At 31.3% G+C, this 71,269-nt stretch overlaps 9 protein-coding genes and 1 pseudogene across 14 annotated transcripts in view; 5 read left to right on the forward strand and 5 right to left on the reverse strand.

Annotated features, from left to right (window-relative positions):
- LOC8262900 overlaps positions 1-989 on the forward strand; it is a 1,599-nt gene extending 610 nt beyond the window's left edge. Inside the window, exon 1 of the mRNA XM_002523540.4 lies at positions 1-989. This exon is cut by the window's left edge and continues 610 nt beyond it. Within this exon, the coding sequence (XP_002523586.1) occupies positions 1-780 (780 nt within the window). The 3' untranslated portion in view covers positions 781-989.
- Positions 990-4,995: 4,006 nt separating this feature from the next.
- LOC8262901 (zeaxanthin epoxidase, chloroplastic) lies at positions 4,996-11,057 on the reverse strand. The gene is made up of 16 exons (XM_002523541.4): positions 10,404-11,057; positions 9,265-9,427; positions 8,989-9,063; positions 8,811-8,911; positions 8,549-8,664; positions 7,908-8,119; positions 7,456-7,547; positions 6,995-7,109; positions 6,772-6,875; positions 6,370-6,415; positions 6,217-6,281; positions 6,042-6,125; positions 5,877-5,931; positions 5,704-5,792; positions 5,526-5,613; positions 4,996-5,307 (listed from the first exon to the last, which is right to left on the reverse strand). Exons 1-16 carry the CDS (start codon positions 10,913-10,915, stop codon positions 5,227-5,229), a joined length of 1,998 nt encoding a protein of 665 aa, XP_002523587.1. The 5' UTR covers positions 10,916-11,057; the 3' UTR covers positions 4,996-5,226.
- A 4,963-nt stretch (positions 11,058-16,020) lies between these two features.
- On the forward strand, positions 16,021-17,663 carry LOC112535546 (annotated as a pseudogene).
- A 1,807-nt stretch (positions 17,664-19,470) lies between these two features.
- On the forward strand, positions 19,471-21,903 carry LOC8262904 (putative disease resistance RPP13-like protein 1). The gene is made up of 2 exons (XM_002523544.4): positions 19,471-21,251; positions 21,349-21,903. The coding sequence occupies exon 1, from the start codon at positions 20,167-20,169 to the stop codon at positions 20,773-20,775; it is 609 nt and encodes a 202-aa protein (XP_002523590.4). The 5' UTR covers positions 19,471-20,166; the 3' UTR covers positions 20,776-21,251; positions 21,349-21,903.
- A 4,904-nt stretch (positions 21,904-26,807) lies between these two features.
- LOC8262905 lies at positions 26,808-29,932 on the forward strand. The gene is made up of 4 exons (XM_002523545.4): positions 26,808-27,726; positions 28,608-28,956; positions 29,125-29,206; positions 29,549-29,932. Exons 1-4 carry the CDS (start codon positions 27,204-27,206, stop codon positions 29,753-29,755), a joined length of 1,161 nt encoding a protein of 386 aa, XP_002523591.1. The 5' UTR covers positions 26,808-27,203; the 3' UTR covers positions 29,756-29,932.
- Positions 29,933-30,034: 102 nt separating this feature from the next.
- LOC8262906 (heterogeneous nuclear ribonucleoprotein 1) lies at positions 30,035-35,118 on the reverse strand. Of its 6 annotated transcripts, none has more exons than XM_025158148.2 (14): positions 34,903-35,117; positions 34,579-34,729; positions 34,346-34,435; positions 33,362-33,427; positions 33,184-33,249; positions 32,926-33,011; positions 32,767-32,827; positions 32,573-32,627; positions 31,914-31,990; positions 31,601-31,736; positions 31,400-31,524; positions 31,221-31,325; positions 30,479-30,619; positions 30,035-30,393 (listed from the first exon to the last, which is right to left on the reverse strand). In XM_025158148.2, the coding sequence occupies exons 2-14, from the start codon at positions 34,594-34,596 to the stop codon at positions 30,331-30,333; spliced, it is 1,089 nt and encodes a 362-aa protein (XP_025013916.1). In that variant the 5' UTR covers positions 34,597-34,729; positions 34,903-35,117; the 3' UTR covers positions 30,035-30,330. The 6 variants fall into 6 exon arrangements, with proteins under 6 accessions (XP_025013916.1, XP_025013914.1, XP_015577510.1 ...); XM_025158146.2 differs by having other exon boundaries at positions 32,926-33,014; XM_015722024.3 differs by having other exon boundaries at positions 32,782-32,827; positions 34,903-35,115.
- A 2,336-nt stretch (positions 35,119-37,454) lies between these two features.
- On the reverse strand, positions 37,455-39,355 carry LOC8262907 (uncharacterized). Its single transcript, NM_001323707.1, has 5 exons — positions 39,055-39,355; positions 38,765-38,958; positions 38,638-38,671; positions 37,877-38,487; positions 37,455-37,751 (listed from the first exon to the last, which is right to left on the reverse strand). Exons 1-5 carry the CDS (start codon positions 39,353-39,355, stop codon positions 37,455-37,457), a joined length of 1,437 nt encoding a protein of 478 aa, NP_001310636.1.
- Positions 39,356-41,423: 2,068 nt separating this feature from the next.
- Positions 41,424-45,665, reverse strand: LOC8262908 (uncharacterized). Its single transcript, NM_001323708.1, has 5 exons — positions 45,362-45,665; positions 43,601-43,794; positions 43,396-43,429; positions 42,639-43,261; positions 41,424-41,684 (listed from the first exon to the last, which is right to left on the reverse strand). The coding sequence occupies exons 1-5, from the start codon at positions 45,663-45,665 to the stop codon at positions 41,424-41,426; spliced, it is 1,416 nt and encodes a 471-aa protein (NP_001310637.1).
- Positions 45,666-47,718: 2,053 nt separating this feature from the next.
- LOC8270740 (tetraketide alpha-pyrone reductase 1) lies at positions 47,719-50,071 on the forward strand. The gene is made up of 6 exons (XM_002523550.3): positions 47,719-48,222; positions 48,314-48,483; positions 48,574-48,762; positions 49,036-49,198; positions 49,319-49,511; positions 49,607-50,071. Exons 1-6 carry the CDS (start codon positions 48,105-48,107, stop codon positions 49,758-49,760), a joined length of 987 nt encoding a protein of 328 aa, XP_002523596.1. The 5' UTR covers positions 47,719-48,104; the 3' UTR covers positions 49,761-50,071.
- An 11,912-nt stretch (positions 50,072-61,983) lies between these two features.
- LOC8270742 (transcription factor HEC1) lies at positions 61,984-63,694 on the reverse strand. The gene has a single exon (XM_002523552.4). It carries the CDS (start codon positions 63,005-63,007, stop codon positions 62,171-62,173), a length of 837 nt encoding a protein of 278 aa, XP_002523598.1. The 5' UTR covers positions 63,008-63,694; the 3' UTR covers positions 61,984-62,170.
- Positions 63,695-71,269: the final 7,575 nt, after the last annotated feature.

Consider the following 71,269-nt stretch of genomic DNA (forward strand, 5'->3'; position numbering starts at 1 on the left):
GACCCGGAAAAGGCATTACGGGTCGCCAGAAATGCGCTTAAGAGAGCTCCGCTTTTGATTCCCATTTTTAACCATTGTTACATTCCTTGTCATCCTTCTTTAGCTGGTAACCCTATTTTTTTTGTTGATGAGAATCGGATCTTTTGTTGTGGGTTGGATCTATCCGACTTTTTCGACCGTGAGTCTCTCTTCCGGAGCTCCGAGTCTGACCCCGTTATTTTAAAGAAGCAAAGATCAGTCAGTGAGAAATCTGCCGGGTCTTCCACGAATTATTCGCGGAGGAGTTTGGATACGGGTATAGCATTCGGGTCGAGAACACCGAGATGGGTTGAGTTTTGGAGCGATGCGGCCGTTGATCGGAGGAGAAGAAACTCAGCGTCGTCTTCGTCGGAGTCATCTTCGCCGGAGCGGTTTTTCGATATGCCACCGAGATCCGAGATGCCAACATGGGTTAATGAGTATATAGAGCAAATCGGGTCGGTTTTGAGGGAAGGAGGGTGGAGCGAAACGGATATAAGCGAGATTGTACACGTGTCAGCATCTGGTTTTTTTGAAGGTGAGATGGTTATGCTGGATAATCAAGCAGTGCGTGATGCTTTGTTATTGAAAGCGGATCGGTTTTCGGATTCACTTCGAAAAGCTGGGTGGAGCTCCGAAGAAGTATCGGATGCTTTAGGGTTTGATTTTCGACCGGAAAAGGAAAGGAAACCGGTTAAGAAATTGTCACCTGAACTTATTGAGAAAATTGGTAAATTGGCTGAATCGGTTTCCCGGTCATAATTACGGCACGGAGATTTTTTATTTTTTTCTTCTAAATCTTTTACTTTCTTTAACTTTTAAAGCCTTGGGGTTGGGTTTTCCCTTTTTTAAATAGTAAAAAAAATTGAAAATATATGGGGAAACGCGTTGTACTATGAAACAAAACCTATAAAAAGAAGTTCAGATTACCATATTGTTTATATAATTATAATGTATAAATAATTTATTAATAGCTATTTTTTCCTTTTTTATTAATTATTTTGTGCTTAATAGCTAATTTCTTGCTCATAACCGAGTGATTACAGCTAATATTAATTGTTATTTTAAGTGGGTGTGTTTTGTTGTTATGATCGATCTGAACTGGCACAGCTTTTAAAAATAAGCACTAGCGCACGTGTGGGTCTTTTTGAATAAAGAGAGAGAGCCGTTGTTGGGTTTGGGTCCCCAAGGGTTCTGGCGTACTAATCAATTTCAAGGCAGAGGTACATGAACGACGTCGTCTGCATCTAGGAAAGTGTCGTTTTAGTTGTGTTGATGAATGTGTATTGGTTAGACTTATATAGCTTTAGCTAATTTAATTGTGTGCTTTCACTTCACATCCTTTCTTTTTCTTTGATGTTGTGTTTCTAGGGAAAGAAAAGGAAAGAAAAACAATATCATTGTGATGTTGATTCAGGGGTAAATTATCTTCTTTTTAGAAAAATATTTGTGTGAGAGAGAAAGGAATATCTTGTTTTTTCTTTTTATTAATTAAAAAGAAGATTAAATTACTAATTTGTGCTTCTTTAATTGGTTATTGGAATTTGGGATAAAAGATTTTATTGGGTTTCCAGAGGAAAACCTGACACTGGAAAAAAAGAACCAAGAAAAAAAAAGAAAGAAAGGCCTACTCACAGTTTAGCTTTTAAGAGACAGAACAACTAGGTGTTTGTTTTTATTTTTTTGTGCTTTATTATGAGAAGTGGGGAAGTGGACTTGAAAACCCACATCAAATTCCAAATATGGGGTGTGGAAAAGTCTGCAATTTCAATTTTCAAATAAACTTAATGGGCAAATTTGGTTTCCAGTGTGAAATTAGAAGAGGTGGGTTTTAGTAATAGTAGGGACCATGCAATTATAGGGTCCGATGCCGTACATTAGATGGGATAGTTAAGGCAAGAGGCTAAAGAAAAGGCTCCAAGCCTCGAACAGTTTTCACACCCCTTCCTCACTTTCTCTCCATCTTGATTCTTGAATGTTATTGTTAATAGTGATGAGATATGATGAGAAGTGGTACAAAGTACCATTTGGGTCTTTAATTTCTGTTTGTCAATGCTCATTTTGTAACATTTTGGGGAAGCATCTTAAGGGCAGGTCCACATGTGGAGGAGCCTCAAGAATAGTATGTAATGTACGGTAAAATAAATAAAAAATCAGAAGAAAAATTAGTGTTTTGGGGTCATCAAGGTTTGGAGCTAATGTTGGGCAATCATGGGCTAACCTAATCTTTCTTTACAAGACTTCATTCAGTGGATTTTGATTAGATTTAATGTCATTATTTCATTTTAGCTTTGGAAGCCTCTACTAGTACATGTTTAGATTTCGTGGTTAGGTTGTTGGGTTGTTTTAATTGCTTGGGAGTAACAAAAGATGTTCCTTAGTTACAATGGCTATTCATGGTGCTTAAAGCTAGTTTGGATGTGCCATTTGTTTTCCCTTCCTCTGGCTTTTACCCCCGATTTGTGGTAATTCTAATTCCTTTGACCGTTGGTGATTGTAATCCTTTTACTATGCGGAATCAAAATCCCTAGTAGTAGTTAATCTTTTTTGACCATTTGGCATCCAATGAAAGAGAGAACTGTGCTTTGAATAGGCTAAGTATATTTCTCCATGAATCAAATCTCAACCGAATTTGTACTCATTGGCATTATGTAATTGAGAGGATACGAATATTAGTACTTTCACAAAGAAAAAGAAATATATTTGCTAAGAATCATGTATAGTGAAAGACAAATCATATAGAATTGGGTTGTTGCAAGTTTCTTGTATCATCCAGCAAATGATGAAATGAATATGCAAAACTCAGCTGGGTATGAGCTCATTTATCCCCTCACCAACCCATAAAACCAAACAAAAATTGAAATCATATCAACCAACTAATGGGTTCAATTTGAATTTTACACTTTGATAGAAATTTATAAAATTTATGTATTTTAAATAAAATAAAATTAATTATAAAAAGTTTCAGGTGAATTTTTTAACATGGTCTTCCCACATGTAGAAATTGGAATGTAGCAATTAATAATTAGTCTTTAGAGCTAATTCAAATGTAATTATAAAAAGGAGAATGTGATCAACCCAATATAAACTAGTAAAAAAAGAAAGAAAGAAGAGAGGATCCCAAGCATAAGCAATAAATGCCCTTCCAACGGTTACTGAGACCACCACCGCCACCACCTGAAAGGTGACAGTTGCAAGTCACGTGCAATCCCCACCGTCACTTCACATTCTTCACGTGCCAGACCATCCCCGAGTGCTGCAATCTTTACCTCCAGTGAATGTGTATTCATACATTGATAAAATCATACAAAATACGAATAGAGAGATGTCGAAATGGACCTTCTCTCTTGGACTTTAATATGGGTATGGACTCACCCTTTCACTAACAGTTTTGTCTCCTGATCCAAGGACAATATATTTAGGGTCCACCTTTTTTTTTTTATATAGAAGTATAATTTTTCTTTTAAAAATTTATGAAAGAGCCAACGGGTCGTGATATGTACAACATGAATACTCATTTTTTTATATTCTTCGTAAGAGTAAAAATTCATCTTGTGAGGAAAAAACAACCGGAACTTACAATTTTTTTACTTCTCAAATTAAATGCTTTTGCTATTTGAGTACAACTTTAAATGTATAAAATTATATCTTTTTTAATAACCGATTTTTTTTTAATTTTTTTATTATGCATCAAAAAATTTCCATCGTAAGCCTTTTCCTTTGATAAGACTAGTACTCAACTTGCAATCAGAGCATTTATTCACAACAACACTTATTATATTCTATGATATATATATATATATATATGGTGTATTTTATTTTATAAGTATATCTAACCAAAAGAATTTAATTCATAAAATTTTGAAGAAATTATGAGAATTCATATAAAATTTATCATTTAATTGAATAAAGTGAGAGCTCATAAAAATATTAAATGCCAATTTAAAATAAAATATATAATAATTCACGATTTAAAAATACCAACATAAAAGGTGAGTTTTAACGGTTCTTAAATAACAAATTTAATAAGATTTTATTACATAGAATCATTGCTAGAATATTTTCATTTCAAATTTTTGACAATTTTAGGAATTTTAAATGCAAATGCAACCTAAAGATGAACATAAGGTATCCCTGTATGATGTGTGCACACATAAAGCTATAATAATAATTAGCATGTGAATGTAGGAGTAGTACAAGTACAATTCATGATGAAATTATGGAGGAGGTGAAAGGGATTAATTAAATTTTGTTTTTTGTCCGGTGAGGAGGGTGTTGGTGGTGGCCTATCATGTCCTTAGAAGGGTCACTCTAAATGGCAAATAAAATTGCTTCTGCCGTGCAAAGGGAGATAATTAGTAGCACTTTGGTATGTCAATTTTAATTCATGTGATTGTTAGGCAATGTATATTGTGTGGTTCGATATCTAAAATTCGGCGCTTGTCAAAGAAAAAATAAAATAAAAGAATTTGGATAGTGACCATACGTTGACATGAGGAAAGTTCTTTTGGACTATAGTGCCGCTAGCCTTTTATTATATAATACCTACTCTAATTTGCAGGGAGATGCACAAAAATAATAATAAATATCTTTTTTAAATAATTAATATTTAAAATTAATAATTTTATTATTATTAAATAGAAAAGACTAATATCAAACTTTATTTTAATGGGTCGTGGTTATATAATAGAAGCAGATTCAGGACTTCTATCTCCAACATAAGTTGAGAATCCAAACTTTCCACGATACAAATCCCCTGTTCAGGTTAGAAAAGAAAAGAAAAGAAAAGAAAAGAAAAACCTTGGTCATCTCTCTGTCTATCTAGGATGAGGATCTATTCCTCTTTTACTTTCTTGGCCCTCTCTCATGGCGTTATCATTTAACAAAAGCTTCATAATTACTGTTACATCTATTGTTTATGGGCTATGTCAAGGCTGTAATTGATATGGACTAAGGTTAGGATGATCTTGCAACAAATTTTCCATCTAGGAAAGTGCTTTCTTGCTTGACAATCCTGTATTGATGACGATCTTTTTAAATGTGCATTACATGTTTCAGCTTTCAACTAAAAACAGTTGTATGAGATTTTCAAGTTCTGTATAAAGCTCTGTACTCCTAACCAATCTTCTGTTGCATCTCACATTACTCTACTCCAAACAAATGCTGTACATCTCCCTCTCTAACTTGAAAAGGCTGACGCTCTGATTATCACACAGATTGGAGAATTTCATTTCCTCCCTTCTCTTTAATCTTTGCAGGAGATTTCATCACTTTGACTCGGAATTTTGCCTGCAGGCAAAAGCTCAAGATGGTGAATTTCTAAATCTAAAATGCATTTCTGGAAACATACAAAAATTGCCAACAAGACAAATGGTAGGAGAGATATGGTATATTCTTGTTTCAATGGTTAATTAGTCGGATGATACAAACTATCTTCTTGAATCAGAGCTCTACTTGCTCAGTGAAAGTCATGAACTGAACTCAAGTATAGGACAAGTTTTTATCACCTTCCCAGCAGAGCCAAACTCTATTGCTTCCGAGGGATGAAATAGGGTAGGAAAGTTTGGAGGGACCCTAGATCGTCTCCCATCATTACTGCAAATGCAAAGAGAGTATAATTTTAGAGAGAAGAATGCCAATGGATATATGAATGCAGAAACATACATTCTACTTCTCACAACTTACTCTGTGATAAAGGTGCCGTGTTCGCTCTGCAAATCTATCACATAAAAACCACCATCTTTGTAACTAATTCTCGCATGCATTTTGGAGACCTGGAATTGAAAAAATAAAATATTCCTTGACCTTCCATACCATACATTTAAAGTTCACTCCTTTCCATGGTGAACAAAATTTACCTGGGGTGAGGAAATCACTATAGACTTCCCAGGAAAGTCTTCCTGTGATTCACTCCTGGAATTATAATAGCACGTTCAGGTAAGTTCCATGTAATATGATAGTAGAGAGATAATGAACTGAAATCAAAAGTCATCATAAGAAAAATAAATTTGAAGAAAACATACCCAACCATACAAGGTATGTTCTCATCCCTACTTAAACAGATAGGTTCCTGAACAGCATCATCTCCAAATGGTAACAGAAACCATCTATAAGATAAACAAGATAGTTTAGAGAAGGAGAAAATAGAAAGGTTTTAAAATATAAAGATAGTTAAGTTATGAGGAGCACTATACATACTCTCCATTAAGAGCACGCTCTAACGCATTATCATCTTCAAACCACGTCTGCAATTGGTCACTAGCCTAAAGAAATTTTCAATCAAACATAAGGTTTAAGGGCATATTAGAATCTTAGGATGGAAGATGTAGACAATGTCATAAAGCAACATACTTTGTCTGAGAGTCTGCAACTTAGAGGTCTTCCTTCAAGTTTTGAACTGCGAAAGAAAGATAAGATCTTTATTTTAGTCAAACGAATTAATATTAGGGGAAGGTGAATAATAATGGGTTATGCATGATTACTCAAAAAAGTGTAAGATCATAAATTGGTAAATTCCTAACTCCAAAGCTCATTTAGATTTCTGATATTGCCAAGAGCTTCCAGCCTTCCACAAGAAAAAGAAAAGTGTGCGTGTAGGGGTGGGGTGGGGCACTTGGGTGTTTGTATCTTGCATGCTCAATATTCAAATAAAGTCATATTCTGACAAAATGAGTTTTTCTATGATAAAGAGTATAAGAGAGTATTCTGATGAAAGCTATCAAGTAGAAAGAAAAAGGGTTCTCAAGATCTAACCTATTACCACCTAAGACCCAATTGAGCATTACAGGCATCGCTATGTCAATAAAGAATCTCCCACCGACTCTTCCTGGATGTGGTATCCGGTACTTTGTCAAGAACTGAAAGCCATGTCAAACGTTAAGCTATCATGATTTTGCATGGAAAAAAATTTCATCTGCTTTGTCATTTCTATTCTTACTATTTAGTTTTAATACATCCAAATAACAGAGATGCCTACCGACAAAGGACCAAGGCCTACACCCAAATAAGCTTTATAAGTCGAAGCCATAATAGCAGCCATTCTTGCCATTCCATGGATGATGGCAACTCGAAGTCTTCTAGTTCTCTCATAGCTGGAAAGAATATTTGGAATTGTTAATCAAATTAAATATGCAAGTTGCAGACAAAAAGAAACTACTCAAACCTCCAGCTAGAATAACATATGGCTAAGTAAAGTCTTGTATTAAGCAACTCAACAAACTAAAAGCAAGACTCCGTACCAAATGATCAGAGTTGGTTCCTAATTAGTGGACGCAACATAAGAAAGCCATATGCTATAAGGGAGGAGATTCACAGAATGACAGACAAATAGTTCTGTCCAGGTCATGCATATTCAAATTGCTAACCAATACCCATCAATATTTGGCTGCGTAGATGCTTTAAATGTAAGTATAAAGCAGATGTTTTATAATACTTCACCTCTTTAGAGATGAAACAACATCAACGGGGGTTCCTGACTCGATGCTTTGTTTCCATGCCTTATCAAGCTCCAATGCGAGTTGATAACTATCCTGCACAACGAAAAATTCATACATTGAGGGAGGCTTATTCATGAAGTACTCCTGCTGGCTCTCTGTCATTTGACCTTTTGAGCGTGATAATTTCTATTTCAGGGACATGGTATATCTAATTTATATATAATAATTGACCGTAAGAGGATGTATAGTAAATAAATTTCTGAACAATTGGGTCAAATTCACAAATTAGGAAGCATAAAAGGATAACTGGGAGTAGGGAAATTTCACAGGATATGATCCTAGTAAATCCTTGTTTGGCACAATGGAAACCAAACACAAGGCATCATGCCAAACCCAAATGTTTGATCACATTGAAGAAGATAGAAAGAAAAGGAAAGAAAAAGGAAGGAATACCTCAATGGCCATGCACCCTCCTTGACCCATATTAGGCTGCATGGCATGAATTGAATCACCAAGCAATGTCACGCGACCCTTTCCCCATGTAAAAACAGGTTCTCTGTCATATATGTCACGTCGAAGAATAGCATCTTCGTCTGTGGCGTGCAACAGATCTATTACATTATCACACCAACCCTCAAATATTTTCAGCAACCTTTCCTTTTTACCTGCAAAGAAATGAATTAGAATATTGAAAATGGTAAAACATTATTGTCATTACCATTGTAGTCTTTGTCAACCATTTGAGTATTCTATATCAATTCTGTATGTCATAGATAAATCACTTGCTAAATTGCACTTCTATAAATTTACAGATTTAAAATGAATATCAAGACTATGTATTCCTTCATGGCATCTAAAACTCCAATGATCACTCATCCTTTTATGGTGAACAGAGGATATTTCCATAGCAAGCAACAAAGAAGAAAATATTCTCCTCCCACATCCTCCATGCCTAACTGAACTTGATTGCATAAACAACCTATTTCACAGCATTATTTGTTTTGTCATCTATATTCATTACTTCAGTTTTATATTCTTGGTAATATGCTTAAATTTAGTCGGGTGCAATGAATCTAGATCTAAAGAGTATATACCGTTGGGGCTATCCACGCCACCAGGTGGTTCATTGTGAAATGCATACCACTGCATCTTTCCAGCACCCACATCCGAAGAAACAAAGTATTGTTTATGACCAAGAAATACTCGATACCTTCAAAAGAGAAGTCTTAGCATCAGTATTTACACAATTCAATTCTATTGTTAAAAATAAAGCACACATAGAATCACAAGAAGGCAGCCTATGGTATAAAAACAATTACTGAAGTGAAATCAGGCACATAATGAAGTTGAGCATACCCAACAGACTCAATATCAACAGGCACAAAATCTGCAATGCCAGTATAACAAGTGTAGCCGGAGTATGTGGCTTCCTTTGGCCCGAATAAGTTCTTCCTCACCTATGTATAAGATAAAGATAATATAAGTGAAAGTTTTTGATAAATCTTTTTATGAAAAGATATTGATACAATCATACCTTTGACCAAATTCCATCAGCACCAACTAGGAGATCACCTTCGAATTGCTGTCCATTCTCAAGCGTCACGGTGACCTAAACTTATATATTGCAAGAATACGGTTTACTAAGCGTCATGATTGGAGTTCACAAAATATTATCATGTAACAAAATTAGATGAACAGATAAATTTCAGGAAGAAGTAAAATTGTGTCAAAGACTTGGTATTTATGCATTCTGCCAGAGAAGATGATTTGGAAAAAAGACAATGTTCAACAAATCAGCAGCTCATATTACCTTATCCTCATTATCCTGAAAATTAATAACATTACTTGCATTCATAATCACATCTTCTCCAACTGCACACGCTAAGATTTGTTGCAAAGTCATTCGGCTAATGACTCTTGTGACTGGAAGCCCCCGTTCTGCTGCAGGAGTGAAGGTATCAAACTTGCAGTACCTGATAACCAGTTATTACCATTGCATGTGATTGGGAGTCAAACAATTAGTTCAGTAGGACAGCCAAAAGCAAAGAGTTTTACTTCTTCATTTAGTTTTGATAATTAGACTGGATAGTTTTCTGAATGTCTAATTACCCTGGGAATGATGATCAACCTGGCTAGCATTAGTTTCTTAGATATTCAGAATCAACAGAGAAAATTGAATTCTGTATGCTACAACAATTTGATTTTAGTAGCACAAACAACAAAATAAAAGAATTGGGTAATAGCCAACTGATTAGTCAATTGTTATCATTTGATTTAACTTGTAAGACTTATCATGGCTTTTGCTGTTTGGGGATCTGGCCGACACTTAAGAATCATTCTGCTATATGCTAAAATTCGCAAACATAAACAGCATTGATTTTCATCTTTTGTACCATAGTGCATAAAGGGTGCTACCTGAAACCAAGTTGTATGATAAACTTCTGATAATATCTTAATCAACTCATGATATGATACTCCTAAATTGCTTCTTCTTTCTTTATTCATAGAATTGAACAACCTTTGCTACAATTTATGAAACATATTTGTATCTTGATTATTACCTCGCACCCTCACAGCTATAAGATGCCACTTGACAGCTGAAATTATGTTATTCAAGATTATAAGCTACACCGGACGATTCCAGTCTTTGAAGCGGCTAATACTAACATACATATGTACCCAGTTAATGCACTTAGCTTCAAATAAAACTAATAAAATAATCCCCACCGTACCAGGATCATCTTTAGTTGAAATTTGTCGCCATAGACACCATCAAGATCTCAAATATTTTTAGTAATAAACATGTCTCTTATCCATCAAGACAATCGTAAACGTTTCAGTCACTATTCATTGACTGTACAAAGATAATTTTTAAATTCAAAAAATAGATAATTGTATTAATTGTCAAGAAAGGAAAGAATTTTTAGATAAAATTTAAGAAAAACATACCAAGTACCAGAAACACCATCAACCAGGCCATTAATTCTATCACCAGTAATACACCCAGCTCTCATAACCTCTTCAGCAACCTCTAAATCAATAGCCTCTAGAGCAGCTAATGCATTACTCTGCACCTGAATAGGACCTCTATACTGTCCTTCTCCTCTTATAGCACTCAAATCTTTCTCAAAAACCAATACTTCAAAGCCCTTCCTTTTAGCTGCTAATGCAAAAACCAACCCTCCAATCCCACCTCCAGCAACAAGAATCCTGAGTTTCTTTTGCTCTGAAAGTTTCCCATTTGACTCGGCCACAGTAGGTGACTCAGTCACCACAGCTTTGACTTGTGTAAATCTCTTGTTTTGGTGGTCACTTTTCTTTGTTTTGAAATGAAAGTTGTATTGTGCAAAAGATGAGAATTCCACGGTAGAGGTACTAAAAATTGGAAACGAGAAATGGGTTCTTGAAAAAACTGAAGTTGATGGATTGATTGAGTTGCAAAAGAAAGCTGAAGATGCCATTTTTCTTCAAAAGAAATAGAAAAGATCAAAGCTTTCTTGTTTATTGAACTGGGTTCAACATAAAAATGGTTAAAGACTATCAAAGAAATGAAATCGAAAATGACTAATAAGTATCAAGAGTTCCTATTTGCAGTGGTGGGGCTACAAAGATTATGAACCAATCCATGAAGTTGAAGCTAACATATCAGGAACACCAATCGTGCAGATTCCTATGCCATGTGTCACTTCTCCAGCAAATATCTTTGACACATGTTTATGTTTCTGTGGCCGTTTCTCGTTATGCGGTTGTTATATAAACTACGAGAAAGGGAAAAAAGAAAAACATATAACCCCCTCACATATGGGGTAAATTAACACTTCCATCCTCCTTTTTGATGCTGTTGACCATGAGGAATTTAATAAGATTATTGTCGGAGAAGGAAGTTTTAATAGTGAATGAAATTATTTCTCTTAATTCTAGAAGATTAGTATCAAAGAAAAATATTTAATGATAGAAGTGGACCTTTTTCTTTTATATTCATGTCTAAATAAGCCGTTAATACCATTAGAAATTAAATAAAAAAATAAAAATTGAAATTAATTTTCTATTTCAGTGTTTTTTTTTTTTTAAATATTTGATCTTAAAAAAATAATCAGAAGAGATAAGAGTCCACATAGCAACTCTATCCTCAAAGCATCTAATATTGTAAACGCTCCATTACTTCACAAAAAAAGAGAATATATGATAGAATACAAGCCAAACACATTGTATATAATCCATTTTGATTGAGATTGAGCAGAAATGAACTATAGAAATACAATCAAATAAAAGGATTCTAAAATTAATTTGAAAAAAAAAAAATCATTTACTTTCACATTTATGAGAACAAGAAAGATTGGATTTCTAGTAGGTGCAGAGAAAATCTGTTTGCCATCTGCAAGACTGTGGCACAAATGAAGGTCACCTTGATGAACAGTGGTGGTTTGAAGATCATAATGTTTTTTAGATAGGTCAAAACATGAATCACTGACAATTTCTAAAACTGAATCAAGTTTTAAATGTAATACTTTGATTAAACAATAAAAAACCTGAACTCATAAACCCTTAAAAGAGCATTAAGGAGCAAACATTTATTCACGATGCGAGAGATTACTATTTAATTTAGATAGAAAACAACTGAAAAATACTAAAAAAGAAAATAAAAAAATTACTATCGACTCAATGATTCGACGATAATCTAAGCAAGAAAACTTTGTTAAGTTAAATTGTGGAATAACTTCATATATAGAGAGAGAAATCAATAATACTCTTTATTTATATATATATATTTTTTTTTTCGTTCGACTAGTTAAGAATGTCTTAATACAATTTTAAAATAAGAAGGATGAAAGTGTTAACATTGTTATAAGAAGTTGCAAAAGAAATAAGGCTCTCAAGTTCAAACTGTTTTCTTCTTTCCTATAAAAAAAGGAAAAGATATACTGAAAGTTTTAGTCTATATTTTGTTTTTAACAGTATTATTTACCTGGTTCATGTATGGGTGAGCTGTATAAGTTAGGTTTCAGACCACCTGAGATTGACCCCCCGTTGACTATCTTTAATTTCAGGTAGACCATCTTAACAAAGATTAATTAATTAAAACCTACCAACATCACAGTATACATTTTCCTTATTCTTGTTATATTAAAATAGTAATAATGGGGATTTCATTTCCTGGTGCGGTTGCTTTGTATTCTCAATGGAAAAAAAGAAAAGAAAGCCAAGCCGAAAGGTTGGACAAGAAAAACAGATTGGCAAAGATAAACAATAATATGAAATGAGAGACATACGATTAGTACTCATACTTTATCATATTAGATGTATCCCAGTAAGTCAGTAAGAGCATTCATAACCGTACTCTTTATTTGTATGGATCAATATATGTATATAATAATGAATATTTAAATATAAATACTTATTATTTGAATTTAATATTATTTTTAATTAGTATAATTAGTAAGATTTTATAAAAATTATTTTTTTAACAATTAATAACACTTATGAAAAATTTATAAAAAAATATAAATAAAATTATTATTTTTTATAATTTAGTAATATTTTATGATTATAAAAAATTTAGTATTCTTCATAAATCCTATCAAATTTTTCATAAATATTAAGTTTTATAAAAATAATCATTTTCTAATTTTTTTATTTTTTCATCTCAAATAATATGGGTTGAAATTTAAAAACTCATAATAATTAGAATAAAAGAAATTGTTAAATCAAGTTTAAGAAAATGAATGATATTTTATGGAGGAGTGTGATATTGTCCTATCATAAAAAGACAAATCAGCAAACTGAATGAATAAATAATTATATGGTACAGCCATGAAAATCAAATAATTAAAACTTAAAAGCACATGGAGATGAATATTACACCACCCAAACTCACCTCTTTTCCACAAATCAATGCCATTGGTTTTTTTTTTGTTTTTGGTGCGCACCACACTCCTTCTACGTGGCATATCCACTACCTCTCCCCAGAATTTTGTTTTATGCAACAGATAATGGATCACACATTTAATTATAAATGTAAAAGTCACCTAATACGAACACACGAAATTTGTTCTAGAGAATTCTCCTCCAAAATTTCTTTATTATTATATATATATATACACACACACGCTTTCCGAACAAGATTACAATATTATCAAAATTACAGAATTATGTATAAATTTTCACTCTTTTAATTTTGAGGATGTATTTTCTTTCAAATTAAATAATAAAATTTACTTTAAATTATTAAATAATTTCTCAATTATACAATTAATATTATTAATATTTTCAAGCATATAATTTAAATATTTGTTTTTAATCACTATATAGTCATTTTTATTAAAAAATTAAAAAAGAAACAAGATTTTTTTAATGAGAGAACACTCAATTATTAAATTAATACAATAAATCTACAGCCCTGAATTTTTTACTTTATCAAATTTCCTAACTTTTAACTTATAACAACTTTCAATATCTTAATTCCTTAGTTCAACTATTAGCTTTACGTAATTTATATTCTTGATTTTTTTTTTTTATGTAAAGAGGTGTCTAGTTCAGAAGTTTGATGTACTTGATAGTTGTTTCGTACTGAATAACTATATTAAAGCATTTGGTAAATACTTAAGAAACAATAATTGATAGCTGATTTAATCTTAATTAGCTGCTAATTGTATCAATATTTACAAGAAAGAATCAGCAGAAAAGAGAAAAAGAAAATAGACTTAAGCGAAAACATCTAAGTTTATATGTTGGTTATGCTATTTGTTTTTTCTCCTATATATATTTTTTTTGGTTTGTATGTTGATTATTGCTATTCCCTTTCTCTTATATTTATAAATAAAAAATAATTATGCTGATATAATATTACCAAATTGAAGCAAATTTTGTTATTTTAAAATAATTATTGTCATTAAGAAATGAACTAAATTGGAATTGGAAATGCAATATTACTAAATAACAGTATATTCCATTGCTATATATGACTAAAATAAATAGATTTTCTTAAGAGAAATAAAATAAATTTTATTTTTTAGGAAAAAATAGATAATAGGTTTTAGTTTTTAAAGAAAATAAATAAATTTATTAAGGATTTGAAGACAAAAAAATTTCTCCTTCTAGTCGTCCTCCGGAGATTAAAGTCATGGTAAACAATATTACTTTTCTTTGAACTCCAGCCCTAGCAGCTCTGTTGCTTTTGTTAATGAAAGATGTAATTTGATTGTGAATTGGGCAGATAAATTAACTTTGAACTCTGGCATTCCAAGATGTTGGATAGCTAACCCTCCTTCCCCTTTGTCATCTCTTCTCTTTGGTTGATTTTAATGAAAGTAATGTTTAATTGATAAAAAATAACGCTTAGATCAAGATTAACTATTAACTATTACCCTCACAATGTTCTTTTTCTGGTTACAAGAGGGCAAGGCCTTGAAACAAAAAGCTACGAAGCAGAGACATGGCGTTAATGAAAAGATTATTGCCCGCAAAAATTCTAAGTTAATGAAAAGGCTCCAAATAGGTCACAACCAGCATCACTCGCTTAAAACCTAAGCTTACTTCCATCCCTCCTTTGCAATCTTAACTATAGTAAAATTATACTTCTAATAGCGTATAGATGAAATGACAATGACTCTTTTTAGTTTAACTAAAATATCAAATTCGAGTTTTAAATACGTATCTGCATTAAAAACTATATACTAAAATTATATCAAAATCCATATCAAAGTTAAATTGTAGATATCATGTAAAAAAGTTTAATTTACAAAATTTCTTTAATTGTATATAAAATTTAGTGCATAATAAAATAAAAAATCAGCCATCTAACAGGGATTTTATGTAATTCTTTTTCCAATTCATACTCTTTTATTCCAACTTAGAAATATAGTAATACTTTATTCTATTTATAACTGGCACGGCTAATTATCCACCGAAATCTTGTAAATTAAACTTTAAAAAGTCAGCCATCTAACAGGGATTTTATGTAATTCTTTTTCCAATTCATACTTTTTTATTCCAACTTAGAAATAGCACGGCTAATTAATTGACCAAAAAAGAGAAAAAAAACTATTAGTATTAATAGATAAGTACTTTTTAATTAATTTACTTATTCTCATTTATAGAGAATATCGGAATCAATAATTACACCGAGTTTAGATATAAAAAGATCAAACTTATTGGAGCTAATTTTAACAGTATTTGTGTATTTTATTTTCTCTTTTCAGAACTGAAAACAAAAAGAAAACAGGCCTAAGTTTAGAGAAATTACTCTGCAATTCTAATTGAAAAGACAAGCATATCACAATAGAACAAGACTATTTACAGAGTACTTTGCTCATACATTTTGTTAAAATATGATTGTGTCTCCATCTATGATTGCATAACTACTCTTTTCATATTAATTTTCAGCATCCATTCTCAGTATTTTCCAATACGTGTGAGGTCCGCGATAGTATTCTAAGTCCTCAAGTCCAGTTCAAGACCAACTATATACAATAGTCCAAAACTCCAAGTCCATATGACCTTCTGAAACATTGATATAAAGAAGCATAAAAATCAAATGATCTCAATTTCATCTTGTTAAATCTTGCATGATTTTGTCTCACAGGTCACACCCTTTTACGCTCAAATGGGGAAAAGCTTTAGGATAGATGAGTCATCTATTTACGGTAGAAATGATGATAAGGAAGCCATAATAGAGAGACTGCTATCGACTGACGATCAAGCAAATAGCAATGGCAACTTACAAGTGATCTCTATAGTGGGTATTGGCGGTATAGGTAAAACCTTTCTCACAAAGCTTGTTTATAGCGACGCAAGAGTTCAGGAATGGTTTGATGTCAAAATATGGATATGTGCTGCAACAAAATTTGATCTTCTGAAGTTGGCGAAAGATATTCTTGAAGAAGTCACTTGCGATACCAGCATTAGTGCTCATGATGATCATATTCTACTCGAGCTAAAAGAAAAACTGATTGGCAAAAAATTCTTGCTTATTTTAGATGATGTTTGGAATGATAATAGAGTCGAGTGGAGCTTTCTATTATCTTATTTAGAGTGTGGTGCTCAAGGAAGTAAGATCATTGTTACTACTCGCAATCGAAGTGTAGCATTAGCTTTAGGCGCTGCTCAATCTTATTTTCTAAGCGAATTAGGCGATGATCATTGCTGGAATTTGTTTGCTAAACATGCATTTAGCGATGAGCAATGTTGTTCTGATCCAAATCATAGAGTAATATAAATAATTGGTAAAGAAATTGTGAGGAAGTGCCATGGTCTACCTTTGATTGCAATTATGCTCGGAGATCTTTTGTGCTCTGTTAAAAATGTGGAAGAATGGGAGAAGCTCTCGAAACATATGGATACTTGTACAAATTATAATATTTTTATGATTCTAAAGTTAAGTCATGTTGATCTTCAATTCCATCTGAAGCAATGCCTTGCTTATTGTATAAAGTCTCCCAAGGATTATGAATTTGTGAAGAAGAAATTAATCCTTTCATGGATTGAAGAAGGTTTGGTCCAACCAAAAGAAAATAAGGAGGAAGAGTTAGGTGACTGCAGGTACTTTCATGATCTTGAACCAAGAGATTTTGTAATTTCCATCTCTCAAAACCTTTTCCAAAGGTCAATTATTGGAAGAGATATTGAGGTATGGGCAATAGTCCTTGCTGAATTTCTTTTTCCCCTAGCTATAAATGATTACTACCCAAATAAAAATGCATAAAAATGAAATCCGATTTTGACATTAAAGCCCTTTTATGTTTTTGATTACAGGTGATTTTTGAATGGGGAATTATAATCACAAACCTCATCTTAGAGATATTGTTGGTGATTTTTGATCAAATTGCGTCCCCAGAGAAGCCTCACTATGCCCTGATTGCTCTAGTGGTGTCTTTGGTAGCCATGTTTATTTGCATGGTGGAGCTTGTTTATAAGGGACAAAAACAGAAAATTGGGTTGAGGATGCAAGGCAGGAGATGTCGGATTCACTGTCCATCTTCAAATGACAACCCATATACTTTCCTTGATGCATTCAGCTTGGTTACTGGCATTTCTCAAATTGTTTTCTCAAGCATTGCTTACAGTTATTTGTGTAGAGGTGCCAAGAATCCAATCAAAGTATGTTTTGTACCTGTCATTTTTATCATATGTATGGCTTATTCCAAATTAGTCAAGAAACCAAATGAAACAAGCCTAACTCCCATTAGAAGGGACACCTTAGTGATGGCATAATGGATTCCAATCGTATTGGATTTGAGTCTCATTTTCTAATTTTACTTTCATGTCTTATATGTCCAAATTCAAAAATGCCAAAATAATAATAATAATAATAAGGCAACATAAATTAGAAAATGGATTATGGAGTAACATCCCAAGCTAGTCATGGGCAAAATACCAAAGAAAGTTTATCTTAAACTTCTGTTATCATATATGATTTATCCATAGTCAGAAGGACATGTAATTGGCATTTTTGTTATAGTTATCCATCAACCGGATCTTCCTTTAATTTGTATGAACAGATTGCGAGCATCAAGAACTCGCCCAAAAGTCTTGAGGCGAGCTTGAACATAAAGTATGGTCATGTAAATAATAATTTAATTAAGTGGAGAGTTGAGGTGTATAGGCAGGAAACAACAGACCATTTTCTTCGTACTTTTCCTGCCGTGTGCTTGAGAGGTCTGCCGGTAAGTCAACATTGCAAATCCAAACCCTTTGGCTGCGTAATTAACTCGAATTTCTAAATAAAACCCACCAGCTCTATTTAATAAAGGGATCTTTTTACAAATACCCTAAAAAAAGTCAAAAAAATATCATTTTTACTTCCTTCCAAAAATATTGTTAGTTAGGATTTTATTTCAAAATTTTTTTACCACATCTTGCACACAGTCATATTAAAAAGTAAGAATTTTGAAATGGATGACATTCAAATGAAAAGAAAATTAAAAAAAGCCCTTTAATCTTTTTGCATATTTTCAATTAAAATCCTAAACTATCATTTGTTACCATTTTTAACATTCAGAAAATGAACTTTTCATGTGTATACCATGTGACCTATAATATTATATTAATTATTTATATTAATTTTATTATTTATTAACCTATTTGTTAATTTTAATATTATATTATCTATATCTACTAATATATTTTTACATATAAAAATATTATATAATATATATTTATTAACTTCTGATTTTTCTTTTCAAATTTAGAGAGCATCTGGAATTATAAAAGTTTTTTAGTTATTGTGAAATAAAAAATCTTTGTATTTTAATATCGGTATGAGTGAGATTTTGTTACTTTATAGTGAGTGTAAAAAGATAATAATTTTAATAAAAAAATTTATGAAATTCCTTTTTTTCAATAGCAATGAATATTATACCAGTGCTTATTTAATATAATGAAATATATTCGATTTATTTTAATATATATTTTTTATATATAATATACTTACTATATTTTTATCTTTAAGAAAAACACAAATAAAAGTTACAATAAATGGTATACATTTTACAGATTTGTGTACATGTTCATTTATATTTTTTATATATTTGGTATATAACTGGTATATGATTTATTTATATATATGTCAATTATGTATTAATTTTTTAAAATGTACAGTAAAAAATATATTCTAAGTATATATTTATAAATTTATAGTAAATGTTAGCATTTGATATCCAATTAGTATATATTTCACATTTACTGGTATCTAGTAAATATATATTTAGTATATTTGTAGTATCTAATTGGTAAAAATTTAGTATATCTTTGTATATGGCGTGCAAAATTTTTAAATTCTTTTACTATCTCATTTTCTAATTTATATAAATAACATATATTTTATTCACATACAACTCTTACAGCATAAAAAATTAAAAGAAATAAATTTTGAGATGTTATGCATGCTAATAAATAAGGAATGAGATAGTAGACTATTTTTTAAAATGCAAGTGTGCATTGCATGATAATAATATAAAATAAATGATTAACTTTTATAAAATTTATTTAGTGTAAATACTTCTATTAAAAAAAAATAAATATAGAGTAATATAAATTTTTAATGGGTCAAAATGATTAAATTAAATAAATAATAAAGTTAGTTTAATATTTAAAATAGTGAGTAAATAAAATCGGAATTATAAGGAATGATCTAAGAATATTGTGAGGAAGGAATTATTAGTAAGAAAAGTTTATGGAAGATTCTAGAAAGGGAAATCAAAAATTTAAAGGACCAAATATTTATTTATTAGAAAAAGTCAACCTCCTTGCTACCGTTGAAAGTAAAGAAAAGGAAAGATTTCGAATAAATGAAAGAAGAAAAGTAAAAACAAAAAAAAACTGTGTAAAAGGTATTTTATATAAATAAAAATGTATAAAAACAAAAACAATAGTATAAATGATATTCTTTCGAAAAAATACAGTAAATTATGTAAATTCCTCTTTAATAAAAGGAAAATTACCTGCCCTGTTTATGTACTTTACTTCTTACCATCCTTGCAATTTCGTCTTACTTTCCATGTCGCGTGTGATGTATTACTATGTTTCCAAGTCCACATTGCAAATACAGAGAGATAGTTGGCTTTTTATATGCTTCGAAGCAGAGAAAAATAGCAAGTCTTTTTATCAAACTTAATATCACCATTTTCATCTCTTGTCCCTCTTCTTCAGTTCTTTTTATCATTAATTAAGTCGGATCTCATTTCTCTTTAATAGAACTCACACCCTTTTCATTCACATGGCGACAACCTTTCTGCTAGATGAGGCTGCTCCATTCTTTCGGAAAGATGAGAAGGAAGACATAATAGCGTCGCTGCTATCAGTTGATGATGCTACTCTTGATACCGATCCTCCGAAAGTGATTTGCATATTTGGAATGGGCGGTCTGGGTAAGACAACCCTTGCTAAATCTGTTTATAATCATAGGGAAGTTCAAGAATGCTTTGATGTCAAGGCATGGATTAGCGTTCGCGAGGAGTTCGATGTTTTCAGAATACTAAAACAGATCCTTGAGGTCACTGCAGGAACTAGCGAGCACAATAGTACTCGTGATCATCAGAATATATTACTTGAACTAAAAGAAAAATTGGAAGAGAAAAAGTATTTGATTGTTTTAGATGATGTTTGGAATGACAATAAAGCTGACTGGGACTCGTTATTGGGGCATTTAAAGACCGCACGGACTTCACAGGGAAGTAGGATTATCATCACAACACGGAACGAAACTGTAGCATTTGCTGCAGGCGCTGTTCGATCTCTTCTTTTAAGATTTCTAAGAAATGAGGAATGCTGGTCTTTGTTTACTCATTTGGCAATGATGATTCCACTGAACATCATCGGGACATAGAAATAATTGGTAAAGAAATAGCGAAGAAATGTAAAGGTCTACCTATAGCTGCAAAGATGCTTGGAAGTCTTTGCCACTTCAAAAAAGATGTTGAGGAATGGAAGAACATATCCAAGAGTATGGATGATAATTTGGATTTTGACATTCTTCCAGCTGTAAAATTAAGTTATGATAATCTTCCCTCCCACCTAAAAGCATGTTTTGCCTATTTTGCAAAATTTCCTCGAGATTATGAATTTGCAAATGAGAATTTAGTTCATTCATGGATTGAAGAAGGTCTAATACAATCTGAAGAAGAAAATAGGACAAAGGAAGAAGTTGCTGGCGAATACTTTCAAGATCTTGTGTCAAGATCCTTTTTTATCCAATCAAGCAAGAATACATCATGCTTTGTTATGCACGAGCTCATGCATGATTTAGCTATGTATGTCTCCAAAGAATTTTTTCAAGACTCAACTGTTCAAAGAGACTCCGAGGTACGAGTTAAAGTCATTTTTCTTTCTTCCATAATTAATTGTCTGCACAATCTATACGATACAACTTAATACTAATCATTCTCTTTAACTTTAGCAGGTTGCTATTGATTGGGGAATCACACTCGTAAATGTCAGCCTTGAGATTTTGCTGGTGACTTTCGACCAAATTGCTTCACCGAAAAAGCCTCACTGTGCCCTGATCGCCTTGGTTTTGTCTTTGGCAGCTATGTTTGTTTGTATAACTGAACTCGTTCACAAGGGACGAAAGCATAATATTACTCTGCAGAGGCAAGGCTTTGGATGTTCGCTTCACTGTCCATCTTCAAGTGATAATCCATATACCTATATTGATGCTTTCATCTTGGCAAGTGCGGTTGCTCAATTGATTTTCTCAAGTATAGCATTTAGCTTTCTACATAGAGGTGCAGAGAATCCAATCAAAGTGTCCTTTGCTTCTATCATTTTCATCATCTGTATGACCTCTTCCAAATTTGTCAGGGCACCGGACTTCACCGGCCTTCCAATTACAAGGGAAAATTAAAGGCGTTCCATCTTAAAATGTTGTTCTCTTTAGATGATAAGATAAACATTGTACATAGGGTCCTCTGAAGTTGAAATTGCTGATAGAAATGGTAATAGATATTCAGGAGTATATATATGGATATGACCATTTGAATGCTGATGCTGTGGGGATTTTTAATGGAATCATGCCTTGTACTCGAAGTTTCAAGGAAAAAGAAAGCAATAAAAAGAAAATGTCAACCATAGGAAATGAAGAACTAATGACATTCTATTATTTATATATTTACCTGCAAGCTGTATAACAAATTGCAGGAAGGAGGCAAGAAAGAAGAATAACCATTTCTTTAATCCCCATTTGAAAGTATAATAGCATTCGAAGTCAAGCACAATAATTTAATGAATAAGATGTTGATGGAAAAGCTACTCCCAGTCTCTTCTAATGTCTGTTTAGAAAGCAAAATATTAATAAATAGATAAATAAAATTCTTCTAATCTTCTTCTGCTCCTCTAGCTCCCTTGCTTTTGAATTTTCTATACTTGGAACATTGACAAACGGGCAACAGCTTCTTACATCGGATAGGAGATGAGGAGTGATAAAAAAATAAAATAAGAATAAAGGGCATATAATGTGGTGTGAGCCAGTGGAAGTGAAACCATTTATAAAGTCCCAATTTAATTTGATAAACACTGTTTCACATTTGTCCAATAAGGGAAGAAAACAGAATATTAGTTTGAACTGGCAAGGCATTCGATTTTGGCTTCATTTTCCCATCTTCAGGTGACAAACCATAGATATTTTAGCATGGCAAGTGCACTTTCTCCATTTATTCTGGCAAGTATTGCTTACAGTTGCTCATTTTTATCTGTATGTTTTAGCCGCTTCCATATTACTCAACAAACCAAATGGAACCAGTCTTCTAGTTAGAACGTGACACTTGAAAATGGTTCGGCATATTTCTTCGTGCCGTCGATTTGTCTAATCAACCTTCTCTTTTTCCTTTTGCGGATTAATTTTGAATGGAAAAATGTCTTTTTGACCTGAAGATTCAAGGTTCATATATAGCAAATGCGTTGAATAAACTTTATATAATGCCCTCGTATGAAAATGGCAAATTATTTGTAATGTAATTATCGTGTCTAATGCTCTCTGAATTACTATATTAAATTCATTTTTAAAAAGTTAACAGTAAAACTAAGGCTGGTGATGTAACTTATTCAGAGTTCAAATTATTCGAAATTGTTTATTACTTTAATTGAGTTTAATTTTAAATTTGATAACTTTATCGGGTGGAACTCGAAATTGTAGTAGCCGGTACCTATTACAATGATGAGATAATTGATTAGTTTAGTATCACTAACGATTGCAGCAGAAAAAAGAACTATCTAAAGGTGGACTTTGGCCAAATTTACTGGACTCTCAAAAAGAATAATAATGCTCAATGAACTGTGGCTAGCTGCAGGAAGAAACAAATCTCATAATTACAATTTTCTGACTAATGTAATTGCATGAAGAATTATAATGGGTACTAAACTAATGGTTCTTGCTCTCTGAATTTATGCACTTTTAAGGATGAAGAGTTATGATTATGATTTTCATAACAATAATGTTTATGACTAATTTTCTTTTATTTTTATTTTAAGTTGAGACAGGTTTGTGCTGTGATTAGTATAGTGTTCTTACTTAGTGCACTGATCTTGCAATTTTTAATGTGTTATCATTCATGTTGTCTTTTTTATATTTTTAAATTTTTTATAATATTATTTTCTGTATATTGTAAGAGATAACTTGCAATCCCAATTTAATTAGACTAATAAACATCTTTTATTTGGATTATGAACATTTTAATTTATCATATCTAAATGTATTTACTTGAATATATTTTATTTATATGTTTTTTTAAATGATTAACAAATAATTAGGCATTGAAGCTTGTTTTCCTTTTCCTTGTTAGTATTGGTTTATATGCCATAAATATAATTTGTAATATTATCTTTTCTGGGCCTTTAGAACGTAGCATTTTACCTTCTCACAATCAACTGAAAACCCGCAGAGAAATCTAGTAAGAACTCTTCATCTTCTTGTTGCGAATAGCTGAAAGGGAAAGAAGATATGGATTCTAAAGGCGAAATTCTGAATCTGTACCGTTCAATTGAACGGTAAGCTTGACAATTTAGCGATTACAATGTCAGAGAATACACAAAGCGCCGCATAATCGATGCTTTCCGGAAAATCAGAACCTGATCGATCCTTTTTCCATCTCTGCCGCTTTATCTGATGGCAAGGCTCAGCTTGGTGTTGCCAAACGGCAGGTCGTTGTCTATTTCTTTATGCCCTTAAAAGTTAAGAGCGTCAATGAATTTTAACATAATAATAATAATAAGACACAAGGAGATATTGGGCTATGAAAAATGAACATATTTCTAGTAGATTATCCATAAAATCAATTTCTTTCACGCACATTGCTGAGTTGAGGACAAGAGCACACTTACCCACTAGGAAATAATTTTCACGACAAAGGTATATAAGTTAAAAAGAGAAGAACAAATACTGGAAGCGTTCCCTGAAAAATAAAAATATAAATAGACAATACAATTGTCTGGAAATGTTTGTGTGTTGGTCACGTGAAGTACCATACATAAAAGAAACATAACATGTTTTCAGAGTTGAGAGATGATGATGGTGTCAGGTTGGATGTTTTTGGATTTGAACGTTGTAATGCTATCATCATGTAATGTCCTGAAAACCAAAACTAGAAACTGATAAATTAGCAATCGGTGCATAAATATGTACTTGCTCAATAATGCTACCATTATATATTTATATCCAGTAATTTTTTTTTATTAATTATATAGTTAGGATAAAATAAAGTTTATAATTTTAAGGAGATAATAATTTAATAGGAATATTCAATTTTATTTATGAAATAATATTAATATTTTGTTATATAAATTAAAATCAACGAGATAAAGTCATAATACTATAAAATATAAAATATAATATATATATTTTTTAAAATAAATTTCATTAAATAAAAAGATATTTTTAAAATAAAATTTAAAAAATTTATTATTTTATTTATAACCAACTTAAAATTAGACCAAAACCTTTTTATAACTACACAACAGTTATTTCTACATAATGCAGAGTTTATCGTATATTGATTGATTTTATTTGGTGACATCAATCCTGACGGAAAGCCCACAAGCAATCCCTGCCACTCCTTAATTTCTTTCCCCTATTTGGTGAATGACAATCTTGTCTAACAAACTCTGCAATCATACTTGTTCGACCACATCCACAATTAAATTCAACTTGTTTCAAATGCTCTTCTCTTGGGTTGTTTTGAGAATCCAAAGTGTATCATAAGTGTAAAATCACTTAAATAGTTAAACTTTTTTAAACACAATTTAAAAATCAGCATCTATAATTCAAATATGATTCTTCTTCTTCTTCTTTGTTGTGCTTCTAAAGTTTTTAAATGATATGGGATTTTAATAAATTTAATCCCTAATTTTTTGCAGGCACTCCACTATTTTCCCTAACAGCTAGTACTAGTCCAATTTCGTAAAATATATTATATTAATAACTTTAATTTCTCATTTCTCTAATTTAACCTTTATTAATAAAAAAGATAAAATCAGAAATTTCAATCAGTAAAATGAACAAAAGAATTCTATTTATTTTCTTAGAAAAAAGAGTGAAATTTATTTTATTTTATATTTGAAAAATAAAATATAAATAGCTTTGTGGTTCATACTCCACAGTTCACTGCTAATATTAATGGAGTCGTGGCAAGGTCAGGTTTGCCATAATGATCATGCAAGCCCGTACTAATTGTCCTGCTGCTTGTGATGCTTATCAATTTTGAATTGCCATAAATACAGAAGTAACCAATTGTATTGTATGCCTAATCATCAACTACCAATTATCAACAATTCAATACAAACAACTATGTACTGAATATTTTCTTTTGTTGGCAGAATATTAAATAATAACTTGTCATTCAACTAACAATAATCTCTCCGATTGATTTGAACTTCAAAATATCTATAAACAAGTGTATCTCAATTTTTAATATAGAGTTTTGAGTCTTCTTGTAGCTAATTTTCTCGTCTTATAGTAATACTAGGACTTCAACTCCGTCAATGTATATGATAGTCAAATTATCACTACAGATTGGTCATTTTTTTATTTTATAATAAAAAAATTTAAGAAATAAAAATTTATTCACTTATTAGAAGGATGTTCGGCATAGTAGTTGGAGATATTCAATAGTTCAAATTTAAAATTTTTTATTAATAATTTCAATTTAAAATAAATAGATTAAATTAATTTTTTTTATCATTTACTTAATCTTCTTTATTATTCTATTAATTTTAATTTATAATAACTTAATTTTCTTATAAATAAATAATAATTTAAAATATTCTATATCTCTTAAAAATGTTAATTCGTATTGAAATAAAATATAAACAGATCCTATATAACATTTTGGAAGATAAAGAAATACATTCATTGTTATGGAATGCTTCTTATGGCTCTTAATATATGGGAGCCAAAGATTCAACACATATCAACCCAATTTTTATAATAAAGAAAATGGAAATATGAGACAAATCATTATATTTCTCTTTTAATATATTAAATTGTTACTTAAGCTATATAATAGAGATTTTACTTTTTCTTATACATTCCTGAAATTCAATTTTTTAAGATTCATTAATAGAAGCTTCAAATCTGTTTGCTATCAGTTCTATTTTCTATTTTTAGCTTCTGTTTTACTTTTGGAAACAAGCTGAAACAAATATAAAAAAAATACTTGTATGATTTCTTTGAGCTGTGGAGATATTTCTTTTATCTGTAAATAAAAAATAAGAAAATGAAACTTTTATGAAAAACTAAAAAATAATAATAATGATAAAAGAGGGGAGTGGCGGCTAGGTTTTTCTTGTTCATGTCTTTAATAGGCTTCTATCCTATAGAGTTTTTGCTAGTGAAATATGGTGTATGAAAAGATCAGATAATTAACAGAAAATGATAGAGTCGATAAATATTATTAATCAATATCGCCATCAATGCCAAATTCGTCTTCTTCGTTAATACTTTATTCCATGATTTGACCTTCATGAGTTGTCACCTGTAACTATCATCTACCAAGAACTCAGTTTAACCCAATCTTTGTCTCCTAGCAAATCAAGAGTGCAAGCTGAATGGTAAAATCAAGAAAGAAAGAACTACAGCTGTACTTGAACAGTAACATTAGCTTGCAAACAAACTTTTCTCCATTATACAAGCTGCACCTATCTTGGTTCTAGCACATCAAACACATACTTTCTTGGATATAGGAGCCCTAAGATCTTCACTTGGAAAGTGAATTACAGCAAACTGGCAAAGACCCACTTCAGGATTTGTGCAGAAATTTAGTGGGTATGAGAAAGAATCTAAATTCTTCACTTAGTTTAGGTACATTTCCAAGTCCAGGAGCAGGTAACTTTCAAGAAAAAGGATGGTGCTCAGAAAGAGTACCGCATCCATCAGGAAGCAGCAGGAGGCATATAAGTGCCTTGACGCCTTTCTATAGTGGCAGAACAATGCCTTCTAAATGGGAAGACGCAGAAAGATGGATTTGTAGTCCAGTTCTGGGCTATGGTGTCACTAAGTATTCACAGTGTCTACATCATCAAAGGCGTCCAAAATCTAAAAGTGGACCAATTGTGTCTCCTGGGATTGCTTACTACTCGAATTGTTCACCTTCAATGCAGGTTGTTGACAGTAGCTCTGTAAGAAATTTCATTGCTAATTCTCCGTTTTCGACTGGGGTTTTGATGCCTAAGGGATTAGTTCCTCATTATAACGGAGGTGGGATTGGTGGGCAAACTATTGTGGCACGTTCGGTTAGTGGACCTGGTTGGTCAGATTTGCCCAGTGAGAGTTCATCACCCAGTTCTCAAGGTATAATAATCGCTACCCTTTTCTCCATATTGACTATAATTTAACATTTTATAGGCACTGAATCAATTGAAGGATTATAACATGAAATATGCTTTTCATGGGATTTTGGGTTGCCATGCGCAGTTAAAGTCTTTAAAACATACCTACTAAGCTTGTGATTAGAATGATCTATTTGAGATTACATGAGTTTGGGTAAGAAGGATTCTTTAAATTAATAGCAGATACATTATAATCACCATGTTCAGAGCACAGTCTGATACCATTACAGCCTAATTTCAGAACTCGCTGCTTTCTGGCCTGAGAAGAACACTAGAATGTTGTTTTTGTCGCCCTATTGCTTTTTAAATTAAATTATTTTAGAACTTCATTTTAGCTTTCACTGTATTACAGTGATAAGACATGTTTTACTTATTAAAAAAGCAGAGAGATTAATATCAGATACTGTTCCAAGACCACAGGGATTCTGGTTTAAGACTATGTTGGTGGCCCAACTACACTTGAATAAAAATCTATAGGGTTGCTACTTTGCAACATTGGAGATGGGCTATAAAGCTCAACGACTCGAGGTGAAAAAAGAGAATTTTAAGGAATTACTTAAACCAATTCTCAAAATGTAATGTTCTTTCTCAGTATGTTCTCTAAGTGAAACTCTTTAAGACAATTGTAGCAACTTTGTATTTGTGTTTAAGAAGAATATGCCAGGCATCAATTGGGAAGACATACTGAGTTTGCTACTAGCTCATCTAGATGCTTATAAGGACAAAATTCGTTTTCATGGTTGCTATATTATCTATTAACTTTTTTTATCCAATTATTATATGTTTTCCTTCAAGAAACTAAATTTCTTGTATTGTTTGAATCAACGTCATTTCAATGCACAGACGAGAAAGTTGATGGCATCAATGATGCAGAAAATACAGTCACTCGCGTGATTTCAAGGAGAGATATGGCAACACAAATGAGCCCTGAGGGTAGCACCTGCTCATCACCTAGAGAAAGGTCCTCCTCTCCTCCCTCTATCCCTCCCGTAGAACAAAGTGACCATCCTGCTAAATTGGAAATCAGGGAAGTGCAGGTAGATAAAAGAGCCACCCTGGTTAGCAGGACCACAAGGCATGGTTCTCGCAGAAGTAAGAAAGGATTGCCAGATGTTCAGGACATTAATCAAAATGCTTCAGACTCTCGCATCTCATTATGGAACGTTTCAGAGGCATCATCAGAATTTTCCAAGTAAGTTTTGTATTTTGCCTCTGTTAGTCCATCAATATTTTGATATGAATGCAGAAAGGAAGTTTAGGTCTCGGAAAGGACATTATCTTTTACTTCGTGCAGTCTAAAAGAAACATGATTCTCTCATGCCAAAATAATATCACCAAAAGTTGCCAATTGTTGATGCAGATTGCAAAGAGAGGAAGCCAAGATAACAGCATGGGAGAACTTGCAGAAGGCAAAAGCAGAGGCGGCAATACGAAAGCTTGAGGTTTTATCCGTAATATGGTTATAGCGCATTTGGTTGTTATAGTTGGTGAAGAAAGTAACAAGAAAAATGAATTAGGAAGGAATGGTTCTAAAAATTCTACTTTTACTTATGCTTTCATCCCACAACTCTCCTCTCACTCCTCTCACTTTTTCGCCAAAGCATTACAAGAAATCTTGCAGCTTGCAGATGCCTTTTTACTTATCTTTCCTTAATTTATCAATTAAGTTTTTCATATTTTACTTAATCCTGGAATAGCATCATTGGATATCTCTTTGTATCTGCTCATGTAGAAAGAAGATTTCAATGTTGCGTCTTAACTAACCATGACTGCATGATTTGCAGATGAAACTGGAAAAGAAAAGATCATTATCGATGGACAAGATTCTGAACAAGTTAAGAACGGCTCAGATCAAAGCTCAGGAAATGAGAAGCTCAATACCAACCACACAGGATCCTCAAACGCCCAAGATATCTCACAAAGCCTCATTCTTTCATAGGCATACTCGGTTAACTTCAGTGAGCAGTTGCTTTACTTGCCGTGCTCCCTAATTCTTTCTGTAATGTGTCGCACTGTGATCCAATTTTGTATGTCTGCTGTTTCTAGGCTCCATTATTTAGTTGCAGTTTAGAAATTTTTTGTATTATCAGGTAGTTAACAAATGGATCACCATGTAAATTATGAGATCTAATAAATCAAACAAGTATATAAAGCATCACTTGGGAACAGAACAGTCTACAAACTGAAAGAAATCTGCAGCCAAGAACACAAGCTAGCATTTTGTAATTAAAACACTAGTTGCAACATTTTGCTTGTGATGCAAAAACCAATTGATTACAAAATGCTTAAACATGAATATCTTACAAACATGGTAAAACAGAACATTTCAGTTCAGTTCATTCCTACATGCCTATTTGGCCATCAGAAGTAATATATCGAACAGCTTGACATTGGAAATAAAAGTACAAAGTGTTTAGCACTATCCGTAACTACATAAACAAAAATTGTCTACAAATTTATTCTACTGCGTAAAAGAAACTTTCAAATCACAAACTCTGCACATTTTGATGACACCACAAAGACGTCAGAGCCAAAATCCAAGTTCTTCAAGGCCACAACACTTAATTTAGTATGGCCTATACCTCCAATCTGCTCTTGAAGGTCTTGCACTCCCCATTCCATAACCCCACTGCAAAGAAATAAATATTTTAATATGAGAAATTCTATTATAAAACCCACTAGATGACAAACCAGAAGGAAGAACAGATGCTCACATCATCATAATCCAGGCTCCCATACATCCTGCCAAAGTTGCGTAAAGGACCACCATAACCACCAAATGATGGAGCAGCATTCATCATGAAATTTCCACTAGGGCCAGCATCATCAATAGGTGTGGCTGAATCTATTGCAACCTGCATACAAAATCAATCTCAACAGATTCTGTTCCACATATTACACCAGTTTCATAATTAAAGCATGCTTCTTCACAGGTAAAAGCTCTTGAATGAGGTGTACACTATGCCCACAAATAGGCAAGTAGACCTAAAACAACGAGCCTCTGCTATGATACGACACAAAGAAAAGACTCCAGAAGTGAAATAACATTTCTAGAAATGCAATCCATTGAATATAAAAACTTTTAATTAAGAGTAAATATGAATAACAAATCATGTAATTAAGACTAACCACTCCACGTTTAGATTTCAAACTGCAAGAAAATAACCCCTCATTTCAGCATGCATCATCCTAATAGGTTTATAATTTCCTTAGTATATTAAAAGCTTGTCCCTATATATTACGCACTCAACATACATATCATAAGACATCCAAAAGGAATGCTCCTTAGAGGACAACATTGGTGGCAAGGAAACAGTTGTAATAGAAATTATGAATGCATTGCTGAACTATTATATTATATTGACCTTAGGCATAAAGAACTCCTGGATGGAAGTATCTTATGGTAGATGGTCAAGAGGAACCTCCCAACAGCAATGACAAAGTTCAATGGAATACCTGGTGTCCGCAAATTTCATGGGACCTTCGAGAAACACGATCTGCTACACCTTCTTCAGCAAACGTTACAAATCCAAAACCTCTATGGCCAGTTCTCTTTGGGTCCTACAATAAGCACTCACATGTTCATTAGTCGTCTTGAACTGCCCATCGTCCATACAAGAAAATACTGATCTTACCTTGGGAACATACACATCTAATATATGGCCGAATCTACCGAAATACTGGCGTAAATCTTCAGGAGTAGCTTCCTGAGGAAGCCTGCCAACAAAGATCTTTTTTCCCACTCCTCGAGCAGGTTCCCCTGCTAATGCAGCAAACTAAAAATGAACCAAATAGTTCCCAATAAAGGAGTTATAACTACTTGAAGCAGTACTTACTTCCATACATTGGACCAGGATGGTCATATAAAGTAGGAGCACCAAGGGCCGCATATCTAGTTGCTGCAGAAATATAAGCATTGTATGCACCATATCCACCATGTGCCATCCTTCCTACTGGCCTGAAATCATCTTCCTGCAATGTTTAAATAAAGTTGATATTAACCTTCAGCCTATACTTTACTAGGAAATGAAAATCACAAATTACGCACTAAATAGATTGACATTAAAGCCAATTTAGGAGGGACTTTCATCAAGAAGATAAATAATAATTAATAATAATCCAAGTTGAAACGGCTCTTCTACAACTTACTTTAGGTGTTGCTCGATCAACAACTACAGTTGAACCTCCCAATTCATGAGTATCAGCCATCAAACTATCTACAGAATCTGTAGCATACAGGGATAATCATTTTCACTAGAGAATTTTGACACTTAGACTAGGCATATATGACAGAAAATTTCAGTCAATTAGTATTTCGAGTTCTTAACAAATAAAAATGCTATGAAATTAAAAAACAATAAAAGAAAAGGAAAAGAAACTGGATAAAAACAAAGCATATTCAGAAAAGTCATTTGACAGTTATACATTAACAGGTGGAAGGACTATGTAAAGCAAGAAATACATAACTTAGAAGGCAAGTGATCAAGCACTTTTAATGTTCAAAGTATGAAGCATGTAAATAAGAGACCAATGGGCTCGTGCCTGACAAGAACAGAATGGCAGGAACATAAACATGTTGAAGCCCTGGATATGCATATACAACATAAATCCATGTGTTTTCTTTTTTCTAAATATAAATAAGGGAAGGGGACTCAAACATAAGACCTTACTAAAATTGAAATAAGCACCTACCGCCAGACTAAGCATGTGCGTGCTAATTCATTCACGTGTCTGTTAAAACATAGTGCTAGCAGTCCACCAAGACACATTACTTGAAAATTGCAACACAAATAACTAGAAGGACATACCTGCACTGGCAAATGTGATAAACCCAATCCCACGATGTGCTTTTGAGCTATGATCCTGCATAGAATCTCCTTTGATTTTTAATAGTTCCGACTAATGGAACAACAACAATTATGTCTCTATGCATAAGCGATTTACAAGAGTAATAAAATATGAGTAATTTTACATATAAAATATGGAGATGCAGCACACATACAAGTGATGAGCTCACCTTCGGCATGTATAGATCAATTATTTCACCATATTTCTCAAAATGACTGCAAAACCCATGAAGTGTGTTATTCCACACCATAGTCCATGAACAGTGTTTAGATAACAAAAGAAAAAAAAATAACACTAAGCGGTACTCAAATACCTGCGGAAGGTTGTTTCAGTAACAGAGGGTGGAATCCTTGCGACAAATATCCTTGTCACTTTCTTTGCAGGTGCTCTCATTTCCTCCTGCTAAAAAAATAAATAGAAACAAAGAAATACACAAGTGAAACCCTTACTCCCAGATGCTCCCATATTACAATAGGAAACAAATTATAGAGAACAGAGTGAAATAGCTTCAAAAAATATAGATTAGAAAAGAAGGGGACTAAAAATCTAATCAGAATTTGTAAGGCACAACCTTTGGTGTGGCCACTTTAACTTCGAGCATTCTGTTTCCAAGAAAGTGTTCACTTGATAATGCACTCTGTGGCCAACAAAATGTAAAACAGAAAAGGTTATTTAAGCTATACACTGTAAATTGAAAGATAAACAGAAAAGCAAAGCTTAAAGGTCAATAAACTCCATTTTTCTGTTACCTTTGCATCTTCAGCAGATGCAAATGTTACATATCCAAAACCACGAGAACGACCTGATGACCTCTCCTAAAACATGAAAAAGAGTAAAATGAAAAGATATCAAAAACTTATCCAGAGTCAGAGGACAAAGGAAAAATCTAATTTTAAGGATTCCATAGTAGTGATGAGAATGGAGCCGCCAGAATGTCTAAATCCCACAAGTCAATTCAAAATAAGCTGATAGTTGACACAAAAAATAAAAAATTGCATATTATAGCCTAAACATATAAAATACTGCATTAGCAATTACTTTTGCACCTGAAGTTTTATCAAATGTCAATCTCAAAATTAACATCTCACTATAGTTTTTCTCAACTAAACTGATAGCTACTCAGCTTATAATGTGTTAAAAACTAATCATCTACCAACTATTTGGTAAAACAAGAAAGGCTACTGATTAAAGTGATTCAGGGGGTAATTAGAAACATAGTTTCAGTAATGAAAATAAATCCACTCCCACAATTCTACAGAGTAATAAAGTGAGACTAAATTAAATGGGATGCAGACAAAAACTAAGTACTTTGTGTGAAACTTATCCAGCATTAGAAAATATTTTTATTTATGTGCTGTTAGCAGAAACAGCCCCTTGAAGTAAAAGGGTAATCATTAAAATTATGTATATATGAAAATTATATATCTTCTGCAACAAAACTCAATTGTACTTTAACCATTTTAACATAGCAAACATCTTAGCTAACATGCAACTTAAGTGTTTGAACCTTGAATATCTATTACTGAGAGACATAACATAAAGCAAGAATGCAGAAATTTAGCCAAACAGAATTAAAACCAGAGTAGAAAGCAGCCCTTGAATCAAGTCCAGGCAGAGCACAGAACAAGACAAAACAAAAAGGGCATAACAACCAAACAATTTTCAGCAAGAAAGATTGAATATTTTTCTTTTCTAAAGAAAAGGCAAACAAAAATAGGACAAAAAGGACAAACCTTCATGACAATACAATCATCCAATTCTCCAAATTTGGTCATGTATTCTCTCAAGCCTTCTGTATCCACCTCCCACGGAATACCCAGAACCTATAAATTCAATTGCATATGATCAAATTCACAAAATTTCCTAATAAATAAACAAATAAATAAATAGAAGATAAACTTTTTTGGCAAAATGAAAAGAAATGATGATGATGACGGCGATGATAAAAACAATAATAAAAACTAACCACAAGCTTTCGGTCCATGAAAAAGGCGAAGAAATGTGAGCTAAAAAGCCAAACAGAGATGGAGATGGAGAAACCCTAACAACACTCAAATCGAAGAATCGAAATCGCTCTCTTAGCTCTCCAAGACTCACAACACTCTCTCTATCTCTCCCTGCAAATGACAAGCACATCTCTTTCTCACATACATACATCATCAAATACCATATCAAACTCACCATTTTCTTTTTATTCCTCTATCATTCAAATTAAACAGCAAAACAACAAACACAAAAATTGACAATTGAATTTGATAATCAGGTTAAATTGTTTACGACACTCACTGACCTTTCGGGGAAATTCAAAAAACCCTAACTCAGATTTCTCCCTCCCTCTCGCTCGCTTATTATTATACCTACCAAAGCTCTCTCTATAGCTCGCTCCCACGCGCCAAAACCGTTTAGCACCTGCTTCTTCCTCTCTACTTGCGGCTTTATTGGCAGGTGCGACCTCAGCAAAATCCGGATGGGCTGATCCTGGCCCAATTGGCTTTGTCCGCGATCAACATATTTTTATTTCACAAATTGCCAAGTTTTCTTTTTCTTTTTGTCAAACAAGCGAATAAATAATTGGTGCCAATGATATCATATTTGTAATTTTAATTTATTATATTTAAATTCTTATAAAAGGTTATTATTTTAAAGTAAAATATTGAACTTTAATTAAAGATTTAATTTTAAATTGAAGAAATATATACTCATTATTAAATAATAAATCTGAATTATTAATTTTGAACTCAATAATCAATATTACATAAATATAACTTATCATATTAATATTAATATAAAAATGATCTCAATCTATATGTAAAAATTGATATATAGAATTTTATAATGTATGTCAATAATTTAAGTTTTAGAAATTGAAAATATTTATAATTAAAATAAAAAGTAATAATTATGTAATATTCAGGGTGTGTTTGACATTTTCTAATTTTAATTTTTAAATTATATTGTTTTTCAAGTTTTAGAAGTTATTTTGGCTGAAAACAGATTAATTGATTTTTTTAAAAAATAATTTTGAAAAAAGTAATTCATAGAAAAATTATTATATTAAACATAAAATATTAAATTTATTTTTTCAATAATAAACAATAATCTCATATACATTCTTAATTAATAATAGATAAATAATGAAGAAAAATCTCAAATTTAAGATTTCTCAATTTTCAGAACTACGAGCCAATCCATTTTCTTTTTATAAAAAGAGGGATGAACCCAGAGAACTTCAGCAAGAGGAACCGTGGTTCAGCCAAAGATTAATCCCATTAAGAGAGAGAGAGAGAGAGAGAGAGAGAGAGAGAGAGTGAACAAAGGGAGCAAGCCAATATTAATCCACAACAAAAGTTGGATCTCCAAAAAGTATGACACGCCTAACACTCCAATCTTTCTGCAAAAGCTATCTTATCTTTAAGATATGGATGAATTTAATATGTATAATATAATTAATAAAAATTTATATTTATATATAAATATATTATATTTTGATATTAAATAATTAACATATATTCTATTATTAAAAATTAAAAAAAGTTATTATCTAGCATGACACGCCATAACACTCCAATCTTTCTGTAAAAGCTGTCTTATCTTGGAGATATGGATGAATTTAATATGTATAATAGAATTAATAAAAAATAATATTTATATATAAATATGTTATATTTTGATATTAAATAATTAACATATATTCTATTATTAAAAATTAAAAAAGAAATTATTATCTAGCTTTAGTATATATTTCCACTTATATACAATGACATATCTATATACTAAAATAATAGATAATTGACACATTTTCATTAATTTTAAATTATGAAGTATCTGTTAATCATCTACTACTAAAAGTATAAAATATTTTTATGTATGTATCACATTTTTATTAATTATGGTATACACACTAAATCTAGATAAAAATCTCTCTCAAATCGATTAATATATATCAATTATTTATTGGTTTGGTGTATAAATGAAGATATATACTAACTCTAGATAAATATATTTATATTATTTTAGTATTTATTTTCAAAAAGTGAGTATTCTTAATTTTCAATTAATCATTCATTTTTTGGTACCAGTTAAATTAAATGAGTGTCTGCCTTAATAACAATAATAAATTACATCAATTATTTTAACAATAATAAAATTATATTATTGAAAGTAAACAAATGAATGATTTTAAAAATCAATTAAAAGGATATAGTAAAATATTAAAATTTTAAATAATGACGTAATTACAATCAACTGATTATAATATAAAGATATGTTACGATATCGTTATTAATCAAAATTACATTTCATATATAAAACTCATTTTAAACCGTTTTAAAAATAGTTGTTTTATTAAAGGCAATTTGACAATGAAAAAAATAGTTGTCTTATTAAAGGCCATTTGACAAGGAAACCATCACCTTCCACGATGATGGTAATAATAAAATATTACTATAGTATAATTTTAAAATAATTATAAATTTAGAGTCTTGATAGAATAATAAATAATCAGTCGATATTACCTTAAATAATTTATCAGTTTATATATTATTCTACTAATTGTTGTTTTGATCTTGTAATACAATACTTATTAATAGAAATAGCATGTAAGAAAAACATACTCAAATTCAAACATTGTTTAAAAGGTGAGGAGAGTACTACATAGAAAAAGAAAATATATGTTAAACATTACTATAATAACAATAATAAGTTTTTCGCGAACACAATAATAATAACACAATTAATCAAATCCATTTTCAAGATAAGAATTAGTAGATACAAATATTAATTGGCGCTAAGAACATCTACATGATATAACTCCCATAAGTAATTAGTATTTAGTGTTGACCATCATTTTGCTATACCAAAATCTGAGACACTCCTAAAATTTTGTTCTCGAACTCGAAAATACAAGGAATCAGATCCCAGACGAGTCATGTTAACATAATCTTGTGGATTATGAGCTGCAAGACCAGGCATTATAAGTCCATACCATCTAATGATTTTAAGAAACCAACCTTCTGCATAATCTGGTCCCTTCATGTATGGCATAATGAAGCTTCTTAATAGCTCCCACACAGCATTTACAAACCTGGGTAACGGTGCAAATGGCGATACATAATTCTTGTATGGTTCTTCTGGAATAATCTGCGTAAATAAGTGCAAATTTTGAACTCTGCTACAGCTTCTCAATGTACTCGGGAAAGAGCAGAGAGTGCTATATATAAATATATATATATATATGGGAAATGATTGGTATATATATGTATTACCTTGCCTTTGTAGCAGCTGTCATAGTAGATACATGTCCCAAAGTGCTTGAACAAAAATGTTGAATCATCAGTAGGCAATCTTGGAACAACGTCATTGCAATAAACAAACCTCAAATATGTAAACCCGTAGGTTAACAGTTGAAATTTCATAAATCTCTTGAACTCCTCATCTCCAACTCTAGGCTGTCCAAATGTATATACACCTTCCAATCTTTCTAATAAATCTGTCTGCTCGTGCATTGCTAGAACGGCTGGGAAGAGAATCGCAAGTGCCCCGCCCATACTATGGCCAGTTAATATGAACTTTGTTCGATCACTTTGTTGCATAAGTTGTTTCAGTTTCTCCCTTATGGTGTAGTAAGCTATTGGACGGTTTTGATCTTGTTCAAAATCTTTTGGCCACCCTTCGTGCATTAATAAGCCTAATGCTTTCATGAACCCGCCATGAATTTTTCCCATGCCTTGAAGCTCATACCAGGAGACATCACAATCAGTACACCACTCATCTGTGTCGAAGGGTTCGGTGCCTCTAAAGGCCACAACAATTATATCAGGTTCTGCATTTTTATCATGAAGCATTATGGCTCGTGTTGTACATTTTCTTTGAAAATCTGCAAAATATATATTTATAATAACGTCCTGTTATATTTGAAGGGCTAGAAATAGGGGTAAGAGAGGATGCATCCACTACTTTTGATTTCATAGATTACTAGAGAAATGTAATTACAGTATAATATAAATTCATCAAACTGAAATCATACCATTCCAAAAATCGTAGTGTCCAATTAATTCCATCTGCACCAAATTGCAAACAATAAAATATCTTGAGAAGGATGATAAAAGTAGGAAAGAACTATATTTATAGGTTTCAGGAATTAAAATCTTTACATTCCAGTGATTTCTGACTACATTTTCGACAAAGGCTTGATTCTCATATGATATCTTAGCTGCCATTACAGAGAGCGCACTGTAGTATCTGCAGTTATCAGGTTTGATATTCTTGTCCAAGTGGATACGCTTGTCCATATGTCCAAGAATCGACAAGAATGTTCCTGATTCTTTCACAGGTAAAACCACCTTACCTGTACATGATTCATTCATTTTTCATGTCACGCCTTTTATTACATCCTTGTAAGTTAATTTAGTGAATATGTGGAGAAGAGTAGATGGAGCAGTACCTCGGAGAGCATTGTACAAGAGCATAAAAATGTCATGATTACAAGATATAAGGTTGAGCCACAGTTCGAACTTCGATCCAAACCATGACACTGGCTTGGCAGCCAACTGCAAGATCTTTTGTGCCAGGAGGGATAGAAATATACGCCATCTTCTATTAAGATTTTCTTCCTTTCCATTTGGATAATCCACGAATGCTTTCTTCTCGATTTCATCGCTCCATAAGACCCGAAAAATGTCGAAAAATCTCACATCTTCTGGTCTCAGTATCATATAATTCTCAGAGAAGTTGTAAGAATTCATAGCTAATTATTATGCACATACAAAGAAAATAAATGGTTTTTCTTTTGTTTTCCTTATACAGTGAAAAAATGGCAAGGACCAGTGCCATTTGCCAATAGCTTGGACGTGTAGATTTGGAAATTCCCATTAATTCTGATGGGTTCCTTTTCTTTTGGGGGTCAAAAATAGAATAAGATGCCAAGTGTGACACTGAGGGAAAGCTAGCAATTGGCCTCCAAGCTATACTTTGCATGGAAGTGCAGGAATATAAATAATTTAAAGCCGTGGATTTATTCTTAAATCTATCCTTATCCAACTCATATATGTAACTTCTTCACTCTGCTACAGATGCAATTTAGGTAACGTGCTTTCGCTCTTATTAGCAGATGAGCAGTTGGTTGAGCATACAAACTTGATTACGTCCGTAAGAGAATGCATTTTTTGCTGACTTGAAATCCATCACGGAATCATGTAATTCGGATATGAACACTTCTTGCCTTTGAAACGATTAGAGTATGAATGAATGAAAACCATACGTGGGTGTTTGGGGTTTTTCTTACTTTAATGCAGTCAAGAAAAAGAATTACACAATTTAGGATGGAAAATTGTGAAATTATTAATCTAAGGTGGTTTGAAGAAAATAATACCAATTTAAGACAGTGATCAAATTCCGAAAAAAAAAATTAAAAAGCTGGTCCTATTTTCTTATAAAATTGGTGGACAAACCTGTTCCTCAGTCCTATAGGCGGACATGACCAACTTTTTATTTTTATTTTTTCAGGGTGTGTGCAAGTGTGTAGTTGTGCATGCATTTTTCTTTTTTTAAATTTCATATCTGTGCACTATTTGAATTGATAGACGTATTTTCTTTTTCTAAATTCCATCGCTATTCACCAATTCAAATACCGGATAGGTTTTATTCTCTTTTTTTCTATCCATCTATTGGAGCGGTGGACTGCAATCCAACTACTGGACATTGTCCATTTTTTCAAAAACCATCACAAATTGAAAATTACTTCTCAAACTATTCTAAAAATATATATTTTTTAATTTTACCCTAAATTGAGAATTCTTTTCTAAATACCTTAATTAAATAAAATAAAATAAAACCCTAGATGTTTAACATAGGTTTGAGAGAGCAGCTGAAAACTATTCAGTCCTCAAAGGATGAGCATTGTTCGGACTCCCATTTAAGCAATGCTAAAATGAGCAGATTTAACCATTTAATTTGTTGAATTTTTCTTTTCTTGAATTATGGACGAGGGGAAGGAAACTATGCATAGGCTAAGCACATCTTAACACTTCTAAGTTGTTTATATAGTTCTTACTTTTTAGCAATATGGGGTTTCTAATATTCCCTCTTAAGTGTATCTAGAACTTAATTTTGACGTGCATTTGTCATTTGAAATTAAAATTCTTTTGTTGAAGTTTGAAATTAAATTAAAATGCAGTAGCAACACTGGCGTACTAAGGCTGAACATCCAAACAAAAAATTATAAAATTATAAAATCGGACTAGATTCACTCATACTATATTAGGAGAAAATGTTCTGTGTATTAAGAAAAACTATAAAGTTCATAATGAGAAGATAAGCTACCAATCTTAATTATATACAAAAATAGAATACTTTAACTTACTAACAATTATCTTAACCATCTATATAACAGCTCTGTAACTAACTATATAACTCAATATAGAAAGACTAAACTACCCTTGACTTATACTCTCCTTACAACTACAACAAATAAATAAGCAGCAAAATATAATTTAAGTGTAACAATAAATAATTGATAAATATGTTTCACTCATTAATTTTTTTAGTATATATATATATATAATTAATTTAAAACGTATCGAGTAGAGCCTTTACAGATGGTAAAACACTCCCTTAAAAATTTTAACGCAACTGTATATTTAAAATTTGAACTCAAGACTTTAATTAAATTAGAAAAAATCATTACTATCTCGCATGTGCAAACTTAGATTATATAGCACACAATTAATCAACCTGTCATACTGTTTTTTTACTTCTACTCTGAAAAACGAAAGACTCGGGTCGCACCTAAAATTCACTCAAGTGCAGCATGTTTCATGATTGTTGAGGAGGAAAAAATACATCTGGTGAACCAAGGCGAGTCGCATTAACATAATCCTGAGGGCAATGGGCAGGCACGCCAGGAATCACCAATCCAATTATCCTAAACATTCTCATGAACCAACATTCTCTATAATCAGGACCTTTGCTGTGAATAATAGTGAAGCTTCTTACTAGCTCCATAAATGCATTTATCATCATGGTTATTGCCCCGAATGGTGAGAAGTAATTCTTGTTTGGTTCTTCTGGAACAACCTACATTTTCAATTCACAGGAATAATTAATAATTACACAACAAACAAATAAAGAAATATAATTGATTCATTAGTCATTTTTATCATCAAGCAGATTTCTTGAATTAATATTTTATATTTTATACGTATTTATGTCATTATTCTCATATGATTTGACTTAAGTTTATATATATATGTTTTTATATAAGAGCTAGCTGTATTTAAAAATTGAATCTAACTTTACACCTAATTGGTTGGATCCATTTGAACTGCAGGATTTATATTTTAATTTAAGGTTACACCTAAAATTACTAAATTTAGTGATAACTGTAATTAATTATTTGAAGTATGAAACGAGTTGTAAATAAAAAAATATATTGTCTTTTTCTAATTGACTAAATAACAAGCTGATGCAAGGAGCCAAGCCTATCAAACTATCCCAAATTATGATACTGATTCATTAAATAATTGTCAACTATCAAATGTGTTGTATGATATATTTATCTAGTCCAAATTGCAACTTGGGAATTTGTCCTCTGCCGGTGACATAATTAAGGATATAAAAAGAAAAAAGTAATATTATTAGATGTTCTAATTTGAAAATTTCAGGAATTGTTGGATTTTAAATTCTTAAATATATGTTTGCTTTAACACAATAAAATAATGCAAGACAAATTATCATCTTTGCTAAGACATTAAATTAAATATAAACAAGTTATTAGACTAATATAATTTAAAGGTCAAATATCCACCTTGTAATATAGACCATTAAGAATTGGAAAGAGTAAGGCCTATGCAAACCAAGTTTATCCTGGACTAAGTAATTATTCAAATTAAAATATATGATATTCACTTTGTCTACTTAATTAAAAAAATAGATATTATTGAGCTCCTAGCAAATAAAAAAAAAAAAAATAAAAGACAGATAGATATAATTTAAGGTGCATGTTTATTTTGAAAGAGAAGAGATGCATACCTTGGCTTTGTAGTGCCTGTTATAGTAAATGCAAGTCCCAAAATGCTTGAACATGAGTGCAGAATCATCATAAGGCAACCTAGGAACCATGTCATTACTGTAAACAAATCTATAATAAAGTATACCATTCTCTTTTAACTTATAATTCTCCATGTATTTTCCAAAACTTTCATCACCAACCCTAGGCTGCCCAAATGTATACACTCCTTCCAGTCTTTCCAACAACATCTTCTCTTCATGAAATGCCAAGACTGCTGGAAACAGAATCGCCAGTGCCCCACCTAAACTATGGCCAGTCAATATATACTTTGCTTTATCATTTTGGGACATTAATTCTCTCAACCTTTCTCTAATTCCATAGTAGGCCAAGGGTGCCTTTCTACTATCATTTTTATTAATTTCTTCCTTAGGCCAACCGATGTTTTTCTGTAACCCTAGAGCTTTCATAAAACCTCCATGTATCTTTCCTATTCCTTCAAGTTCATACCAAGAGATGTCGAAATCGGAACACCAAGCATCTGCGTCGAATGGTTCAGTTCCTCTAAAGGCTACAACTATGGTGTCATGTTCATCGGTTTTGTCACGAAATAGGAAGGCTTGAGTAGTCGCTTTATCTTGATAATCTGCTCCAAGTAGCATTCGTTTTCAATTAATTAATTAGTTGACTATCTGATTTTATACTATAATTAGGCACGTTAAAATATACACAACATGGAGAATATAGAATTTGAATTTGTCAGATTGCTTCTTAACGTACCATTCCAGTAGTCATAAAATCCCAAGAACTCCATCTGCATATATAAGAGTTACAAAGGTTTAATATGTTTAATTAGTAAACGCTGATAATTAAGACAATAGTTGAGCGGTTTTTAAAGGTAAAATAAATTTAATATACCATAATCATCATCATATGCTACCTAATAATTATAAGATAAAGAAGAGAATTGGTCCTTCTACTATACCTTCCAATGGTCATTGACTATGGTTTCAAGGTAGGCCTTATTCTCATAGGAAGCTTTAGATGCCATCATAGAAAGTGCAGCATGGTATCTTTTATCTCCTCGTTTAATGTTGGTGTCCAACTCAAGTCGCTTGTCAAAATTTCCAATGAAAGAAGTGAAATTTGCTGATGTTCTATCAGGAATTACTACCTTCCCTAAACACCACAGTAACCCATCACCATTTAGTGGAAATCAACTAGAAAATCAATATATATATATAGAGAGAGAGGGCATTAATTCTCTTTCACAGTATTTTCTACTACTGTAGATGGAAATAAACCATTCTTTTTCTTTAGAGCTAGCTAGCCAAAATGGACCATGATTGCTTGAGGATCTTCTTTGGAGATATGGATATGGTGTTAGGAATCATTAAGGGTCCAGGTTGAGCTGTATTAATTTGTAGGACAAGGGTAATTGAGCTTGGGAGGGAGCAGGTTGGCCCCTTAAATAAGGCATGACAATTTAGGTCCTACTATTTCCACTCTCTTTTTTCACTCACCAAGAGGCTCCACAAATTTTCTACTCCTTTATCCTTTTTCTTTTATTGCATTCTTTATGGTTATAGAGAATATTAGAGATTGACAATTTCTTTCACTTCAATTTTTTTTAAACACAATAAAACAAATAAATAATTGGCCTCAGACGAAACCATAATATATAATTAATTGTACACTAACACCTAAATTAACAATTACAACTGTATGAATTACCCATAAATAATTACTCTACACTATAATCAACATAAACCTGTAAATAGAAAGAGTGGTTAGAGGTGTATAAACCAAGAAAATCAATCTGTCAACATTAAGATTTTTTTCTTGGGAAAATGTTAAAACTAGCTGTATTTAACAAATTGGAATGATTGTTTTTCTTTGTTGAAATATGATCTGATGAATGTCAGAGACATTCCAGCTGCATTAATATGAATAATCTTACCAAAAAGATACACTCTTAAATATTATAAATGATAAATATTCCATAAAGTAGTTGAAAGCCTCTGATCAGATGTTGGAAGCCTGTTGAAACACATGTGTGCTTCATAATCTGTTTCTAGGCATTTGCCTCCTTTCCAATGGGAAAAAACAAATGTATGGTCTAGAAAATGAAGAGATTATATCCCTATTATACCTTAGCTTAACTCATATACACAAAGCATATATACTATCTTAATAATAATAAAAACACGTAGCAGTTTTTTCTTTCTTCTTTTTGTCCTTAATTACCGATTTTATGATTCAAATTATTAAATTAAAGGAAATTTTTTTAAATAGACTCTATGAATCGTATTATTTATTAAATATATATTTAATAAAATAAATAACACTTTGAGATAATTTCTAAAACTTGGCTATATATATCTAATTAAAAAAATACTTAAAAATTATTACTTAAGTAATGTGACAAGTCTCTATAAATAATTTGATAGTACAAGTTTACCTAATAGTGCATTTAAAGATAAAAAATTATTACCTAGTCTAGGTATATGTCCCCACCAATACACTAGAATTATAGATAATTAATATATATTTATTAAATTTAAAAAATTAAAATCCAATTTCAAAATATAATACACTTATTTATATATATATATATATATATATATAAAAGAATTGTCCAAGAGGATTACTATTTATCACCACATACTAATTTCAGAAAAATCTAACTTTTAATTAAAAAAAGAGTTATTATTAAGAAAATAAGGAAACGAAGAAAAGGACTGACCTCTCAAGAAATTGAACGAGAGCTTGAAGAAGTTTCCGTTAATAGACAACAGGTTAAGCCACATCTCAGACAGCGAACCAACAAATGCCAATGGTTTTGAGAAGACCTGCAACATCTTTTGAACTACTATGGAAATAAAGATGATCCATCGTCGCTCGAAACTCTCCTCTGTCGCCTTAGCACTGTCGACGAACCTTCTCTTTCTAAGATCAGTAGAAAATAAGATGTGAATGAGATCAAACAAGTTTACTTCTTCTGGCTTCAGGATCATATGGCTACTTGAAAACCCTTTGTCACAATCCATTGTTACACTCCAACTTAATTAAAAAATGGCTAAAAAGGGAGGAGACGGAGAGCTTTTGCTTTTCTTGTTAGAGTACTGCTTCAGCTCAACTCTTAGAATGTTCTTATATACAAGGAGAAAAAGATGGATGATGTAACTAATTACCTGATTACTATAAGTCTAGGTAGGTTAATTTCTCTTTTAAAATTTACCTCTATAACATGATGATGACTTGAAATAGGATATATTAATTAATAGGTTCCCATTAACTAATAACTTTTGACGTCAATTCTCAACAAAAAAGACTTTTAAGGCCTGTGAGGTATAATTTTAGCATGTGAAATCTTTTTCTTAAATAAGAAATAATAATTAAAAAATGTGTACTTTTTGCTTAAAGAAATAGTATTAGTGATAATAAAGAACTTCACTTTCACATGCATATTACAATTAATTTAATAATAATTACTTAATTGACTTGACTTGACTTGGCAGGATTGTGCAAAACACTTGGATGGATAGATCAAGGATGCTTCATAATAATGGTAAGGAAGCCACCTACTACATACCAAGATATATTACAATTTTCTACCAAGTCATCAGGAGAAGAATAAAGAAGTATGTATAATAAGAACAACCAATTAAGATGGAGAATTTAAGGACAGATGGGTGATGGGTTTTTAGTATAATAATTTCTTGAGTGCAAGCATAAGATAGATTATAGGTCTTTTTTAATATAGTCTTTTTCACTTTTTGGTGATGTTCCACTCATTTCTCAGCCTACCCCAAAACCTACTTTTCAATTTTGTTTCTCATCTTTTTCTCTTTTGTCAACGATAAACCTGTGATTGACTATTATTAATTACTCTACATGAAGTATGTAAATGGCTAGTCCAAATTGGAGACTAAAAGTTGTGTTGTTTTTTGCAAAAAAAGAAAAAGAAGAAGAAGAAGAAGAAGTTGTGTCTCTTTATTGCTTATCCGTTCGAAAAGTTAAAGAGGAGGGGGGGCCCTAATTCTCATGCTACCTTAGTGAATTCAGTGTCTATGGGTTTTATGGAGCCCTTCAGGATAGACAATGTTTACATTTGAAAATTGAAAAACGTTTTTGTTGTGATTAGCATTTTCCCTTTTTGGTACAACATAAGAAAATAATTAATATTGTCTTTTGGTTAGATTATCTGTTTCTTTCTGATCCGTTTTTTTCTTTTTAATTATTGCTGTCGGTAATGTGAATTATTGTGCCCTTGAATCAAATAATATGGAGAAGATAACAAGAAATAAAAGAACCAAAAGAAAGAAGAAAAGAAAAAGGAGGAAAGGGTCTTATTATACTTATATACTTATGAAAGGACTGAAGTTAAAACTGCATTTAACTGTTGGGGGGGTTTCAGTATTTTAGCCAAGGACATAATTATTGTGATTGATTCAAGTTGAAGCTTTAGTCTCAGCAATTGATTGCTTGACAAATAGAGAGAGACTCCTTTTTGGGGATGTTAATGTTTGTTTTGTTCATAATTCAAAAAATCTGTCAGCTAGATGGCTTGTTTCTAGACTAGCTAAGAGGAGTCTCCCCTTTGCTTGGCTGACTAATCCTCCCCCTGAGTTTGTGGACGTTCTTGTACATGATGTTCCTCCTTTTTAATCAATCGTTTTATTGGACCAAAAAAAAAAAATTTGATTAAGCATGAATGCATTTGCAGCCAAAATGCAGTCACAAATCTTTGTACCAGACTACCAGCTTGTCCATAATGTTTCTCCAAGAATTAAATAAGGTTAATAAAAAACAAAAAGCTAAATCTGTATTAAATAGTACAGCTCATATACAAATAATTTCTAGTTATGACTGTAGTTTCCCAGGTAACATACACTTTCCCTCTGAACAAACAACTATCATACGAACTATGCTCGTTTCCCTACCCATAATGGGTCATGCACGCCCATGGGCTAGGCGATGGCACCCTTATCGGCCTGTCATAATCCTAATGGAGCACGCTGGTAGACGGCTAATGGGCATGTTGTATACATGCCAATGGGACTGCCCTTCTCATATTGCAGCAACTAGTGCTAATTCTGTTTATATATAATATAACATGGTCGGCTTCTGAGAGCACCCGAATGATATTTTTGGTCATTGTAGAAGCAGAAGTTCAGAACTGTTTAATTTTTCCTTCATTTTCATGAAAAACGTTGATTCAGAACATCAATCAGGTGAACTCTGGTTTGCAGGTATAAAACTCAGCATCTTGTGCAGCTTTACCTACTTATAATGTAATTCTCTCTTACCCTCTATAAACATAATAAGGTATTAGAAATAAACTCCCATGCATAGGATGCATGATCCACCTTCCTGATCCAAAGTCACCTAACTCCCAACTGCTAAGGAACGCCAAAGTTATATATGTGATCTGCAAAATTGGATGCAATTGCACTTCGACTCTCAGATTTAGCTAAGAGCATAACATGAATCAAAGTAAAGGAAAAGTATGTGTCACAGGTGCCTCCGGTTTTCTAGCTTCTTGGCTTATTAAGCGACTTCTTTTGTCAGGATATGATGTCATTGGAACTGTAAGAGATCCAGGTTTGTCTTTCTTGCTTTTGCAAAAACAATATCTCATCGCATTAAGTAAAGAGTGCAAAGTTGACATCTGCCTGGACTCTAATGTGGGTAGGAAATGAGAAGAAATTGGCACACTTGTGGAAGCTAGAAGGAGCAAAAGAGAGGCTCCAATTAGTGAAGGCTGATTTAATGGAAATGGGCAGTTTTGATGATGCAATCTTTGGCTGCCATGGCGTTTTCCACACTGCCTCCCCTGTAATCAAACCCACAACTGATCCAAAGGCATGTTGCGACCTAGTTTACCAAAATATATTAATTAGTCACCCACACTTCATCACCACCTAAATTAATTCCGTTGAATATCTTGTGCAGGCAGAAATCTTGAAACCAGCTGTTGAGGGAACGTTGAATGTGTTGAGTTCTTGTAAGAAGAATCCTTTTATGAAGCGAATGGTTCTCACCTCATCCTCATCGACTATAAGAGCAAGAGAAGATATCGACCCCAAAGTACCTCTTGATGAGTCCTCTTGGAGCTCTGTGGAACTCTGCGAGAGACTCCAGGTAACGTTTTCCTTCTTCATCTTTTTTTTCATTTTTGGTGCCTTGAAATTTCATAAAAAGGGGAATAACCAGAAGTTGAATTCCTGACCTCTTGCACTCGGTACCAGATATGAGGTAACTTAATTCCATAGGTATAAAATTTATGTAGAAATTGTAGAAATTCCTCTTGAGTCTTAATGGGTTTCAGTTGTAATTGGAAGCAATGAAATGATCCTTTCATAACTTAATTACATATCATTCATGTGTCTCCCTTATCTGTCAATGAACGCGAAGATATGGTATGTTTTATCGAAAACGCTAGCTGAGAAAGCTGCATGGGAATTCTGCAATGATAACGGGATTGATTTGGTAACTGTTCTTCCCTCATTCGTGATCGGACCAAGTTTGCCACCTGATTTATGTTCTACTGTATCTGATGTCCTTGGCTTGCTTAAAGGTACTTAATTTTCTTCCTTAATTACTTGGACTAATCAGTAAGTATTGCGTAGAAAAGAATTAGCACACTTGCTGAGTATCATGAAATTAAATCTATTTGCTTCTTCTCTTTAAAAAACAGGCGAAACAGACAAATTTCAGTGGCATGGAAGAATGGGGTATGTGCACATAGATGATGTAGCCCTTTGCCATATTCTTGTTTATGAGCAGGAAAATGCTCGTGGACGATATATCTGTAGCTCAACTATACTAGACAATAATGAATTAGTCTCATTTTTATCAGCCCGTTATCCTTCTCTGTCAATCCCAAAAAGGTTGGTACTAGTATTACAATCAAGCATTACTGATATATATATTACACTTATAATTAATCCTAAAGACATTGATCGATCTTGATTGATCTTGTTAGGTTTGAGCAACTAGATAGACCATACTATGAATTCAACACATCAAAGCTGAAGAGCTTAGGCTTCAAGTTCAAGTCAATCCACCAAATGTTCGACGATTGCATTGCATCACTCATCGAACAAGGCCATCTCTCTTCCTCTAATCAAATAATATGAGGAAGATAACAAGAAATAGAAAGAACCAAAAGAGAAAAACAAGAAAAGAAAAGGAAAGTGTGTGATTATATACTTATGAAAGGACTGAAGTTTAAACTGCATTTAACTGTTGGTGAGTTTTAGTATTTTAGCCAAGGACACCATCATTGTGATTGATTCAAGTTCTAGTTTAAGTAATTGATTGCTTAACAAGTTAAGCATGAATGCATTTGCATCCGAAATGCAGTCACAAATCTTTGTACCAGGCTACCAGCTTGTTTATAATATTTCTCCAAGAATTAGACAAGGTTAATAAGAAATGAAAAGCTAAATCTATGTTAAATGATACAATTCAGTTACAAATAATTTCTTTTGTATTTAAATTAAAATTCAATAAAAATGTTGTTTCATTTTAAACTATATTGCTGGTAGGACTGCAAATGAGACAAGCTGCTTGTGAGTTATTTGAAACTCGATTCAATAAAAGCTTATTTAAGTTCGTTCGTTAAACTAAGCGAACTCGACTTGAGTTTTATTTTTGATCTCGATTAGTAAATGTATCAAGCTCAAATTTAGCAATGCTTGGTTCATTTATAAGCAAAAACTAACCTCTGTGAACTAATTCATTAATAAACCTACGAATTGACTCATAATTAGCTCCTTATTAAGCTCGAAATGGATTTATAGAATAACTAGTTTAGAAATTCACAAATTAGCTCATGAATCGACTTGTCCATATGCTCATCAATTTAGCTTAATATTAGTACGAATATTAATTATAGTAATATATATAACTAGAATCAATTTCTATTCCTAGTAGTGTCATACTCGTTATGGTAATGGTAACATATGTACTTGGTTGCTGTACTTCTATAAATGTTGGTTTAATTAGAATTTAAGTAATTTTTACTGAACTTTTTTCTTTTTATTCTGTGTTCAGCAAATAGACTTGATTAAGTTCTCCATAAACTAAATTTTTAATATAAATGTTAAAATTTAGTTTCAGAAATATAAATATTATCAAAATTGATGGAAATATCTTAAATATGTAAAATTCACTAACTCTAAATCTAAAAAATATTTACTAAGTATTTATATTTTTAAAATCTTAAATATTATAAATAAATCAAGTGCTAATAATCACTTGACATTTAATGAAATAAAATGTATTGACATGCATATGTTATATAAATACTTTAAATCAAGAATAAATTAATGGATATATTAAAAAAATATTTAAAAGTTATATTCATTATAAGAAAAAAAAAATTTATAAGTTAACTACGAGGCAAGAGAAAATATTATTTTCATAAGTTTACAAAATCTTCTCACTTATTTTATTTGCATATCATCTATAAAATAAAAATTTAACAATAGTAGAAGAAAACAAGATATAAAATTTTGACATGCTAATTTTTATTTACTTTTTTCAATATGTTTAATATGAGCTTGTGATAAAATCAAATATTTATTAAAAATTAATATTTAAAAATATTATAGTCTAGTGAGCCACCCGCTACCACTTCTTTTCTCTTCCCTTCTCTTTTTTGTTCTGTTACTTGGATTAATCAGTGCAACCTACAAAAATTGTTGATTTTATCATCAAATAAAATCTATTTGCTTCTTCTCTACAACAAAAGGCGAAACAGACGAATTTCATTGGCGAAGACTGGCGTATGTGCACATAGATGATGTAGCCCTTTGCCATATTCTTGTTTATGAGCAGGAAAATGCTCATGGACGATATATCTGTAGCTCAGCTATTCTAGACAGTAATGAATTATTCTCATTTTTATCAGCCCGTTATCCTTCTCTGTCCATCCCGAAAAGGTAGGCACTAGTATTTCAATCGAGCATTACTAACCATATATTGCACTTTTAGTTAAAACTAATGACATTGATTGATCTTGTTAGGTTTGAGCAACTAGATAGACTATACTACAACACATCAAAGCTGAAGAGCTTAGGCTTCAAGTTCAAGTCAATCCACAAAATGTTCGACGATTGCATTGCATCACTCATCAAACAAGGCCATCTCCCTTCATTCGCCTTACCTGCTGATTGACATATTGGATTGCTGAAAGTTATTGCTTCTCTGAAATAAATGCAGTGACTACAATAAAAAAGACTTTTAGCGGCGGTCAAAATTAAATTTAGGGGCGGTTAAAATTGTTAGAAGCGAATTTCAATAGCAGCATCTTTATAGCTAGTTTTCTTTCCAGGATTGCCGCCACAAAAGACAAATTCTTTTGAATTTTGATACCCTCATTTCCTTCTCTACCTCCATATATGTGTATGTCCTTTTTTTTTCTTCTTTTCCTCTCAAGAAAATCAAGAAAGAAAGGAAGTAGTCGTAATGGAAATATCCATAAAAGCACAGTCTGACCTTGGTGCAAGCTTTAACTTGCAAAGCTCAGATAACGTTCATACATCCATATTTGTTGCATATAAGTGGACAATTAAGCATACAAATTTTAGCCAAATAATTTGAGTACACCTGCTACCATATGTACAAGGATCTAGTAAGGAACATTTGAATCTATACATATAGAAATATATAAAGGGGAATAGTGTCTACCTCAAATAATCACTTCCATTATATCCATCAGTAGCATAAAGTACACCATTAAGTTCCACAGCGGCAAGAGCAAATCTCTGGAATGTAGAAGAAGAAAAGAAAAAAGGAGAAGGCAAAATTATGGTCCAGAAATCTATCAGCTTTAACAAAAACATTGATCCACAGAGACATTCCTCAAGAATATGAAGAGCATACAGGGGCAGAAATCCAAAACAATATAAAAACATGCGACTTCAAACGGGCATAAAATGTGCATAAGATTACTTGAAAAAGGAAAAACACGAGTGACGATATTCCTTCTATTCTCAGGATTGCACCACAACTTTTAATTTTTCTAACTACTAGATATTACATATTCAACTTGATGCAAAGATATCCACTGCCGATTAGATTATCATTCCAGGTTATGATTACGATCTCATCGATTAGATTATCTGAAAAATTAAAGAAAAAAAGACATCAATAATCTCTCTCAAACTTAAAATTAGAAAAATCAATGAGATACTTTATTTCAGCTCTTCGATTTGTAAAGAGTAATGAAAAAAAATGAACACAAAGGAACAATTTTTGGTTTGAAAAGAAACCACAGAAAAAATCTCTTTAGAGTAGATGATGAGTGACGTGGGAGTTGATGGAACAATTTGTTTAGAGTTAGAGAAACGCCCTAAACAAACACCTCAAAATATCGCCCCTCATTACCTATGAAATTAAGAAACGCCCCAAAATAATATTTTCAAAATAATTAACATTATATAAGGGGTTATAACAATCGCCCTTATAACTTCACTGTCAGAGGTCTATTTTGTTGTAGTGATACACCCTGGATTTCTAATATTGTAATCTTGAGAAATCTAGTATAGCACTCTAAATGGAACTAAGTGGCAAGCTCTACTAGATTCTACGAAAACTATAAAATAGTTTACATTTTCGTGTTGGACACGTTTCGGATACCGAAATAACGGTAGAAACATATTATATTTTATGATAACATAAGAATATGTTGAGATTACCAACTGAATTAACATAAGAATAAGGTAGAAACTAAATAAAACTATGTAAATCTGTCCCTTTTTTTCAAAATTTTTAACCAAGTCTTTGAATCAACAATTGAAGTGCTAAAATAACTCAGTATTCAAATGCACAAGGAGAATCTCTATATAGTAGTGACACCACTAGGCAGAGGCTAAAATGTCTAATTAAGCCAAACAAATCTGTTGAAAGTTCAATGGAATTGTTGAATTTTAGTGCAGACACACTGTCCAGAGGGCACTGTGACTTCAAAATAAGAGATGTATTTCTTCCCCTAATTTGACATATTATTGTACTGTTTAGGCAGCGCAGTTTCCCTCTTTTATTTATCGAAACTTGAAAATTCGATGAGACATTAGGTACATGAGAGATAATCATTCCTTCACAATTATTACAACAACGATAAATTTTCATGGGAAAGACTCAAACGTAAAATCTTTCTGATATCTACAAGTATAGCAACAATATCACTTTCTCATTAACTATATTCTTCAGTCAAAGCATCTTCTTCAAGCTTAGCTAGTGAAGCGCTGGCGTTGAAGGAATGTGTCATCCTAGCAAATCGGATGAACATTCCTAGGGAAATTTTTGAATCTGACTCTCTCCATCTAATCAACATGATTAATCTTGGACAAGAATTTCATTTTTGGGAGATCTCTGCTACTGTTGCGGATATTATTCACAAGAGTTAGATTTGTTCAGCAATCCCAGTTTGTTTTTGTTCCTATATCAGCTAATAAAGCTACGGACTGGTTGCTAAACATGCTGGCATAGCTAATTTTCTGTCCTCGAATGCGTGCTATGTATCCACAGTTGGATGCTATTTTGTAGTCTGATGCCATGAGGCAATTGGGTAATTAAACTTTTTCTCGTTCAAAAGAAATTCGAGGGGGAAAAATTGCAAGGAATGGCCGATGATTTTAGCCAGTAACTTGTGCCTAGAAATTATAGGCCTTGTGAGCCCAGGCACAATCATGGCTCGGCTTCTGCGCAAATTTTAGCCTTCCAGAATTCTCTTTAACACAAATTCGGAGAAATAGCTTCTTTGGTCCAGCCCAAAAATCTTCTCTTCTTTGGTCTTTCTCAATATTAGCCCAGAATCTCGTGTATTTATCCCAAGTCAAAGTCATTTTTCTTTATTTAATATTTAAACTAGGCAATGCATATGCTTTAATATTTTAGATTAAATTCTCCAATTTTGATCTAAGATCTTTACAAATAATTCATTTTTTATTACACATGTAATATACGTAAATTTTGATTATTAGACTCGATATATTATATAATAAAATATAAAAAAATTACTTAATTTAGAATTATAAACATTTTCATTTTTATATAATGATATAATTTTTAAATTAGATTAGTTTATTTAGACTTTTATAACAATAATCGAATTTAAAATTAAAAACTTTCAATATTAAAAAATAATTTATATAATCTTAAATTATAAGGTTCAACTATCGATCACAACACAAAATTATAATGATATATATCAATTTCTAATTAAAATTGATTTTAAATAATAATAATATTTAAAAATATTAGTTTATTTTAAATTTATTTTTCAGTTTTATTCTAATTTTCATCTTATATATTTTTTAATTCTTTATTAATTATTTATAGAAATATTGATTTTTCAGATATGACCTTAACATACAAAATTGGTGATTTGTTTTAGATCTCTCAAGTCAATTGTAAACATGTTTGCAATTTATTATTTAATATATTTAAATCCTAAGGAGATTACTATATATTTTTTAACATAAAAGGATGAATTTGTTTATCTAACATTACTTTAGCGAACTTATTAGCAAGTTATTATTTCCTTGTTTTTCTTATCACTTATTAAATTTAGTTTATTTATTTATTTTTAATTTATGACTTAAACTTAATTATGGTACTTAATAATTAAAAATCCTAAGAGAATTTGATTTATAAAATTAGACTTGCATTTAATAAATTATTATTATTATTATTATTATTAAATTAAATTATAAATAATTGAATTAACCTAATTAACTAATAAATAAAGTTCTATTAAAATTACTTGAATTTATAGTATTAAGAAATATAATATCCAAATACAATTAAGTTTTTATTACTATTTTTGAATTACAAGTTTTTCTATTATTTTTAATTTCAATTAATATTAATTACTATTTTATGGATACATTTCATAAACATTATCAGAAACATTTAATTGTCTTTTTTATATTTATCCAAATTTATTGCTTTCTAATGATAAAAACACTTTAATATTGAAAGATCAATATAATTATCACATAAAATTGTAATATGTTAGCTTTATTTTGTATTTCTTCCTAAAAGCCTAACTTAAACACTTAAGTTAAATGATCTGAATCCAATATTCACTTCTATTTTCTTTTTTTAATATATATAATCAACTTTTTTATAATTAATATAATTAACGGATTAAAAGATATTAAATATTAAAATCTTTAATCTATTTCTTTAGATGTTTACTTCCAATAGTATACATGATAAGGTTAAAAGGGAGTAGACATGATTTTTTAGTACGTTTTTTATTTTCATTTTCATTTTAATAATCTTTAATTATTAGTTTTTGCAACACAGGTACTTTTTCTACTGTTTTTAATTGGTTTGAAGATTAGATTAATTACTATTCCATGATGATGATCACTTTTTCTAGTAATTAATTTAAATATCTATTAATTCAACCCTTGTCCAAAAACAGAAATGAATTGAAGGAAAGAAATATTCAGTTTTTTTAATCAATTAAAAGATGTCCTTCACCAAGCAATCTAGCTATATAGCTTTAGCTGGCTAACAGATAGAAACCCCATCTGGTTGGCTTTATTTTATTTTATTGGTCGTAAAAGTAAAAATTCTCATTGTGTTTAGAAGAGACCTCTCACTTCCAAACGTAAATACTTTTACTACTTGAACTAAACTTAGATGTATAGATTTTTAAATTATTGATGTGCAATCTCCTCTACATGTTATATTGCATTTTCTTTTACGTTCTTATGTTATGATATAGAGACATATAAACTTTAATTCATTAAAGTTAATATGAATGATAATTAATTTTAGTCTATCACTCTCTAAAATTTTTGAATATATATCAAATATATACATGCAAATTCAAGAAAAAGTATATAAAACTATAAATAATTTTAAAAATTTAGGCTATGGCTTATTATTAATTTTAATTTGTTTTTTCAAATCGGCCCAAAAATTATAAAAAGAAAAATTAAAAAAAAGTTTCAACTCTAACAATCAAACAAAAATATTTAAAACAATTCAAAAAAGACGAAATATGCAAATAGTGACTGAAGGAAGAAAGAGTCAATAATGAAATTTTATTTTAATAGGGCATAAAAGCCAAAAGAAACACAATATATATAGAGAGAGAGTGAATATTCAAATGGAAAATATAATAATAATATAATAAATACTATAATTTGTCGGATATGAACATGGAAATTCATCTCACCTTGCACAACGGACATGAACATGGGAAAGAATTGGGAAGAAGTTGGAATAGATACACCTTACAAAAATAAAAATAAATCACTTCTCTTTTCTCTTCCTGCCAAGATCTAATCCAACCAACCAACCAACCAATCAACCATTTTATTGTCCTTATTCACATCATCTTCCAAATACTATTATTATTTTAAATTTTTAACATATGAACACTTATAAATATTTACGCATCTTATTTGACCCATCTGCATTTATAGTTTCCACCTCCCTAAAAATCAGGGTGCACCTCCTCTATTCCCCATGTCCTATTCTTGTAACAAGTAATATTAACAACAAACACCTTACTCCAATCTTTGCATGGGAAAATATATATATATATATATATATATATATATTAAGAAGTAACTAAGAAACAAATAAACTGATATGTAGGTTGGTAATTTAGTGACCAAATGTGATTTTTTTCGGAATGCTAAAGAAACAAATTCAAGATGAAATATAAATTAAGAATGAATTGGTTGATAACAATTTAGATGTAATTAACTTTACAAAGCAGAGATTGTCTAAGAGATCACTTGAACTACTCTTAAAACTAATGTTTGATGCACTAATGATTCTCTCAAACTACAATAAGAATACAAGAGGGATAAGAGGTTAAAGAAAGAAAAAAGAAAAAGAAAAAAAGAGAGTTTCTAAGAATGTTCTTGTAAGCTTTATATCCTGTCACAAAGAACATGGGAACTTATCCTAAGAAAAGAAAAGAGGGTAGATGGGTATATGAAAAATGATAAAAAGAATGATAGAATGTGTCAGAGAGAGGGGGGATACAATGCACTTGAAGAATGGGGATATTTAAATAATATTTAAAATGCCCAATTTCATGAGAGAAAGGGGTCTCCCCTTCACTAATAATCTAGCCCACAGTGGGGATGTTGGGACCTTAGTGGGATATCACACATGCCTCTAATTTTTGCTAGATGCGGTTTGACCATTTTTTTCACTCATTATCTTCTTTTTCTTAAAACATTGTTATTTAATTCTGTCGATAGTGTTATTTTCTTTTCATTTATTGAATGTTCAATGACACATAGATTAATCATACTTAGTAAATAGTCATTTCTTTATATATTTATTTTTATAAAGTAAATAAGAAAATAGCCCTTGATCCATTGCCAACATTGTGTATTTAATAGCATAGAGATTTTTAATTTTTACAACTAAAAATTTTAATTAAGTTATTCTGTGAATAATTCTCGACAGTTTAATTATTTCATATATATTTAATAAAATTTATATTAATTATATAACTTTTTACTTGAATTGGATTATAAATGAAACTATAATTAAGATGGTATAAATTTTATTAGGCTAAGTATTTTGTTTTAAAATACGTTGCTAGGTAAGAAGAATTGGCTTTTAGTGAAGCATGATCCTTGAGACATGAACACTAGCATTATTCGACCCTGCCTTGGGAGGCAACCTACCTGCCCATTCTCCTTCAGTTGATGATTAATGAACAAAACAATAAAATAAAATAAAAACAATTTGATTTTTTTTTATATTTATATCTTTCTTCCGTTTTTAGCTTGGAAAATTGGTTTTATATATAATTAATGGCACTCGTGTTGGTGTCTTTTCTAAAAGGCCATTTAGTTTAAGACCAAAATTCATTAGTCAACTTCTGCACTATTTATAATAAGGAACGCTGCGTATTTGAATTAATTTTCCAGATGGGTATGCTTCTTATTATTTTAATGATATAGAAAACATATGCTATTAACATGGTCCAATGATAGAAAAAATTATCCTTAATTTAATTTTATAGATCTATAATGAAATAAATCTACTTCTTAAATATTACAAATTTTAACTCAACACTCTGGAGCTCCGTTTTATATCCCAGAATTGAAAATGCAAAATTTATGAAAGGAAAAGATGCTCTATTGTATTGATGCATATATTGCCTAAAATTTCACTAATACATCCCCAAAAGAAAATAAATTATGGTAATTGAGAGTATAAATTAAATAATAGTGAATAGGCATGATCATATATTCTTCATGACAAAATCATTTCTAGACAAGCTAACCAATGCTTAGGATAGTAGTTTTGATATGTAAAATCAAATTAATTGTAGATATATACTAACAAGATCAATAAGATGTTATAGTTTAGAAGATTGTTCTTTGGACCCTATAGACAAGAATATTATATGTATGTTCACTATGCAAATCAACAAATTGTAAGGAATGAGATAAAATGATTGGCCGTGAGGCCATGACCCCCATAAAAAAATCTAGCTAGAAAACTTCATAGTACAGCTACTAAGCAACATGGTAAGATAAGGAAGCTAGATGCCAGTGGGGCAAGTGGCTAGATTGATTGGAAAATTTCGTAACATGCCTTATTCTCATTTCATATTTCATTTTCATTTATTGTTGTTTTATTTTGTCATATAGTAATATTTTTTATACGGATATCATTATAACATAGACCAATAAAAATAAATATTAGTATGTTTGTAATAAGTTCATTGGTAAAACCTGTATAGCTAAACATTGGTATGGGAATTACATATTCTACATAAAATTTTCTGATAATTTGTGATTATAAAATATACAGTGTTCATAAGGGAAAAAGGTTAAGCCGATAGCAAGTTTTTCTTTCAAAGGAAAATATTATGAACCTTGAGGACAAAATCTTGTACTAATTCTTTAACTAAAGTCACGAACCTAATAACCCAGTGATATCATGGGTTTAATTAGGCCTGCTCCAGTAATTCATAATCCAGTTTAAGATTAAGAAGAGAGAGCAGTATGATATTTTATACATAAACTGTAAGTCTATAATGAAGGCTATCCATGGAATACCATTCAAATGTTCAATGTTTAGCATATTGGCTTTCATTTGGATTTTTCATTTTGAAGGCCCTAATACAAATTCTACTAAACTAGTAAAGGTTTAACTAATCATTACAAGATTCCAATGAGTTCTAATATCCCAATTAGAAATGCAGAAGCTTAGTATATGCAGTTGGGTCGTGTTCGTATAATAATTCTTGTTTATAAGAGAAACTGAATTTCCCAAAATATATGTAAAGGCAGGCGATAAACAAGATTGCCTTAGTTTCTCGTAGCCATTATTTCAATAATATCCGGCGTCTGTTATTGCACCGCTATAGACTCTACGCATGAAGATTATAATAAGATGTTAATAACTGCAATAAATTGTCAAACACTTTAATGTATCTCAAAATTTAGGTCATCACCAATTCATTAACGTTCGTTACATCACCATTATTTTGTTCCTATAACTGACTTCAATTCCGATTGAAATCCTGACCGAAGCATTTATTTATGTAATAACTGCTTCAAGGATAAATTCCAGAAACACCAAGATTGAATTCCCTGATAATAGCTCCGGTTTCTTTCTTCTTCTTTTTCTCTTTCAAATAAAAGCTAATATGGTATCGTTAATGATCATAATAGTAATGACTAATGTTGTATTGGCATCAATTTGATCCGTTATAATATGGATCGATTTAGGATTTTACAGTAAAATCTCATAATTATTCTTTTCACCCATCACTAATTATTTTTATTACATATTAATATGTATATTAATTATTTATTCTTATCTTTAATCAATTCATCTAATTAATTATTTTATCACTCTTAATTTAATTCTTACCATAATATAAAATGAGTCATAATTTGATTCTTATCTTAAATTAATAAATGATTAATTTTAAATAGATATACTTTGGTGTTGCTTATTATATTATGATTACTATGATAATCTCTTTTTATTGATTTCACTTGTTTCCTACTAGTGTTGTATAATATCTCAAGAGCACCGGGTGATGCTGGTATAGTCAATTCAGCATTAATTTTACCATTAGGTGTTTGAGCCATTAGAGATCGAGAGTACAAAAAAAAAAAATGAATAAAGATTATAAAATTTTCGATTGTATAATTATTTTTAATGATAAAAGTTATATATATGAAAATAAACAGCATATTCACGTTTAATTTGATTTTAATAATAATATAGTTTTTTATAATCTATATAACTCTTACAGAATAAAGACTATTGTTGCTTAAGAAATTTATTAATATTTTATTTGTGATTTTGCTTTTTAATCTCATATAATTATGTAAAGATTATATAATATTTTTAACAAATAAAACAAAAATTAGTTGGCCATTTTTATATTGTTTGATATTATGATCATATAAAATTATTCACATATTATAGAATGATCTATAAACACATAAATAATAGAATGGATTAAATTATTTGGATAGAGATTCGTTTGCACATGAAGTTACATTTGAAATGGTCACCTTCCTCCATTTATTTGTTTATGATAATGTATATTACAATTTCAAAAAGAAAATGTCAATTACCAAATCAAATTTTCTATTAAAGAAAAAATCGAAAAGGAAAATAGAAACTTAAACAAATAGGTAAAATTATTTTCCTTATAAAAATAAAATAAGCATTAATTAGAGGAAAAGAGAAAAAGTTAAATTTTAATTAAAAAAGATAATTGTGTCAAGTAGTAAAGGAAAAAGATAAAAAAAAAAGTACTATATTATCTCTATTGATCCACATTTATTATGGATCAATCTGATCTCTTTCCCAATACTAATATGCCAATTTCGTTTTCTAATTATGTTAAGAAAAATTGAGTTCCTAAAAAAGAATTGGACAGAAGAATTATTGAGAGAAAAAGAGGAATAGTTATAGCAGTGACTACTGAAATTTACATTTAATTGTAATTAGTTATAAAATTTTAGATTGTTTTGCTTCCATCATTTGATTCTAATTTTCATATCAATTAATAAATTTAAATGATTAAATTGAAACAAATATTAAATTTAAATAACTGAAATAAATCAATCAAAATTTAGTAACTCAAAAAGAAATTAAGTGCAGAGTTGAATAATTATTAGTAGAATTATGTTAAAAAAGAAAAAGAAAAGAAAGAAAAACTTAAATAATAAATCGAGAAAAAGAGATATATGCATTGGTATTCGTAAATTATACAGTCCATCATTATGTAATCCTGGGTGTAACATACAATTATTGCAAGCTATAGGCATGGATCTTTCTTGTGGACGATGTATAAACAAAAGAAAATATTAAACTATTTTTTCCTTTGAGCAAGGGCTTACATTATATTAATTAGAATAATCCTTCTGAGACACAATTACACAACATAATAAAACAAAGATAACAACTAAACCTTAATTAATTAATTTACAACATAGCTTCAGAAAACCACTACTAATGCTCGTCCACAAATACACTCATATAATTAATCTTAATTTTTCTTTAAGTCTGATCATCTAAGCATCTGCATTGAGCTAACCATATTTGGATGAGCAGGCTGACAATTCTTCAACAAAGAAGAGTAACCCATGTTAGGCATTGTCAATCCTGAGAATGGAAAACCTGCACCCATTGATCTATTAGCACCAGCTTGTTCTAATGATTGCACTTGTTTCTTCAAGAATTTCACATAATGTATGGCCTCATCTAACATTGAAGCAGTGTCCATTTTAGTTCCTCCTGGAACTAATCTTTGAAGGATCCTTATCCTTTCACTTATTCTTTCTCTTCTATGCCTTGCAGCTACACTTTGTGGATCTTTAGATATCTTGACATTCCTTCTTTTTGGTGGCTTTATTGACTCTGGGTCTATATGAATTGGTTGCATTGCAGCAATGCGGAAGATCATCTCTCTAATAGCAGCAGTAGAGTTTTTCTTCTCCATTGAAGATAAGAACGAGTTTGCATTTGAGAATGGAGGTGGATACTTGAATTTTGAAGAGAACATGTTGTGTTGGAGTTGCTGATGTAGAGAACCCGTAGTCATGGTGTTTGGTCCTTGAATTGGAGTAGTGGCCATAAATGAAATTGAAGGAGGTGGATTGATAAGTGTGGGAGAATGATGATAGATAGGAGGTGAGTTGGGTAGAATGGTATTATTATTATTGCTATTATGTCCATTGGAGAATTGAATTTCCTGAAGTGAAGAAGAAGAAGAAGAAGAATTATTGTGAAAAGGGTCACAAAAATCAGGAAGTTTTTCCATCTGCATCATCATTGTCATCATGTCAATATGTTCTTGATGATGATCTCCTCCTGACGATGATGATTTTATCATGTCAACATCCATTATTTCGAAAAGTAGTGATCACCCAAGATTTCAGGAAAAGAACAGAAAATCTCTGTGTGTATGTGTGTAGAAAGAGAGAGAGAGAGAGGGATGGAGAAGGAATGGGAGAGAAGATTAAGCAACAGAGGTATGGAGGCAGCTGAAAGAAGAGAGAGTTTCTAGGGTTTTTTTTGGTTATGCAGCAGAGATAAAAAAGAGATGGAAAAGTGATAGAAAAGAGATAGAAAGTGCAGAATTATATCAGAAAACCCATCACCAATTCAGTAGGTTTACAGAAATGAAAGGCTTTATATAGCCAATTTATTAGCAATATTATATGCATGCAAAGTTGACAGAGAGAGAAGAGAAAGTCTCAGCTGATATTTATGATGAATTTATGATTTTTGATAGTGACTGCCCATTATGTGGGGCTAAACCTAAGATATAAATCAATTTACCAGTAATCTGATCTTTTCTAGTTGATCAAAAATCGCAACTAGAAGTAGTAAAGATCAATGGTAAATAGACCTTTCATTGATTTAGACCCACATAGTTGAGGGCTCAGATTAAAGAGCACTGGTTCATGAACCATTTTTAGACTTTCTTTTATTGCCTCCCTTTATTAAGTGCTTTTGATCTTTGAGTGCAACTGTGCAAGTGCTCTTGTGCTTTGCTTTGCCCTACTAAAAGAATTTTTACAATTTCTTTTATCTTTGCACTTAAAAAAGAACCCATGATGTAATTAAAAAAATAAGAAAATTATAACCCATGAAACCCCACAGTCACATGACATGTGTCAGAAGAGTAACCTATCTTGACCCACAGATATAATATTTTTATGAAACTTTATTTTCTTTTTCTTTTTAGTTAAATCAAAGCCGTGAATCTTACATGAACAATCTACTAATTTATGTCAACTTAAGGGTCAATTCTATTTTAAAGTACATTTATCAAACTATTAGACGAGTGAGATATGCAATCAGTGTTTAATACTTAGAAAAGACATTTTAAATTTTATAGTTAATCTTAATCGTTTGCTATAACACACGAAGTGACCAAGAAAATTTCATTAACTAGGGTTTAAGATAACGAGTTGGAAAGCAGGTTCTTCTATTACTCAAATCCAAATTATATCCAGAATAATAAGCTGAAAAGTGAATATATCTGCCATTCAAACTAATAACCATGGTAATCAATCTTAAAGTTCATACTGACCAGCCACGCTAGTTTTCTTTTTACACTGACTACCGCCACTGGTAGCTGATCCGGTGGAGGATACCGTTGTGCCACTGGCTGCTGCAGATACTACAAGATTATAAACACAGTGATTTGGGTTGGGATTATTAGGGACCTACTAGTACATAAACTGGCGCTGGGGACTCACACTGATCCCCTTTGGCACACTTTTCAAAGCGGATTAGGGGTTGATTGTGACTCTCTGACCTCTAGTGCAAGTACACTAGCTTATCATTTCTTTCGTACTGCTAATTTTCTTAGCTGGTAAATTTGACTTTAGTTGTATGTCAAGTTCCTTTCGGTTCCATTGAAAATGGAATGCTGCAATCCAAGAATTTTCCTTACAAGATTATCTAAAATCATGGTTGTACTTTTCTATCTTCTTTCGCGAAAGGAAAATAAAAACTTTCACATTTTAGGAAAGTTTGTGCATATAACGTACAAGATTTATTTCTATATTATATTTTCTTTTCTAAATTCATTTGAGGTAGTTGCAAGGTATGCAGCAGCATGAGTAGGTATTTCTTTATGAACAACATTCATAACGTAGTGAACCCAAAGGTCTTTTCCAAACTTGATAATGATTTGTTTATAGTTAATACAGAAGAAATAACAAATAAAAAAAAAATAAGCATATATATGATTGAATTAAGGGAACATGTTCTCTCCTAAAGCATCCAATACTAAATAAGAAAGAATCCAAAATGTCAAGAATGGCTGTTTCTATGTGCGTTGTGTTGTTCTTTCCTCCTTTTTCTCTCTTACTTTTTTTTCCCTTAAATTATTATCATCATCTAAATAAGGACCCCCCTTATCTTCACAGCATAAAGATTTAAAGAGATGCACGTGGCAGGACATCTCTTTAAATGGAAATAGAACTCACTGGAGAGTTATTTGTTTACTTATAAGAACTTGGTCAAAACATATTCAAGATTTAGATTTACACTCAATGTAAACTAGTATTCATTTTGTTTCAGATAACCCAGAATTTTTCTCTTTTTTTCTTTCTAAAAGAATAAAAAGATTTACAGAAAGAAAACTGTTTGTGATATTATATTTTATTGGTATACAGTAAGTATACTGAGCAGATAATTGCATTTTCTGAGCGATGTGGTCCCTTTCATTCTCCTTCTGTCTCTTCTTCAACATGGTAATCTTCACCTCCATCAGTTACCTAAAATGGACAAACCTAATAGCCACAGTAGAACTGTTTCTTTTCAGGTTGTCTAGCATTATATTCTCATAAGAACCATTAACACTAGAGAACCCTTTTCTTTCTCTTCTTTTTATTTTTCTCTTTTAACCCTCCAAAATACTATAAAAGGGCTATGGCCCTAAATTTCGACGGTACATGACTAGACGGCCGTGTGGATCATTTAAAGTACACAAAGGGCTCCAAAAATTTCAACTCTTTTAAGGAGAGAGCGACAGTTTGCTTTAATAAATGCAATCTTGTGTCAACCCTGCAAAAAAATTTCTGTCAAAGGAGATAAGAGGAAGTGACGGTGCACTTTCATTAAAACTATAGGTCATGAAATTAATACTTACACGCACTAGTCTCTGTTCTGTCCAATTGAGAATTATGATAACTGTTGTTATCTTCAAATAAAAAAATAAAAAATAAATAAAATTCTGAGTTTGGAAGTGTTTGATATTTCATGCATTTGGACTTTGGTTTGGTTCGGTTTGGTTTGTTTTCTCCACCATATATGTATATATATATATATATATATATATATATTCTTTTTCCTGTAGTTTTTCCATAGTGAGAGGAATCTGTTTGGTAGTAAAAACAACAAACTGACCACAAAACAGCTGAGATCTTCAGGCTCTGTAATGATTGAGTTTTATATATCATTAGTTCTCATGCTTGCTTTCTTTTTTGCATTATGTAGTAGCTAGTGCTGATAAATTAATGCTCATTGCATAAAGTTTTCTTTTTTTCTTTTGTCCAATCCAATAGCTAGGTTGGCTTGCAGAGGATATGACCCATTTGGATTTCTAGGAGATTTCAAACAAAATTCATAAATCAAATTTCAAATTCTTCGTTTTTAAACAACTCTTTAACATATGCATCCTAAAAGCATTGCATCATCGGAAACAATTACATGTACTCGAAAAGTGATTTATTTTATAGTAAAGGGGCTATTACAACAGCCGAAATATTGAACCTAAAAACTCAGAAATCACAATTAAAACAATGTGGAGAACACGTAAATTATTTAATTATTATTCATAAAATGGGTAATCTATTCGGTAGTTTTGCTAACGGATATCGTTCTATTAACATTTGATTCTGGTTGTTTTTTCCTTAATTTCAAATGAATAAGTACTCATTTCTTTACATCAGTAGATATGCGTTGAAATAGTTTATTTCGGAAAGTGCTCCACATAACGGTTGTATTTGCAGGACAAGAACTTGATTTAAATTTGTTTTTGCACATCATAATTCAAATAAGCTGCATATATAATTGATAGCTAACTAACTCCCCTTCTTCTGCGAACCCACTTTACTTCGTCACCATGCATGCCTCCGTGCAATAAAATTTAAAATTTTTCCCGTTAAATTGTCTTTCGAAACAGTTTCACTGATACACCAAATCTTAATTTAGTAACACTGTTGATGCAATGCACCTGCGGACTTGACTTGATATCTCAATAACTTGGTCCATAACAAAGTTCCTCTCTTCTACTTTGTCAACCCAAAAAAAAAAAAAACAAACAAACAAAGTGTTGATGCAATTGGTCGTGCCATTTCTTTCTTTGATTGGTGCACTTACCCAGTCTCCGGATTTGGACCCAACTCAATTTTACAGGGTAGACAATAGCAGCAGATCCGAACCCCCGCCCCCATTTTGTTTAGGGTCATTTAAGCTCCCATTCCTGTAAGGTTGTGTGACTATTTGCCTAATCTATTTATACTGGGTTTGGGCCAAGTTCACCCTCTAAAATGGATGCTATCTCGGGCCTATTCATTTTGGTCTATTACTACTGGGCGCCTGCATAAATTTATATCCTATGACTTCAACTTTTTTCTTCTAATTCTTGTTTTCAGAGGGAGAAAATGGACGAAAATGTTATTATTGCTATTTACTATCGATTAGAATAGAAAAAAGATTATAAGTGAAACTAGTATTCTTCTCCAGTTTCTTAAAAGATTGGAGTGAAATAGTAGTATGTTCTCTTAAAAGAAAGTATATATTCATAGTAATTTTACTTTAATAGCAATAACAGTTCAAGTATTTTCTTTTTTATCAGTAAATGCATTATTGAGAATTAGTTAATGGTACGAGGAAGTAAAAAAATGGTAGATTGAAAGAAAAATTTAAATAAAGAATAGATATTGGGGGAAGCGATTCAACAACTATTAATAAGTTCTCATCAACACAGTCGAAGAACATTAAAAATAGATAGTTTTTTCTTTCTAAGTAAGATTTCATGTTATATATTTTTTAAATGTAATTATTACTTTTATTCTTGTTTTAAGAAATATTTTTAATTTTTTATTAATGAAATATTTATATTTTTCCTTTTGGGAAAAACTAAAATTGGTGTCATGTTTAAAATGTCAAAATACACTAACAAATAACTAAAATTGTCTGCCTATTTAAATTGAAGGACTGCCAGTAATCTATTAGTTGAAACTTGTTTGGGTTTTAAGCTTTGTTTTCTTGGCAAGGAAATGGTAAAAGGCATTTGACCATACTTGCTTACTTACAGTCAAACTAGCAATGATTTATTAGTCTAATTGTGTAAAAGCATTTAAATTAATTCCCTCCTTATCATTCGAAAAAAATAGGCCAACAAAAAACTCGTCATCTATAAGAAAGAATAACAAAAGGAAAGGGATAAAGATTCATATGAATAGAATTAAAGAAAGAAAGAAAGAAAGAAAGAAAGAGAAAAAGAAAAGGTTGGATCCCTTTTCAAGGTTGTTTAACAAGAAAAATTGTATCTTTCTTTTAAAATTCATAAGATTTAAGTTTTGTTTGTTAAAGAAGAAGGGCTCAGTTTTACCATCCAAGTTAGATGAGATTTAACTTCATTAATATTCCTTAGACAATATAATTCTTTTTGTTTGAAAAGTAGTACATTTAACCCCTTTTTTTCTCACAGACAATATTCATAAATACCAAATTAAAAAACAAACAAATAAGTAGTGATCACATCCAAACTTAGAAACCCATCTTTAATCTTTTAGTAAATTATACTATGAATTTCTCTTCAAAGTATAATTAGCGATAAAATTCTAGAAAGAAAAAAAAAAAGAGAGGGAGTAAATTGACATGGTAGTTTTTTTTTATTTTTTTTAGTAATTAGAAAGATATAACATTCGCGAAATGAAGAAAAAAGAAAAGAGAAAAAGAGTACGCATTGATCATATAAACACCGGAATACATTTCTTCAATGCCCAAAAGCAAACTGTACAAAATAGCAAATAAGAATCATTTATGGCACTCTCTTCATGAAACCTACTCAGTGCTTCCTTCTTCAACAACCTCCTTATTATTATTTATAGCACTACTCTCCTTTGATAGTGGTGAAGTCCAATTTGACAAATGAATTTTCTTGGCATATCTATTTAACAAGTTATTACGATTTAATTTTATTTACTTGTTGTTTTCATGGCTTATACTGAGTAATTAAAAATTAATAAAAAATAGTAAAGCAGTAATAATATATAATAAAAAATATACCTTAAGGTTAATGCTTATAAATATTTAAGTAACATAAGATAAGAGAATAGGAAAAAAAACTCGAATGACCACTTTAAAATCTAATTAACAGATGTTTATCTTATGTCAAGGAAAAGGTTTTGACGAACCAGTTTCTGAAAAATAGTGAGTTAAATCGTCTCAAAATATAAATCGAGGTCAAATGTGGCTATTTGAGTAAACTTCAAGGGCATAATTGAGCCTTTCCCAATGATTAAAGAATGAGAATTACAAAAAATAAATAAATAAAAGGTGGATTGCTTCAGCCTTGAGGTGGGCCAATCGTGTCCGACCAGCCGCGTCTTTTAAGACAATGCCGCCGAATATGCCGCTGTCTTATTCGTCACCCACAGCGCAAAATAGTATGATCATCGGACGTCGTTTTGCTTCAACATCCGAAACTCTAATAGCCATTTTGATCACGCCATATGTTATCGCACTCTAAAAGTAAACCCATCCACTAAAACCGATAGCACGCAATCCAAACCCCCCTCCTTTCCTCCCGCCCCCCTAAACAAACAAAGCCTGTCTTGTACCACAAAACCAGACCACGCGTTTAATCGAAATGAATGCACTGATCATATCACAGCTGTAACCCAATCAATTCTCACTCTCTATCTTTCTCTCCATGTGACCTCTTGTCCCTACTCTGTCCATTACCCATTAAACCTCTCTCTGCTCAAGTCTCACCCATTTTCTGCTCTCAATTTGTGCATCTCTACTAGCCATGGCAATTCCCAAGCTCTCTCTACTCCTTTTCCCAATCTTTCTCACCCTCATACCTGTAAGAGTCAATGCTCAGGTTGAAGAGACATCAGGGTTGAAGATAATCACAGACTGGCCGACGGGTATGTCAATGTATGGAGATTTAGAGGAGAGTAACGGGGAGTTCTTTGATGAAGATATTGATGATGGTGAAATGGGTACTGAGCGTAGATCTTTGTTTTGGAGAAGAGTGCATTATTATATATCTTATGGTGCTCTTTCTGCCAATAGAATTCCTTGTCCTCCCAGGTCCGGAAGATCTTATTACACGCATAATTGTTTTCATTCTAGAGCCCCTGTTAATCCTTATACTAGAGGTTGTTCTAGGATCACTCGATGCAGGAGGTGAACCGTGTAATGTGTTTGATCTTGGTTGGTCTGATTGAGTGACTGAGTCAGTGGATATCTATATGTTAAGGTAGAGCTCGGGTTTGTGGGTTTCTTTTTTGATGTGGGATTGATTAGTGAGGATTTTGTATTGCTATATGAATTTTAATGTGTTGCTAAGACCTTGTGATTGTAGTTTAATAATATACGATTTGTTTTCTGCACTGTAATTCAATGCCATGGCCATTTTCTTTGTTGCTATAGCTTCTCTGCAACAATGATTGATTTTTCTTTTCTTTCTGAGAGAACAATGATTGATTTTCAATATCTAATAATCGTTTAAGGGTTTGTTTGGAAGTAACTGTGGTATTTATTGCTTCATTAACAATCAATTATTTTGGGAGAGGATGAATTTGTTACTAATGTAATCACTAGTAATTAGAAAGGAGTTTGCATGTGCAACATGTGATTTAAGTAACAATGTATAAACTACATAGTTGAGAAAATAAGCAATTCTGAGTCAAATAATGTATTATTATTTCAGTAATAATGAGATTTTGGCTCAATTTTAGTATGCAAATCAAAATTTTCTAGTCTAGTATCACTCTCTTGAACACCAGGAGAAGAAAAGGTTTAACAGGTCTCATTAACAAGTGGATAAAGAACCCAACCACCTTCCAACTACTAAAGCTAAATGGGCAAATTATATGATAAACACGTGTTAGACGCCGACATACGCCTTAAATGTTACACATTTAAAAAAAAAAATTCAAGTTTATTATTTTATATTTAATATTTATTAATTTATGTTTATTAAATATACACTGAATATTTATTATTTAAGTAGAAAATATTCATTATTTATTAATTTAATTTTATTGAAAATATATATATATATATATATATATATATATATATATATATATATATAAATATTTATAGTATAACTTTAGTCTCATTTTTTTACTAATTATATAATGACAATTTATGTTATATCTGTGTTATATATGTTCATTTGAATGAATTAGTGGGTATGATTTTCATCAATAATAAATATACATTGATAAACTAATGAATATTATATCTATAAACGATGAATATTTATATCAATCCTAAAAAAAATTCAACATGCATCACAAAAATAATAAATTTTTTTACAAATAATTAATATTTTTATTTAAAAATATTGATAGATATTATATATACAGACAATGAAAATTGTCGTACCAAATAATAAATA

Source organism: Ricinus communis, chromosome 7, assembly GCF_019578655.1.
Source record: "Ricinus communis isolate WT05 ecotype wild-type chromosome 7, ASM1957865v1, whole genome shotgun sequence".
Taxonomy (NCBI): domain Eukaryota; kingdom Viridiplantae; phylum Streptophyta; class Magnoliopsida; order Malpighiales; family Euphorbiaceae; genus Ricinus; species Ricinus communis.

Bases quoted from the DNA above. Each gene is read 5' to 3' on its own strand.
- LOC8262901 (XM_002523541.4), bottom strand. From the start codon at position 10,915: ATGGCATCTTCAGCTTTCTTTTGCAACTCAATCAATCCATCAACTTCA. The intron at 8,665-8,810 runs GTATGCTCAACT...TCTCTTTTGAAG, and splicing joins GTTGATATTGAGTCTGTTGG to GTATCGAGTATTTCTTGGTC. The intron at 8,120-8,548 runs GTATATACTCTT...ATTTCTTTGCAG, and splicing joins TGGCGTGGATAGCCCCAACG to GTAAAAAGGAAAGGTTGCTG.
- LOC8262904 (XM_002523544.4), top strand. From the start codon at position 20,167: ATGGCGACAACCTTTCTGCTAGATGAGGCTGCTCCATTCTTTCGGAAA.
- LOC8262905 (XM_002523545.4), top strand. From the start codon at position 27,204: ATGAGAAAGAATCTAAATTCTTCACTTAGTTTAGGTACATTTCCAAGT. The intron at 27,727-28,607 runs GTATAATAATCG...TTCAATGCACAG, and splicing joins TTCATCACCCAGTTCTCAAG to ACGAGAAAGTTGATGGCATC. The intron at 28,957-29,124 runs GTAAGTTTTGTA...TTGTTGATGCAG, and splicing joins GCATCATCAGAATTTTCCAA to ATTGCAAAGAGAGGAAGCCA.
- LOC8262906 (XM_025158146.2), bottom strand. The intron at 33,428-34,345 runs GTTTGTCCTTTT...TTCATGTTTTAG, and splicing joins ATGATTGTATTGTCATGAAG to GAGAGGTCATCAGGTCGTTC. The intron at 32,828-32,925 runs GTATTTGAGTAC...TGGGTTTTGCAG, and splicing joins ACTGAAACAACCTTCCGCAG to TCATTTTGAGAAATATGGTG.
- LOC8262907 (NM_001323707.1), bottom strand. From the start codon at position 39,355: ATGAATTCTTACAACTTCTCTGAGAATTATATGATACTGAGACCAGAA. The intron at 38,959-39,054 runs GTACTGCTCCAT...AATCATGTACAG, and splicing joins CTTGTACAATGCTCTCCGAG to GTAAGGTGGTTTTACCTGTG. The intron at 38,672-38,764 runs GTAAAGATTTTA...AATTTGGTGCAG, and splicing joins TAGTCAGAAATCACTGGAAT to ATGGAATTAATTGGACACTA.
- LOC8262908 (NM_001323708.1), bottom strand. From the start codon at position 45,665: ATGGATTGTGACAAAGGGTTTTCAAGTAGCCATATGATCCTGAAGCCA. The intron at 43,430-43,600 runs GTATAGTAGAAG...TTATATATGCAG, and splicing joins TAGTCAATGACCATTGGAAG to ATGGAGTTCTTGGGATTTTA. The intron at 41,685-42,638 runs GTATGCATCTCT...TTGAAAATGTAG, and splicing joins ACAGGCACTACAAAGCCAAG to GTTGTTCCAGAAGAACCAAA.
- LOC8270740 (XM_002523550.3), top strand. From the start codon at position 48,105: ATGAATCAAAGTAAAGGAAAAGTATGTGTCACAGGTGCCTCCGGTTTT. The intron at 48,763-49,035 runs GTAACGTTTTCC...ATGAACGCGAAG, and splicing joins AACTCTGCGAGAGACTCCAG to ATATGGTATGTTTTATCGAA. The intron at 49,512-49,606 runs GTTGGTACTAGT...TGATCTTGTTAG, and splicing joins TCTCTGTCAATCCCAAAAAG to GTTTGAGCAACTAGATAGAC.
- LOC8270742 (XM_002523552.4), bottom strand. From the start codon at position 63,007: ATGGATGTTGACATGATAAAATCATCATCGTCAGGAGGAGATCATCAT.